At 41.4% G+C, this 60,503-nt stretch overlaps 3 protein-coding genes across 5 annotated transcripts in view; 2 read left to right on the top strand and 1 right to left on the bottom strand.

The window, feature by feature from the left end:
* Positions 1-1,096: 1,096 nt before the first annotated feature.
* Positions 1,097-11,031, bottom strand: kdelr3 (KDEL endoplasmic reticulum protein retention receptor 3). The gene is made up of 5 exons (XM_088325970.1): positions 10,663-11,031; positions 6,997-7,097; positions 6,589-6,747; positions 6,257-6,509; positions 1,097-1,851 (listed from the first exon to the last, which is right to left on the bottom strand). Exons 1-5 carry the CDS (start codon positions 10,751-10,753, stop codon positions 1,808-1,810), a joined length of 648 nt encoding a protein of 215 aa, XP_088182096.1. The 5' UTR covers positions 10,754-11,031; the 3' UTR covers positions 1,097-1,807.
* Positions 11,032-16,996: 5,965 nt separating this feature from the next.
* kcnj4 (potassium inwardly rectifying channel subfamily J member 4) lies at positions 16,997-34,235 on the top strand. Of its 2 annotated transcripts, none has more exons than XM_088325968.1 (3): positions 16,997-17,211; positions 27,013-27,119; positions 29,261-34,235. In XM_088325968.1, the coding sequence occupies exons 2-3, from the start codon at positions 27,091-27,093 to the stop codon at positions 30,879-30,881; spliced, it is 1,650 nt and encodes a 549-aa protein (XP_088182094.1). In that variant the 5' UTR covers positions 16,997-17,211; positions 27,013-27,090; the 3' UTR covers positions 30,882-34,235. The 2 variants fall into 2 exon arrangements, with proteins under 2 accessions (XP_088182094.1, XP_088182095.1); XM_088325969.1 differs by lacking the exon at positions 16,997-17,211 and adding an exon at positions 17,974-18,014.
* A 21,733-nt stretch (positions 34,236-55,968) lies between these two features.
* Positions 55,969-60,503, top strand: part of LOC148373487 (transcription factor SOX-10-like) — an 11,940-nt gene continuing 7,405 nt past the window's right edge. For both annotated transcript variants that reach the window (XM_088325967.1, XM_088325966.1), the window contains exon 1: positions 55,969-56,092. The gene's annotated coding sequence lies outside the window, so the exon portion shown is untranslated. The remainder of the gene's footprint in view (positions 56,093-60,503) is intronic.

Genomic DNA, 60,503 nt, shown 5'->3' with positions numbered 1-60,503 from the left:
GTCGGGCCCTGCTGTTGAACAAAAGAGTGTGATGTGTCACCCTGACCCGAGTGACATGGCCGCTTTCTGGTGTCCCGTTTCATCTGGAGGGACGAAAGCATGACCAACTTTGGTACCGAGGTGCCTAACTTGTTTGGGTGTTTGGGCAATTGGGTTGGCCATGGTCCAAAAAATTTTGTGTGTGTTTTTTTTCTTATTTTTTCCCTTTTATTTGCTTTATTGTATGTGTTTGTCTTGCTGTCGGTCACCCCTCTTGAGGGATATGACCAAGGTAGATAGATAGATAGATCGCTATAGTAATATTTGCCCCAAAAAACTTCTGAAATAGCCCTACATCATTGACTTTTTCGATGCAAATCTGATCAAGTGCTATTTAGTGCTTAAAAAGGGGTGTACTACTTTGCTATTACACAAAAATAAAGTTCTCATTTGTGAACGAATAAATGTATTGTATACTTGTTTGTGTTTCAATACAATTTGGATGAAATGGTCGCTTTATAAACAAAAAGACAATGAAACGCAACTTGTGCAGCTAAATGCAAATGGGAAAAATGGATCGGCTAATTTTTATCTATATTTCTCATGTACTGCCGAGGTATCAGATTTAAGACTCTTTATCGGGATATAAAAAAATTAATACATCGATCAGGTATTTTTTTCCAGTACGGCGGCGCAGTGGTTAGCGCTCTTGCGGCACAGTTCTGAGGAGTTTGCATGTTCTCCCAGTGCTTGCGTGGGTTTCCTCCGGGCACTCCGGTTTCCTCTCACATTCCAAAAACATGCATGTCAGGTGAATTGGCCGGTCCAAATTGTACCTAGGTGTGAATGAGCAAGTGAGTTGTCTGTCCCAGTGTGCCCTGCGACTGGCTGGCAACCAATTCAGGGTGTCCCCTGCCTACTGCCCGAAGATAGCTGGGATGGGCTCCAACACCCCCGCGACCCTACTGAGTATAAGCGGTGCAGATGATGGATGGTAGGTATTTTTTTCCTCCGACCTGGCCCCTGTGCAGATGTTTTTGGATCAATGCGGCACATGACTCAAAGTTTCAAATAAAATGTACTCAAGGTGTTCACAGATCACAATAAATGCAATAGCTATAAATGATTTCAAATTTAATTTAAACATTTGAAGGAATAACAAATCCTGATAGCTTGCATTGGATGCATATTCGTAAGTCTCGTTTTGGCTTATACTCAACCAAACTGATTAGCCCTTTAACTCCCACGAAGTAATACATTCTCCAAAGAAACCACAAAAAAACTGACATACTGGAAAACAAAGGGGAAAGGTACAGGATTATAGTAAAAAGGGAGTGTTTCATAATTCCAAGTTGGAATAAGGCACTTCATGTTTTATCATTCAGTAAACTTATCAAACATTATTTTTAATGTTTTTCAGTAATGAAAAATATGACTCCATCATATTTGAGTATCTTAAAGTGTAGACTGGAGTCGATTTTAAACAATGAATCTGACTTTTTTCAGATCATATAAAAAAAACCTAGGAAACTAGTGTTAGAAAACATGTGCATATATATTTTTGCAAAATTTCCCACATCAAGGTTGCTTTAAAAAAAAAAAAAGAAGACATTTTTAGTGTCGCTTTTGCACCGTATAGCGTAATGTGGCCGCAAGTACACCACACCAAATAACTTGTACACATCCAACTCATAAAATAAGTACCAGACAGTCAGAAATCAAATTCAAAGTAAAGCACTCGTTAGGGTCGACGGAATGCCGGCTCGTCTGCCCCACAGATGGAGAAAAGTCGATTTGAGGGGTCTGGTTACTGTGTTCTGGCTGGCGACTAGACGGGCATCGGCAGGCTCATTTTTCCTTGTTCTCTTAAGACTGGACAGAAATGACAAAACAAGGATTAAAAAAAACAACAATATTTGAAAAGGAAGGCAGGCATTATGGACTGCCGCGTATGAAAACAAATGAACTGTCAATTACAGTCAAATATAAAGACGTGTCATGCCTTAAAGATCAGTGGTATCTTTCTGTGTGATTTCCAGCAATACCCCGGGTTCAAGAAGCACCGGGAGTTATCACTTATTGCGCTTCATTTGGTCTCTTTAATAGCAAACTAGTTTGGCCAGTTACAATATAGAATTTTCCTACAATAACCTTGTGCAACATTGTTGGTTGGGTGGGGGATCCCTTAACCACTAGGTCGTAGGGGCACAATTTCCTGTGGTGTGTCTTAGGCAAGTACAGCGTGGTGGCACCCATCCCTCTTCAGGCTAACATGTGTTTCCACCTGGTCTAGAACCGGGGGCCTATCGCGTGGAATACAAACACGGTGTAACATAATTCAATTTGAGTAGGACTTTCCAGGATAACCTACAATATTTATTCCGATATAACCAGTGTCTGAAATAACATCTGCCCGGACCCCCGGGGCGTGCATCTTTTACGTCGGACGTACAACTTACAAAACGTCTCCGCCCGGATGGCCGACCAATTTTTCATGGAAAAAAAAAAGTATTCGTTATTTTATTATATATTTTTTAAAATCAAACGTTTGCTTTTCATTCGGTTTGGAAATTTTGGTTCGTTTGGCAATTTGCATACTCGGCAGCCAATCAGAAGCCTGCATCGAATAACTTTGTGCTTCCGGACTCTCTCGAATGTTATAAGGTCGCATGATTTTGCATGTCATTTTCCAAAGTAGACGCACAGAGAACACAAGAAAAATTGAGAGGTGGTTAGGAATCAGGCCAAAACCTCAGCCCTAGAAGAAATATTCAAAAGAAGCTAACAAAATAGATGACGCTACAAAACATAAACGTAAAGCATTGTGGAAAGAGGAGTTCACGTGGCTTGTAGCAGACAACGTGACGCAAACATTGCATGAATGAAGATGAGTAAATACCGGTACATACTGATGGCAGTTGGAAAACAGCGATGTCATATACATGCAATGAATGTTAGTAGATTTATAATAAACTTAATTTGAAAGTGTTGTTCGGTTATATTATATATCATCAATCCGTAATACTTTGCAACAGTCTTTTTTTTGGTCATTAGTCGTCTTATTGTCTTTTAAGTTGTGAAACATGGGGTAGGCAACTTTATAACTGGGCAGGCAACTTTTCACAGTTGTATGCCCTGGTGTCCGGTAACAAAAACGAACTCAAAGTTTGATTGTGATTCACACACAAGGTCTTTCGGTAGTATATTACTGTATTTGCGCAATGATTGATCATTCGAAAATATCAACGAACGCAACCATACCTCTCGACCCACAAGACACTTACTGTTTATTTTTAGTAACAATTTCCTTATCCCTTTTAGGAACGTTCTAAAATAAACAATGTATTTCTTGATGGCTCATGCACAGAAGAGGGGCGCCTCTTAATTGTTTTCCTCGCCCACGCTGAAGAAGAACTTAGATTGCTGTTTTGCGCTATTACCAATGTCTAGAGTTATAAAGTTTCAAATCAGTCTTCATAGTTTTAATTACATATTGCTACGCGTTAGATGGCAACTCGAAGAGGAAACATTCTGCATATGCCGCCACTTTCAAGCTTAAAATTTCTCATTATGCTGACCTTCACGGAACTTGAGAAGATAGCTGAGAATTTACTGTACATGAAACAAATGTTGGAGGAGAAAAAAAGAGGGCTGTCCTGAAAGATATAAATATAACTAAAAGAGCACAAAAAGGGAAACAAATTTCTGGTGTATCTGATGATCAATCTGACTTTGAAGGACATTTTATAAACATTGTAAATTGCACTTTGGTATTGTGTTTTACAGTGTACGTGGTCAATAAATGATTTTTATCATGGCCATGCGCATTCAACGTTTGTCTTTTACATTGCTTATTTGAGCCGAGAAAACGTTGACAAAATATTATACATCACAGTGCCATGCAAAAGTGTTGGACCCCAAGACCTTATTGACATCTTTCCACATTTCAGGCTTCAAAGATATCGATACTGAACTCAAAATGTTTTCCAAGATTTAACAACATGTGAGACACAATCCTGGAAAGACACCAAATCTATTCAACATTTTATATTGTGCTAACAAATTAAAAATGGAAAAGAAGGTTTGCAAAAGTATTGGCCCCCTTCGAGGTTAATACTTTGTACACATCCTTTTGCTGCGATCACAGCCACAAATCTTTTTGGGTATGTCGCCAAGTTTTAAATCTTGAATTAGAAGTATTTGCCTATTCTTCCTTACAAAACAGCTCAGGTTCCTAAAGTTTTGACTGTGATTATTTGTGCACAGCATTTTTCAGATATTTCCACAAAGGCTCGATAGGATCAAGAGTTATTATTGCTCGCACAGTGCTCTGGGAAATGTGTAATTCTTGTGAAATTTTCTTGTATCCCATGTATCCCTTTAAACTTCTCAACAACTTAATCCCGGAACGGCCTGGTATATTCTTTGGTCTACAATCTGCATAATGCTGTCTGCTCTCCCGTGTCTCCTTTCACAGACCTCTGAGCCCATCATAGAGCAGGTGCAGTTAAACCGAGACGTAATGACACAAAAGTGCACTGTTTGTCATTTAGGTTGACATCGGATCATTTAGAAGCTATCAGGGCACTTCTGGCGTCAGTTGGCTGAGCTGAGAAGGATAGGGGCCAACTTTTATGCAAAACCTACTTTTCAGTTTTTCTGTGGTAAATATACTATGAAATGTCGAAATCATTTGTTGTTAATTCTGAATCAAATATGTTTCTGTTTTTTAGCCTCAAGTTTGAAGCCTGGATTGTGGCGATATAACAAAAAGTTGACAGGGGATGGGGGTTGGGGAACCTTCGCTAGACACAAAATACACAAGCGTGAGTTATACAGTGCACAAATAAAAACGGGAAATACATTCATTTATATTTTAGTAGAGGGTTTAATGACGGGTTTTTTTTCTGTATTAATTTTACACATAAGAATTCCCCCACCTTCAAAAATATGGCTTTTCACTGACAGATGATAACGAACCTACCACACAGTCCTCACTGCTACAAAGCGAACATTGATTACCTATTTGAAATGGTTTCATTTCAAGACATGGTACTCTAGAACAATAAAAGACTTAAAATAGAAAAATAAAATAAAAAATGGAATATTAGGATTAATAAGCAATGAATATGAATGATTTACTAGTAATTTGTAATTATTTTAAGATTAAGAATTTGCAGTTCCTTCTCGAGGTTTCTTCATTTTCTTCATGTTGAGGTTTTTGAGTTTTTTCTTGCCGTCATGTAGGTTTTAGATTAGGGGATTGTGTAGTCTTAAATTTGCAATATTCTGTGGTCCGTGCAGCCCTTTGAGACTCCTTGTGATTAAGGGCATCACAAATAAACATGACTTGACTCGACAAGAATAGGTTGTTTGAATTTTCATGTTACTGTCGACTAATGATTTATTTCCCTGCTTTGACGTTCATACTTTTAAAAGTGTTCACATTTTTAACCAATATAAGTAAACAGACGGCCTACATACAAAAAAGCAAAGCTGAAGTTGGTGCCACTATTTACTTTACTAAGATAGGAATAAGTTTCCTGTCAAAGCTGTGAAAAAACGTTTGCCACAAGCTGCCAGACATACGACACAAAGGCCGTTGAGATTTTAGATTATATCGCGATAGGTACATTAAGCTAAAAGATGTCCTGTATCATCTGATTAAATGAATCCGGAAGTTCAAAGCATACCTGAATTTTAGTGGAAATATGTCAGGAGCTCTTGTGAAAAGAGTCCATTGCACTTTGCAACTGAAGTAAAGGGAATCAATAATGTTAGGATGTGAATAGGGTATTGGTTTTTGTTTGTTTTTTTTTTTTTTTTTTTTTAAAGAAGAAAACAATTGTATTCAAACAGCACTTTGGTTCACGTTTTATTGTAGAAAAGTGCTTTATGAATAAAGATTTTTGTATTTTTTTCACCCTGACTTTAAAGTATATGCGGCTTTTGCTGGAAATTTTGGGGTTGCTGCTAAATGTTATTGCACTACTTTTCCAAGCACAATTGTTATGATGCACTATTCTTTTATTACACTGTTATTTTTACGTAGGCTAGTCAAGCACTACTTTGTAAATAATTTGCCAATTTATCCTGAAAGTCTTTGGTTTTCTCTTTAAGAGTCTTTATTACATGTTTACCCTGGAGTGCCATGTATAATCTCGTTGCAGATGTCGTTTCACAACGTCTATATCAATGAGAATAAAGACCATTCAATTCAATATGACTTGTATGTATTGATGTTTTATCAAAATTGAACTCGAACATTTAAACTCACCTCTTGTGACATAGAGGTAGAAGAAGTCACAGTAGAAAATAGTCTGCACAATGCCGGCCACCACGGCAATGTGATCAAAGAAGCCTTCCGTGTGATAGCGCCACACCCAGTTTGCAATGTAAAGGGCTCTGTACAGGCCAAGGAAGAACAAATAGTGGGTGGTGATGGACTCAGCTTTGCCCGTTTTGGAAATCATAAAGAGCTGCGGCATTATCGCCACAGACTCCAAGAAGATTGAGAAGGTCCAAAGGATCTGTGTGGAAACATTTGAACACAAATCATTTAATTACAACTTTGTGGACTTTCACTCTTCGGAAGCAAAGTTTGTTTACCTCCATTGGTGTGAACGCGTAGTTCTCCAGTAGTGAAAGCCCAATAACTGGCACTAAAAGGAATTCTACACGAAATGAGTCATTCACAGAGTCGTAGGTGTTCCTGAAGCGCATGTAGATCATGTACACAGTGGCATAGGATAACGCCAAAAACACAACCTAAAAGCACAAAGGAGCTTAGACAATGATGGCATTTGAAATACTAACTTGTTTTTTTCTTCAATTACAGTGGGGGGTTAAGTCATTAATCAACCAGAAATTGTGTAGGTTCTCCTAAATAAAAATTGGAGAAAGTCTGTAAAAATAAAATGAGTATATAAAAGCTGAAAATCACCTAGTCTGTTTTTAACCCCCCCAATACGTGTGTGGCAATGGCAATTCAATATGGTTATAGCGATGACAAGTTACCTTCATGACTGTGTTGTAAGGAGAAATGAATACGGTAAACAGGTCAAGGTATCTGGTAGTGAAGACGAGCGCAAACAAAACCTGAGACTTTCCAGAGATGCCTACAAACAGAAAAACAATGAGAGGTTAATTCCAGAGATACAATTTTTGTTTCGCTTTAATTGACATGCTGCAAACATTAGTCAAAAATCATAACTATACTGTATTTGTCTTTGAGACAATTCTCTCCCCATTGGGGTGTTGGGTAAAAATACAGTAATATGTAGCTTACATTTTCAGTAACAATAAGTTCTTCCATTACAATTTACCACTAAGAAACGTTACCTTAATTCTTTGCATAATATTTGCCCACAATTGATCCTTAATCCTTGATCCAATACACATTTCATAGAGCCCTGTTTAGGTGTAGCATGCACCTGTCCTCTTGGGCGCGACTCCCTTGGGGCGATGAGGATTCATAGGTCAATGCCGCACAAACTAATGGCAGCTGCAGTTAATCATGAAGGAAAAACAAATGCAATGGCAAAGCAAAGCCACCACAGAGCAGTGTCAGCGCAATTTTTAAGCAGGCTTGTTTGGGAAACAATTTCAAGCATTTGCAAGCACTTCACCAAAAATTCAGGCAATTGTTAAATCTTGAAAACACAACATTGAAATTCAAGCATTTTTAAGGATTTAAAAGCACCTATACGAACCCTGTGTACAAAATAACTCCTTGTCAAAAAACTAGTACATCTAACAAAATTGTGGCCAACAACAATGACTTGATTTGTATGCTAAACCACAGATTTGTTTTCCTTTAAAGTAACTTACATACTCAACGAGCCGTTTTTAATTTTGGAACTATCATTGGAATTTGAATTCTCTTGTCATTGATAACAACGTAGTAAACATTGTTTATAACGATGTTGGACATGGTACTCCATGATCAATATGTAATAAAATACTTAAAAGAGGCCAGGATAAAAAATGATATAAAAATAATATATCTTCAATTTAAATTGTTTCAATTGAAAGTTGGAGAGAAGCACCGCCGGGCAGACAGACAGACAGAGAGCGAGAGAGTTTGTTTTTGAGAAAAAGACACGTGGTATTGATATTTCAACGGCTGGACAAGTGCGTGTTTAACGGCCAATTAGGTTAACTTTAATTTTTTATTGATCAAAAAATTACAGTCAGAAGCTCATAGTTATCAAACACCGCAACACCGCCTTCAGGTCTGGAGACAAGGCTCTTTACGGGGTGGCCAGGGCTGACCTGAAGAGAGGCATCAAGAAAGCAAAAGCAGCCTACACAAGGAGGATAGAGCACCTCTTCGCTGGAAATGATCCGAGGAGGATGTGGCAGGGCCTTCAACACATCACCAACTTCAGAGGCCACAACCTGGCAACTGTTGAGGCTGAGGTTTCACTAGTTGCGGACCTTAATCAGTTCTTTGCTCGCTTTGAAGCTGGAAGGCCACAAACAGCCACATCACACCCACCAACAACCAGCAGCAACTCCCTCACATTTAAGGAGCACGAAGTTAGGCGTGCGCTGAAAACCATAAACCCCAGGAAGGAAACTGGCCCGTATGGAGTACCAGGGAGGGTACTCAGGGACTGTTCCGATCCGCTGGCTGGGGTCTGCACCACCATCTTCAACCGGTCCCTGTCACAGGCGACCGTCCCACCTTGCCTCAAAACCTCCACCATCGTTCCCATCCCCAAAAAGTCAGCAGTGGAAAGCCTCAACGACTACAGGCCTGTCGCTCTTACGCCTGTGGTCATGAAGTGCTTCGAGAGGTTAGTGTCCCGGCACATCAAAAACTCCCTGCCACTCACACTGGACCCCCATCAGTTTGCCTACAGGGCAAACCGCTCCACTGACGACGCCATAAACACAGCACTTCCCACCGTGCTGAAACACCTGGACCACAGGGGGAGCTACGTCAGAATGCTCTTTCTGGACTTCAGCTCAGCCTTCAACACCATTATCCCGTAGATCCTGGTGGAGAAACTTGCACACCTAGGACTCTCTCCCTCCATCTGCCACTGGATAATGGACTTCCTCTCCAACCGCCCACAGTCGGTGAAACTCGGTACCCACGTCTCTCCCACCCTAACACTGAACACTGGCTCCCCCCAAGGTTGTGCACTGAGCCCCCTTCTTTTCACCCTCTACAGCTCCGACTGCTCACCGACCCACCCCACAAACACTATAATTAAGTTCGCTGACGATACCACCTTGATCGGCCTGATCTCTGAAGGGGACGAGGCGGCATACAGGGATGAGGGTGAGTCACTTTCAACGTGGTGTTCGGAAAACCACCACAAAAACAAAAGAACTGATTCTGGATTTCAGAAGGAATAGCAGGAATCCAGCACCACTCACCATAAAAGGAGACTGTGTAGAGAGAGTCCACTCTTTCAAATTTCTGGGTGTGCACATCTCCGACGACCTCTCCTGGTCTGCAAACACCAGAGCGGTGGTAGGGAAGGCCCAGCAGCGACTGCACTTCCTGAGATTGCTCAGGAAAAATAATCTAAAACAGCAGCTGCAGGTGTCCTTTTACAAAGCCACAGTGGAGAGCATCCTAACATACTGCATTACGGTGTGGCATGCTGGGTGCACAGCAGCAGACAGGAAAAAGCTCCAGAGGATCATCAAAACAGCCCAGAAAATCGTCGGTTGCTCTCTGCCGAGTCTGGAGGACATTGCCTGCTCTCGCTACCTCAGCAGAGCAGAAAACATCATCAAGGACTTTTCTCACCCCGGGCACCACCTCTTCGACCTGCTGCCTTCCGGCAAGCGCTACAGGTCACACAAAGCAAAAACAAACAGACTCAGAGACAGTTTCTTCCCCACAGCCATTACCACCCTAAACAGACACCACACAAAAAACTGAAAACTCTTGCAAAAAACTACCTCACACGAATGTAAAATGTTACTCACGTACATGCTGACTGCACTATGTTTGCTTAAAACAGACACCGCACAATAAAACTGAAAACTCGTGCCAACACTACCTCATACAATATAATGGTACTCATGTCTATGTTCTTGCACATGTCGACTGCACTACGTTTACTGCTCACCTTGCACAATGTCTGACCATTTCTTTTTTTCTGCACTATGATGTCTATGTTTGCACCAATGCATATGCTGACTATGTTTTTTGCACTATGATGACTTTTGCACCAAATGCAATATTGCACAACCCTTACGATACCAACGATATTACGATAACACTGTATGTAACATCCCACATGCCGACATTTCTTGTGTAAATACCATGTAAATTATAACTATAGCCTTATCCCCCTTGTTTTATAACCTTATCTTCTCTGTTCCTTTATTTTCTTGGCTCATACCTCACTGTGAATGTGTAAAACTGGAGTGTCATGCCCAATTTCGTTGTCACAATATGTTAACCCATTTTGTAACAATGACAATAAAGGTATATTCTATTCTATCTATTATTACACGTAATAATGCCGATCGTTGCTGTGGAAAGGGAAACTTGTAGAGGAAGCAAATCGGTACGCTAACTGACACGTAGCTTCTTTCATTTGCATGTTTTTGGTGGGTTATGAATTAAAACAGCCATATGACACATTCATCGCACTTTGTACTACTTTTTTAAGAATCCTAGAGTACAAATTATAATTCCAGAAGACCACCTACCAGCACATGATTTGGATCGGTGGATCTTTAGTAAGAGAATTAAGATAGCCACCAGGTGAGAAACATCGCCAGCCAGACGAAACACGTTCATTTTGTCTTACAACAGTTCAATTACAATTTTGATATTAGGACGGAAGAAAATGCGATGGGTGTAAACCCTCGCGCTAAAAAAGGCCAAAATCAAAAATCCCAAACCCTGTTTGATGACAATCTAGACCGTCGATGCAGGTGCCAATTTGATAGCAAAAAACTCAAAAAATGATTAAATCCTACTCATAAACCGTGCAACCGTGAAATGAAGTTTGTTGCAAGAGGGGGTGACGTGGCCCCGGCTAATGCCAAACGCAACAGTTCCGTAAAAGCCTGTCAATTCACAGTAGTGACAAAATAAAGGTTTCCGGGTTTTGTTTTCAAAGTAAAAGTATTTATCTTTTAAACTTGTTTGTTTTTGTTGGACATATAGAAATGAAGAAAAAAACTTAATCTAATGTGTAACATTTCATAAATGATTTTTTATCGAAAAAAAGACTAGATAGATAGATAGATAGATAGATAGATAGATAGATAGATAGATAGATAGATAGATAGATAGATAGATAGATAGATAGATAGATAGATAGACTGGCGGGCTTTCAGGTAGGTAGGTAGGTAGGTCGGTTAGTGGGTGGGTAGGTAGGTAGGTAGGTAGGTAGGTAGGTAGGTTAGTGGGTGGGTAGGTAGGTTAGTGAGTGGGTAGGTGGGTAGGTAGGCATGTTTTTTTGGTGGGTAGGTAAACAGGTTAGTGGGTAAGTAGGTAGGCAGTTTGGTTGGTGGGTAGGGAGGTAGGTAGGTAGGTAGCTTGTTTTACTCTTGTTTTACTCTTCGTTTATTGTTGTGTCCTACTCATATGTACAGCGACCTTGGGTGTCCTGAAAGGCGCTTCCAAATACAATGTATTATTATTATTATTATTACCGGTATTATTATTATTATTATTATCATTATTATTATTATTAGGTAGGTAGGTGGGTCGGTTGGTCGTTAGTATAGGTATATAATTTTTTTAGTTTTGCTAAGTTTAAAATAATTTTCCCCTTTAACAATTAACTAGCGAATAAATAAAAACTTTAAAATAACGAATCAAGCAAAATGATATGCCATGTTACATATTGAGTAGTTTTGCTTATCTTAAGAATTGGCTGCCCAACTTTGCTTTAAAAAGTAGAAGAAATACAGTAAGATGAGAAAATAACTATCAATTATTAATGTTCTGAAATCTATTATATTTAATGGTTTTAAAGAGAGGCCATCTTTATTAACAATCATTTTTCAGGAGTTTTATTTTCCTGCAATAATGATTTCATTTAATAATATGTTTTGAATTATTTGAATATGAAGTTTTCATTCTTAAGTAAATGGTCTGCATTTATATAGCGCTTTTCAAGTCAATGAAGACCTCCCAAAGCGTTTTACAATGTGCTTCACACTCACCTATTCACACACACACTCACACACCAATAGCGGCCATGCAGCCATGCAAGGCGCCGACATGCTTATTAGGGGCATTAGGGATTCAGTGGCTTGCCCAGGGACACCTCGACATATAACACGGAGGAGCCGGGATTCAAACCTACGATCTTTTGATCCCAAGACGAGCGCTGTGCCTCCTGAGCTAATGTTTATTTTTAATCTCACAGACAACTTTTTGGAACTAGTGAACTACTGTACACTATCGTAAATTAACCAGTTTTAAAAACAAATTTTTATCCCCACCCCAAAAAACTCCCATTTCTGTTATGTATTCCTTTTGAATCCTTAATTATTAGATATTCTTTTTTTTAACATTTACACATTAATAAGTAAATTGGTCCACCTGAAAAAAGCAAAGAAGCCAGTATGTACGGTATATGATTTCGAATTATGGTAAATATGAAAATTGAAAGAAAATGAACAGAACAACAAATTAAAATGTCGATGATATCTTAATTGTAAAAAAACAAGCACATGTATAAAACAATTACTTTGGCTAAAACAAAAAAGTGAGGTCAGTGTCAACCATGTCACGAAACTAAAACAGAGGGCTATAAATGCTCTTATACATCAGGGGAAAGAAGGACAATAACAATAATAATAATAATAATAATAATAATAATAATAGTAATAATAATAATAGGCTGGCATGGCGGCTGGGTGGTTAGCGCACCGCCCCAAAGTGTGCAGCCTCCCGAATGGAATTCTTCTCCCTGTGCCTGAGTGGGTTCCCTCCAGGCACTCCAGTTTCCTCCCACATTCCAAAAACAAGCATGTCAGGCTAACTGGCCGGTCCAAATTGCCCGAGGTGTGAGTGCGCGAGTGAATGGTTGTCTGTCTCTGTGTGCCCTGCGACTGGCTGGCAACCAGTTCATGGTGTCCCCTGCCCACTGCCCGAAGATAGCTGGGATGGGCTGCAGCACCCCTGCGACCTTACTGAGGATAAGCGCTGCAGATAATGGATGGACGAATAATAATAATAATAGCAATAATCCTAATAATAGTGAATATTGAGACAAATGTGCAGACTGAGGCATCAAACATCCACCCGAGAAGACACACCGTGGACCAATCTGACCTCACGCTAAGATAAAGGTTATGGCAACTAATCTGTCAACCAGACCTGATTAACTTCTATTTATACATACAGAGAGTCAAGTCTCCTCTTTATCCTTCTCATCCATCTAATATTGTTCATATTGTCCGCCATCATTTTCATCATCGTGGGATTCATCAGGGGGTTGTTTTTCTTTTTTTTGCTCATGAATAACTTTACAATTATTTATCCATAAAGTTATGTTTGTCCTTTCTCTCTTTCTTTCAGATCAGCTCAATTTAGTTTCTTGGGATCATTTTTTCCCAGATTTGACCTTTTTCTCATGTTTAGGTTTTTATCTTTACCACCTTTCTAAAGCTACAACGTTTACAGTCTCTTATAGAAGCACCCCAAAAAATCCCCCAAAACCATGGCAGAATCACTCCGACATCCCCACTCATTGAAGGAGGTGTTGTAAAAGGATTGGCAATGAGGAGGTTATGCGTGAATACTGTGAGGTTGAGGAAAATGTCTGCTTATGTTTCTTTAAATCGTATTGAATGTGGAAGTTGTGTTGATGGGAATTTCAAAAGTATATTATTATGCCTTGCTCTTCATGTCGGGTATACATTATACACAGGGTTGGGTAGGGTTACTTTAACTGGATTACTTTCAATTACTTTTGAAATACTCCAATACCAAATATGCTAATAAAAGACAAAAGAAATTAAATATGAATAAAATTACTAAATTTTGTGCAGGCTTGGGGAGTAACGGAATACATGGAACGGCAAAAATGATGTTGGCAAGCTGTTTGGATTTATTTTTATTATGTTTCTGTCGCATTTTATGTTAGTTTTGCCGGAGATCAAAGAGATCAAAGCCAGGAGAGAAAGCTTACCACGTGTTGTGAGTCATAATTTTATTCATGTTTAGTTTCTTTTGTCTTTTATTGGCATATTTGGTATTGGAGTAATCCAAAAGTAATTGAAAGTAATCCAGTTAAAGTTACCCTACCCAACCCTGATTATATATTCATTTTGTTTCACTCAGTATTACAGTAAATACACTTGAACTCATTTAGTGGCTTAAAAACTGAATATACTTATCATTGCCAAGAGTATTTTTAAAAATAATCATAGGTTGCAAAATTAGCATTATTTTGAGCCCCATTTAAAAGGAGCTAACATAATTATCCACAATCTTGCTGCTACAGGTACCCTATAACCAAGAGGATGGCCGTCAGGGCATGCAAGGCCTTTTCTGCACGCCTAAACATTTTTGAATCATGCGTTATATTTTGTCCATGAATACTTATTTAATCATTCCAAATTGTCTGCCAGCTTCTTTTCATTGCTTTCACCCAGTTGCGGTGCTTCCAAATGTATGTGTTCACATATAAGCATTTAACCAACCACATTTCAGCCAGAAATCTACCCGGAGGCCTTTAAAACCAGGTCTGCATGCCTAGAGGAGGTAACCGGGGTAATCTGACAAAAGTTTTGTCCAACGTCATAATTACTGACAGTCTATAGAGGTGCGTTACTTTGGCTAACGCCAACAGCGCCATGTCCCCGCACCTTGACGGCGCAGGTTTCTGCTCCGAGTTGTTTATGTCACATCTTTTCGGCTCTACCATATAGTTCGATAGCAATTACGAATACAGTATGTACTAATGCGCCAAAGAAAAGGCAAATGAGGGCTGAGATTTTTTACAGCGCCCGAGTCGTGTTGCTCACGAACGAAATGTCTCTATGGGCTGACTCTTGGAAGTGAACAAAGGGAGCTGGCTCCTTCCCAATCAACAGCTTTTTCCCTCCGAGATGGCTTTCTTCTCTTGCTATTGGTCAATATGAGTTTTGGGGTGATCATGTTTGAATGTTAAAATTGTTTTGCATTTGGTCTTTTTTTTTGTAGATTTATAAATATTTAAATTATATTTTCTGTGTTTTTCAGTGGTAATGCGTTTGTATAAAAAAGCAAAGTTTATTCTTTTTCCTTTTGTCATTGTATTTGCCCTATTGTTTCTTCTTTCCCGTTTTGTCATTTTTTACTTTATTTCCCCCCGTTTATAAGTCATTCAGTGCCTATTATTACATAATATTTGGTAATGTGAGAATAAAGCTACAAAAAAACAACCTTGGGAGCCGTTTGGGAAAAAGCTGTTTTTCTAAAAATAGTCTAAATTCCTTCTCTGCAATAAATGCAGTGTTTCGTATTTGCTCAGAAAATTTCCAATTATTTGTCATATAACAAATTCTGTCATAAACCGGAACAGGATCAGGAGCCAAATGCGTGACGTTTCCCACACAAGCCTTTTATTTTACGGGAAATAGGGAGTCATGCACGTTAGGCAGCAGTCTGGCGTGGTATGACAGGAAGCCAGAGGCCGACGAGATCGATACCAATTGCCCGAGCAGATATCGGACAGATGGGGTCGATACCGGACAGGACAGGACAGACAGGATTGATATCAAAACAGGATATTGAAATTAAACCGGACAAACTAGACGGGAATGAAACTGGAAAACGATATTAAACAGGACAAGATGAACGGGAACAATACCAGACAGGAAATACCAACAGGAAACAGGACCGAGTCAAAACCCACGACTTGCGGGGCAGTTGTTCGTTGACGGACTGACAAAAGGTGAGCGAGAGCACTGACCTTAAATAGAAGGAAAGCCAATCTGTCAAAGAGCCGCAGCTGGCGCCACACGGGCAGGGCCAATTAGGCGCCATGGCAACTGTGACAACTTATTTTTAAATGAACGGAAATAGTTAATTTCCCTGGTAACTAGTTACTTTCAGTTCCTAACTTAGTTACTTTTTGGAAGAAGTAGTCAGTAACTAATAATAAATATTTCTAAAAAAACGTGTCCAACACTGAAAATAAGTGACGATACAGCTATTGGTTTAGCCAGTCAGATTCCGAGTTGGCAAGCTAACGCCTGCTAGCAAGCCTGGGGAATCGTCACCAGTTTCAGAAACTATAATTGGCTAGGGGGCAATAACTGAAGTATCGCAACAAAAAGGTGAAGAAAAATATCCCTGAGTGGCACTGCTTCTCAGCCCTAAATCGAATAAAACCTTATGCTAGAATTTCACAGGACAGGCTCGACATTCAGCATTTGCTTCAATGGCGATAGAAAAGAACTTCTTGATGGAACTGAAATGCACGGGTAATCTGTACGACAGAGTTAATAAAATGTGGCTATATTCCGAAATGATATTGCAATTTTACGATGTAATCATTGAGGCCTTTTTTATGTGTCGTAGCTGAAGTTGCAGTAAATGTTTTATGGCCATAAAATAGTTACTGAGGGTTGGAATGATTCAGATGTAGCACTACAGAAGGCTTGGGTGTGAAATGCACGGTGCGCCACTGCTTAACTTCAAAAAGGCTAGGGTAAAAAAATAAATAGGTTGCGTTTTGGTCACTTTGAGTCTCTGGCATTTGTATTCTTAGCACTTGTTTTCGGTTGTACTACACCATAAAGCAACATCTAATGGTCAAATAATACACACTGTCCCTTTAACTGTCTTTTCTGGAAATACATTATCGAGAAGAATTGCAGTTCATTGAAAATTGAGCTTCTAGGTCGCTTCTCTTGACGTTAATTGTGGGAGCACCATTGCAGTAGAAGAGAACTAAAGACAATATCTACTAATATTTGTGCGGAGTAGAGCCTCCATCATCATCCCTCTCTCACTTTTCTTCCTCCCAAGACATGTAGTGTATATTGCATGCTTTGCAAAGGGCATCTTGACAAAGCAGTTTCAGCACAGGAGAGCGCTCAGGCCAGGATTACACAATCCACCAATGAGGACAATAACGGATTAAAAGGAAGGAATGATGAAGAAGTTTTGCTAAATGAAAGCAAAGGAAAAGGAGGAAGAGACAAAACACTTACTGTTTCTGTCAGAGTAGCTGTGAACAAGGCAAGTGGGGCATTTCGCCAGGAAGACCTTGAAAACAGGACAAACAAGAATACACTAGTCAGGTGAGTTTAGATTTTAACGTGTAGTCACAGTTTGTTCAGAAAATACATAGTTTATTATCTGTAATTTAGTAACAATTATATTAATATTTTGAACCATTGGTGTAACTCGCCTGTTTTGAGGGGTGCTGAAGCCCAGCAGATTCAACCATAGCATCCTTCGAAATTGTGGCATTTTTAAAGTTTCTTTTCCTTAATAAGATGAAAAATGCGAGATAAAAAAAATTACAAAATTAAATAAAACAAAAATGTCACGCCGTGTCGAAAATACTCCACTGCTTTGAAATGGTCCAGTCCATTTGATTCTTAGGGCCAGAGATGGGGCCACATGAAATCTTGGGGTGGCACACCAGAACTAAAAGCCACAATTTCAGGTTATTGAAATTAGAAGGTAAGGGGCAAGACCGGCCCGAGCTTTCATGGGGCCCTAAGCAAAATTAGATTTGTGGCCCCCTATTACTTGTTAATTTACATAGTCGGGGGCTGCATGTGACATGTTATTCTTCTTTTTAAATAGATTATCCATCCATTCATTATCTGCACCGCTTATCCTCAGTAGGGTCGCGGGGGTGCTGGAGCCCATCCCAGCTATCGTCGGGCAGTGGGCAGGGGACACCCTAAACCGGTTGCCAGCCAGTCGCAGAGCACACAGGGACAGACAATTTGCTCGCTCATTCACACCTAGGGACAATTTTGGACCGGCCAATTCACCTGACATGCATGTTTTTGGAATTTGAGAGGAAACCGGAGTGCCCAGGGGAAACCCACACAAGCACGGGGAGAACATGCAAACTCCGCACAGGAAGGTTGGTAACTGGATTTGAACCCATGACCTCAGAACTGTGCCGCACACGCGCTAACCACTGCGACGCCGTGCTGCTTAAATAGATTAGTTTCATCAAATTGGTTTTGAAACGACCACAATTTGAGCAAAGAAGTATAGTAGGTCCCTGTTTTAAGCACTTCATTTGTTATTTCGTTTTTTAAAGATTTTATTAGTATTTCTGAAGTCTTATTTTGATTTTTTTAAGTTTTGTAGTTTTTGGTATTGTTGCTGTAGTTTTATTTTTGTACTTTTTTTTGTAGTATTATACATCAGGGGAAAGAAGGACAATAACAATAATAATAATAATAATAATAATAATAATAATAGTAATAATAATAATAGGCTGGCATGGCGGCTGGGTGGTTAGCGCACCGCCCCAAAGTGTGCAGCCTCCCGAATGGAATTCTTCTCCCTGTGCCTGAGTGGGTTCCCTCCAGGCAAGATTGTAGCAGCAAGATTGTGGATAATTATGTAAGTTATTTTAATGTTGCATTTCCATAGTAGTATTTTTTTGTATATCAGAAATACTTTTCTTGTAGGTGTAATTTGCAGTATTTCTGTTGTACACTTCTTGTAGTAATATTTCTCTAGTAGTTTTTTTATAATATAGTGTTATATATTTATATATTTTTAGTATTTCAGTTGAAGAATAATTGACGTATTTCCAAAACAGTATTATAGTAGTATTTTTGTAGAATTTTTGTAGTTATTCCATAGTCGTATTTTTGTCATATTGCTTTAGTATTTTTGTAATATTACTGTATTTGTCTTTTTGTAGTATTTTTGGGGTAGATAGTTCTGTAGTAATATTTTGTAATATAGTATTACTGTAGTAGTATTTTTGTAGTAATTATATACTATTATTTATTTTAAGAATGAAAGCCAAATATCAAATATAGTGTTTTTAAACACTATAATTTATATTCCGTTTTTTTATTTATTTTGTAGTATTTTTGTTGTTTTTCTGTAGAAGTATTTTTCATTACTTGCTTCTTTTACTCTTGTTTTACTCTTCTTTTATTGTTCTGTCCTACTTATATGTACAGCGACCTTGGGTGTCCTGAAAGGCGCTTCCAAATAAAATGTAGTAATATTATTATTATTATTATCATATCATTATTATTATTATCTCATCTCATCTCATTAGCTGCACCGCTTATCCTCAATAGGGTAGCGGGGGTGCTGGAGCCCATCCCAGCAATCAGCAGTGGGCAGGGAACACCCTGAACTGGTTGCCAGCCAGTCGCGGGGCACACAGGGACAGACAACTTGCTCGCTCATTCAAACCTAGGGACAATTCGGGCCGGGAAATCCACCTGAAATGCATTTCTTTGGAATGTGGGAGGAAACCGGAGTGCTCGGGGGAAACCCATGCAAGCATACAAACTCCGCACAGTAAGTCCGGTAGCTGGATTTGAACCCACACAGGAGGTTCCCAAGACCTTAGAACTGTGCCGCACACACGTTAACCACAGCGCCGCCGTGCTGCCTATTATTATTATTATTATTATTATTATTATTATTATCTCATCTCATCTCATTAGCTGCACCGCTTATCCTCAGTAGGGTCGCGGGGGGTGCTGGAGCCCATCCCAGCAATCATCGGGCAGTGGGCAGGGGACACCCTGAACTGGTTGCCAGCCAGTCGCAGGGCACATTAGGACAGACAACTCACTCGCTCAGTCACACCTAGGGACAATTTGGACCGGCCGATTCACCTGAAATGCATGTCTTTGTAATGTGGGCGGAAACCGGAGTGCCCGGAGGAAACCCACGCAAGCACGGGGAGAATATACAAACTCCGCACAGTAAGACCGGGAGCTGGATTTGAACCCACGCAGGAGGTTCCCATGACCTCAGAACTGTGCCGCACACGCGCTAACCACTGTGCCGTGCTGCCCACATTATTATTATTATTATTATCATTATTATTATTATTATTATAAGCAGGTGGGTAGGTGGTTGGTCGTTAGGTAGGTAGGTAGGTGGGTGTTATTGTTACCGCTGTTGTTGTTATTATTATTATTATTATAATTATTATTATTATTATTATTGAGTGGACACACAAAGTGATAATGGGGACAGTGTTGGCTCAAAAAAAGTGAACTAGCCCTCTTGGGGGGCTCCTAGTGGTTGCGGTGCCCTAAGCAGCCGCTTAGCTCGCTTATACCTTGGGCCGGCTCTGGTCAGGGGGAAACTATCAGAAAGACACGGCCACTGATGTGCTTTGGGGGAGAAACAGCTTGTATGGTTGTGCAGTTGAGATGCAATGCATAAATGATGCTACAACTATCTAACGATATACTTGCAAACGGGTGGCCAAAAATTCATAAGGGGGTGGGGGTGGTTACCCCTGGCCACTGAAACAGATCAAACAACACATCATGTATGCGCCTATTTAGAAACTCAAAACCTTGGGACAAAATCCACAGCACAGGCAAAACACAGATCATGAGTGTTTGAAATTGATATTGTTTGAGAGCTGCTCATCATATTATGCACCAAAGAGACCTGTGATAACACTACAATCAGCAAACATTTTCTATATTGTTTATACTTCTCTGCTTATTATTTTTACAGTTTGTTGTTCACATAAAGGTAAAAGTGAACTCTTTTGATGGAAAAAAATAGTTCCATTCTTATTCACTACATTATTTTGATGACGTGCAATTTGTCTGCCGAATTACGTATCTAAAAAAGTGTTAAAGGGACTCTGTGGAATATTTGACCACTAGATTTAGCTGTGTTGTGAAGTGCAACCGAAAATAAGTGCTACAAACCAACTAGGAGACTCAAAAGTGACCAAGCTGCACCACTTTTTTCCTCTTTCTTTGCCAATATTTCACTAGGATTTTGTTTTTTGGGGGCACCAGAAGCAGCAAAATAGAAAATAATTATGTCAGCTCCCTCAAGGCTAGCCTCACGTTATGTAGGATAAATGCAAATTTATTGACCTATGAGTATTTAAAAAAATAGAAAAAAAACATACTTTTAGAATATTTCATGTATTTTTGATTACTATTCAAATCAATGTATATATTTTAATAATGACTAAAGTTTTTTTTACCACTAGGAAGTGCTTGATAATAAACGATGTCCCTTTAAGCTATAAAAATTAATTGTTACTATAATCAGGGACTTTCGCCACAGAAAATAAGCAAAAGGGCCTTTTTGGTTTCGGCCAAAATTAAAACTAAAACCGAAAAAAGTGGTGCAGAAAGAATGATGTCGTGATGACGTAATGTTAAAGATGAGGCAAGCCATGCGAAGCTGGCTATCACACGAGGGGAGTTTGTGCTTGTTGCGGTTGCTTGTTCTTTAGTTTGCACACGAGAATGACGGAGATGAAGGATTCTGTCAAAATAGAATAGAATAGAATATACCTTTATTGACATTGTTACAAAATGGGTTAACATATTGTGACAACGAAATTGGGCATGACACTCCAGTTTCACACATTCACAGTGAGGTAAAGAAACCAAGAAGATATAATATGCATTTGGTGCAAAAATAGTCAACATAGTGCAAAAAACTAGTCAACATTGTGCACGGTGAGCAGTAAACAGTGCAGTCAACATTGTGCAAGAAACATAGACATGAGTACCATTTTACGTTCGTATGAGGTAGTGTGTTTGCAAGAGTTTTCAGTTTTTTGTGCGGTGTGTGTTTAGGGTGGTAATGGGTCTGGGGAAGAAACTGTCTCTGAGTCTGTTTGTTTTTGTTTTGTGTGACCTGTAGCGCTTGCCGGAAGGCAGCAGGTCAAAGAGGTGGTGGCTGGGGTGAGAAAAGTCCTTGATGATGTTTTCTGCTCTGCTGAGGTAGCGAGAGCAGGCAATGTCCTCCAGACTGGGCAGAGAGCAACCGACGATTTTCTGGGCTGTTTTGATGACCCTCTGGAGCGTTTTCCTAGCTGCTGCTGTGCACCAAGCATACCACACCGTAATGCAGTATGTTAGAATGCTCTCCACTGTGGCTTTGTAAAAGGACACCTGCAGCTGCTGTTTTGAATGATTTTTCCTGAGCACTCTCAGGAAATGTAGTCGCTGCTGGGCCTTCTCTACCACCGCTCTGGTGTTTGCAGACCAGGAGAGGTCATCGGAGATGTGTACACCCAGAAATTTGAATGAGTGGACTCTCTCTACACAGTCTCCTTTTATGGTGAGTGGTGCTGGATTCCTGCCATTCCTTCTGAAGTCCAGTATCAGTTCTTTTGTTTATGTGGTGTTCAGTATGAGGTGGTTTTTCGAACACCACGTTGACAGGGACTCCGCCTCAACCCTGTACCCCGCCTCGTCCCCTTCAGAGATCAGGCCGATCAAGGTGGTATCGTTGGCGAACTTAATGATTGTGTTTGTGAGGTGGGTCGGTGAGCAGTCGGAGGTGTAGAGGGTGAAAAGCATGGGGCTCAGTGCACAACCTTGGGGGGAGCCAGTGTTCAGTGTTAGGGTGGGAGATACGTGGTTACCGAGTTTCACGGACTGTGGGCGGTTTGAGAGGAAGTCCATTATCCAGTGGCAGATGGAGGGGGAGAGTCCTAGGTGTGAGAGTTTCTCCACCAGGATCTCCGGCATAATGGTGTTGAAGGCTGAGCTGAAGTCCAGAAAGAGCATTCTGACGTAGCTCCCCCGGTGGTCCAGGTGTTTCAGCACGGTGTGAAGTGCTGTGTTTATGGCGTCGTCAGTGGAGCGGTTTGCCCTGTAGGCAAACTGGTGGGGGTCCAGTGTGAGTGGCAGGGAGTTTTTGATGTACTGGGACACTAACCTCTCGAAGCACTTCATGACCACAGGCGTAAGAGCGACAGGCCTGTAGTCGTTGAGGCCTTCCACTGCTGACTTTTTGGGGATGGGAATGATGGTGGAGGTTTTGAGGCAGGGTGGGAGGGTCGCCTGTGACAGGGACTGGTTGAAGATGGTGGTGGAGACCCCAGCCAGCGGATCGGAACAGTCCCTGAGTACCCTGCCTGGTACTCCATCTGCTGCCTTCCCAGGGTTTATAGTTTTCAGCACACGCCTAACTGCATGCACCTGAAATGTGAGTGTGTTGCTGCTGGTTGTTGGTGGGTGTGATGTGGCTGTTTGTGGCCTTCCAGCTTCAAAGCGAGCAAAGAACTGATTAAGGTCCGCAGCTAGTGAAGCATCAGCCTCAACAGTTGCTAGGTTGTGGCCTCTGAAGTTAGTGATGTGTTGAAGACCCTGCCACATCCTCCTCGGGTCATTTCCAGCGAAAAGGTGCTCGATCCTCCTTGTGTAGGCTGCCTTTGCTTTCTCAATGCCTCTCTTCAGGTCAGCCCTGGCCACACTGTAAAGACATCCAGGGTTTTTGGTTTGGGTGGACCTTGATTTTTGTATTTACTGTGACTTTATCCGTGCAGTATCGAATGTAGGATAAAACAGTGTCAGTTAATTTCTGGAGGTCATGGTGTTCAAATACCTCCCAGCAAGTTTGATGAAAACAGTTCCTCAGGCCATGTTTGTGTTGTCCTTGTTACAGGCTTTGTTTTTCTCCGGATGGGGGTGTATGAAGGGGTGAGGGACAGACATAGGTGATCGGAATTGAGTAGGTAGGGGAGTGGGAAAGCTTTATATGCGTTTTTGATGTTGCTGTATACGCGGTCCAAAGTTTTTTCCCCCCTTGTTGCACAGTTCACATGTTGAAATAATTTTGGAAGTACAAGTACAGTCCTTAAACATGCCTTATTAAAGACGCCAGCGATAATGAAAGCTCTGTCGGGGTGTGCAAGCTGTTGTTTGTTGATGGCAGCAAGCAGGAGGTTTAGCGCTGTGCTAACGTTAGCATCCGGTGGGATGTAAACAGCTATCACAATGACCACAGTTAGCTCTCTCGTTAGATAGAATGGTCAACACGATACTGCTAGAAACTCTATATCAGGCGAGCAATGTGTATCAAAATGGGAGCTGTGCTACGCTTTAACAAAAAAGAATTTTACCCATAGGTTTTTGTGACCCTCTGCTTCCACGTTTTTTTAGCCGGTGGCCTGACTTTGGCTTTTGTTTACATTTATTTGGTAACGATACAGAGTTAACACAATTCCAACAATTTTATTTCGTACGTAATGTATGTACCACATTAAGTCGGTTGTCTGGCATTAAGCTATGTACAATAAGAGTTCGACTGAATGATTTTAGAATTATTGTTATCTTACCGCGGTGAGTATGTGAGTGTGACTCGTTTGTTGCATTATACTGTGGCGACAACTGATCCCGTTTAAAAAATATTTCTAAAAAGGGGGGACAGATAAACTGTAAAGTACAGGAGTTACAAGCATTTTTTTTGCCTTAATTACCATCTTCTTAACACAAAATACTAAAGTAGAATGAACTTACAGTTAACAGAGGCGTGTTCAGGAGAGTGAGTGATTGCTATCGCGAGCTATCGCTAGCTTCTGAACGGCCAGTGATTATTGAGCGCTCGCGTGCCCGAGTAATCATGGGAGAAAGACCGCTTACTTTGATTTCCAACATGGCGTCGACAGTGCAGAAGATGGAGGATCTCACCCTGACGAGTGCTGTTGGCGATGTAATATATCGTCTTACATTGCCTGGTAATGTTTGTGAACAATGCAAGACAGGTATGACCCTTCCACTGCGTTTAGGATAACCTTAACTGTGTCAATATGCGAACTGTCGCTCATATCAGCCAACTCGCTCAAAGCAAGCTGTAGAACGAAATCCATTGTACTGTCGTCGGCCATTTTGGATCAGTAAGGCAATCACAGTGAGCGATTACAAAACGTTCAGCAGTGCGCGGCAAGCGATTATCAAGAGACTACATGTCTGATCACTCTCCTGAACACGCCTCTGTAGTATATAGTTTATGGGGAAGAAGAAGGCGGTAGGGGGGCGGAAGGGGGGCAGCAGTCCGAAGTCAAAGTCAGAAGTTTGAACGTAGTGCGAATGAGAAACCGCAAAGCACTTTTTTCAAGGTTTTGTAGTGAGTGATGGAGTTTTGGCCAACCACAATTGTTATTGTTCGAGTTTTAAAAGCGCCAACCAATCAGAGGCAAGTTTTAATAATCGTACAAGCCAATAAACACGACTCAAAGTTTGCAAGCCCACGCTATACCACACCCACCGTGTCATGGCGGACTCAACAGAGTCAACAAACGAGAAGGAAACGAAGCTTGCAGCGAAGAAGGGCGGTACATCACTTGTTTAGACCTATTTTGGTTTTGACGAAGCGGACGTGGAACACAAAAAACGCCCGTTTCAGGATTTACTTTTGCGTGGTCGCTAGGTCCAGAGGAAACACAAGTCATTTGTACGAGCACCTTAAAAATGATCACAAATTACAATACACGGCATGCCAAAAGGATCACAAGTAATAAACGGAGAAGGTGCATTACAATTGGACTGAGAGGTAAACAAACCTCCATCAAAGCGGCATTTTCACCCTTCACGCCGAACGAAAAAAGTTCTCAAAGGCACAAAGAAATAACCAATGCTGTGACTTGGGAACCATTGGTGTAGACTCTACAGGGGTGGGCAAACTTTTTGAGTCGCGGGTCGCATTGGCTTAAACATTTTTTGAAAGGGCCAGGATGAGAAAAAAATGTTGATTACATTTTTTGTATATAGCAATACAGTCTCGAATACAAACCTCAGCAATACCTGAGTGTAGCACCTATGCTGTTAGACAGAGGAAAGAAAAGCTACTGGACTTGTTCTAAGTTTGAGGAGTGGTAACATTTATTTTGTTAAATATGTTTAATTTCGGGCAGCATGGCGGGGCAGTGGTTAGCGCGTGTGCGGCACAGTTCTGAGGTCATGAGATCGAACCTTCCTGTGTGGAGTTTGCATGTTCTCCCATGCTTGCGTGGGTTTTCTCCGGGCACTTCGGCTTCCTCCCACATTCCAAAAACATGCATGTCAGGTCAATTGGCCTGTCTGTCCCTGTGCACCCTGCGACTGGCTGGCAAGCAGTTAAAGTTGTCCCCTGCCCACTGCCCGAAGACAGCTGGGATGGGCACCAGCACGCCCGCGACCTTACTGAAGATAAGCGGTGCAGATAATGGATGGATGTTTGATTTATTTTTCAGTTTGATAGCCGGTCATCTGCTCTAATTTTGTTGTTAACCTATTTTTAGTAGCAAAATTTACGTTTATCTGCACTGATAGGGTTTAGAATTAACAATCAATCTATTTTATGTCAGAATAAGTTACACAGTAATACACTTTGAATTTCAATGACAGTTCAAATGAATGACAAGAAGGTTCATTCCTGAGCTACTGCCGGTTGATGGGGACTCAAAGGGTCCAAACTGCACAATTGTGCTTCTTTTTCCCCCGAAACATGTCTGACTTTTCTAGCGCACAGCATAAGGATTTTGGGTCCTTGAGAACCCATAGCATCAATTATTTCATATTGACATTTATTGACAATTTTTTCAGATCCTTCTAAGCGAGGCTCGTGTTATGCAGAACTAATACAAATTGCTTGACCCAGTGAATTAAAAAATGCACATTCATATGATAGTTCATGTATTTTTGCTCATTATTCAAATGTAGTTTTTTTTAGTTCTTTTTTTACTACAAGACGGTGCTAAATAATACACAATGTCCCTTTAAAAACCTTTTAAAATAAGAATGAGAATAATAACAAAAGAATGACCTTGTTAACTTTTACTCCAGCTGTGAGAAGTAGGTTGCAAGTGCATTTCCAGATGTGTTTATTTTAAAGAAAGCTTTAATGTATATGATTCCACTGTGATCCCTGTGAAAATATAATTCTGTCTCAGTTGCTTGCAAAATGTGAAGTTAATAAGGACATATACTGTATAAACATTTTCACATTAACACTGCAACAGAAGACACAAAACTGTGAGTTAACCCCATTAGATTAGGTGTAATAATTTTAATATCCAGAAAATGTAATATTCCCTAACTGAGTTAGACCAATTCCAAACCAACGATGTGTTTAAGGGGGTCTAAATCTGGTAATTTGCTTCTGTTCCTCCGCAGTGGCCTGAAGTGTCGCCTGCATGTTGGATGCCAGATCACTGAGAGTTTTCTGACTCTGGCCTCCTACCCAAACTACAAATGAATGATTATTGTTGCAATGTGAACAAGTAAGTCATACAAGTGATGGGAGTGGTCTTACAGTATGTCACAAAAGTCAGTACATCCCTCACATTTCTGTGTCGTGCCTAAAGTCAAGCATGGTGTAGGTAATGTCATGGTTTGGGGCTGCATGAGTGCAACTGGAGGTTGGGACTTGAATTTTAATGATAAAAAAATGAACTCAAGCATATACTGTGAAATACTGGAGCAAGGCTATGTTCCAGTCTTACAATGACCCCAAATACATTTCTAAGATGACCGATGCTTTTCTAAAGGGGCTAAGGGTAAAGGGAATGGACTGGCCAAGCATGTGTCCAGATCCAATAGGACATCTTTGGGGTATCCTCAAGCAGAAAGTGGAGAAGCACAAGATCTGGAATATCGCCTAGCTCAGTCATGTTGACATGAAGGAGTGAAAGAGAATTCCAATGGCAATGTGTGAGGCTCTGGTGAACTCTATGGAAAGGAGGATTCAAGTGGTTCTGCAAAATCATGGTGGCCACACAAAATATGGAACTTCAGGAACTTTTACTTAAGGGTGTAGTCACTTTTGTTACCAGGGGTTTAGCTACTAATGACCATATGAGGAATTTTTTGAGGGGGAAAATAAATTGACACTGCTACACAAGCTTTACACAGATTACCTGTCATTAATTCCAAGTGATGTTTCTTCAGTGTTGTTCATTTAAACCGAATGAGGAAATCTCTGCAGATTTTTGAGTGTGTACTCACTTTTGTGACATACTGTATGTGCAGGACTGTTTAAATTGCGCGTTTTAGGAAAATGCTAACAATTGGTCATTGATACATTCTGAGTGAGAACCAGAATGAATTGTTCACAGTGAGCAGTTTCTGATAAAGGATAAGACCATCTTGAAATGCCCTACACAGATGCCCCATCCAGCAACCAACACAGTAGATTTTGTTTTGGATAGTTCCTATTCTCAAAAACTAAAAATAGGGAGATAAAATAATAACTAAATTTAGAGGAAAAACAAACACGGTGAGTGCTCTGGAGTGCCATGTATAATCTCGTTGCATACAATGTTTCACAACATTGATATTAATGACAATAAAGACGATTCAATTCAATTCAACTCTAGCCGCCAAATAGACTCACTTACAGAGCATATAATCTTGTAATCCACAATGGCACTAATCTCTCCCTTAAAGACAAACTGAACTCACCTTCCTGAATGCTAATCCATTTAAAATATATCCCTATGAAATTCAAATTAAGATAAGGGATTTAAATTTTCTCTTCCAAGTTGTGTATAATTTTCAAGAAATCTAGTATTGAATTTTCAAATATATTTTTCAAACTACGCTACCTAAATGAACCCTGGGAGCAATGTACAGTATGGTATGGTATAGTATGGTCTGGTCTGGTATGATATGATGTTGAGCTGTTATGAATGAAGAAAGTTAGAGACATATTTTTTTATAAATTGTAAGGAAACATAGGTCCCATACAACAATTAATTATTTGCGTTGGATATTTTTCACTCAAGTTAAATTGAGTCACTTGAAAGGGGCTAACAGATTAGATTTGTGCTATTCTTGCTGTAATGTTTCCCTGGATGCCCCAGATAATGATCAAATTTTCAGACTAAGCAGTTATTCATTACTCAAATGAGTCCACTGCTCTGTGTTACTAATGTTTGCCTGTCAATATGCCAGTGTGTGTATATAAATCAACCAACATGGCTGAGGGAGCAAATTGGTTGACACCAAGGACTGAGCACAGGTGGAGTAGAAATGATGAGACCTGTTGTCAAAGACACAAGGAAAACAATAACAACTGAAACTTAACCAAAAAACTTCAAATGAAACCAAACAAATTCAGATCAAAACATGCTCTTCATCTCACTAATAGTTTAGTAGTAGTATTATCTTGAGCAAGGACGTAAGTTTGATCTTGGAATTAGTTGGGATTTAGCACATTTTTAAGTAATCACATAATATTGGTGGGACAAAACAATGATTGCTTGATACTGGTGGGGACATGTCCTCTCCGTCCATTAGAAAACTGTTCCATGATCTTGAGTAATAAAAGTTCTAACCCTTTAATATATTTTACTGATTTCATGCCCATACCAATTTACACGTAGCCTTTCAGGTTGTCCATGACCCTTTTTGTGCCTCACAGGTACAGAATTGTGTCAAACAACTTGCCAGAAAAACATCTTCTGAAGATCTGCAGCTTGGACGTCTCCAACAGTCACACTTCCTTCGACACGGTCTTGCACTCAAGCTGTGACAAAAAGCCTGACAACAGGCAGAGAAGGAACAGGCGCCGGTCAGTGGCTTTTGCCGGTGTCCCTGGAGCACAGGGACAAGAAGGAATGAATAACTACAACGGGATGGTTCTGACGAGAGGCTCAAACCAAGTGAGGAGCCGCTTTGTGAAAAAAAACGGACAATGTAATGTTGTTTTCAGTAACATGGAGGCAAAGCGTCAGCGCTACCTAGCGGACATCTTTACTACCTGTGTGGACACCCGCTGGCGATATCTGCTCTTCATATTCTGCACCAGCTTCATCGTCTCCTGGCTTTTTTTTGGCATAATCTTCTACAGTGTCTCCCTTTCCCATGGGGACTTCGAGAAGCGCCTCATGTCAAAAGGTGAAGGGCTAGCGGCAGGTGGACTGAATTCCCCCAACTCTGGACGTTCTACAGCAGGCCAGACACAGAGAATGCCTTGCATCCTCCACGTCCAGGGGTTCGTAGGCGCCCTTTTATTTTCGATAGAAACACAGACCACCATCGGCTACGGCTGGCGCTGCGTCACCGAGGAGTGCCCGGTGGCTGTCATGACGGTGGTCGCCCAGTCCATCGTAGGTTGTATCATTGACTCTTTCATGATTGGCACAATCATGGCCAAGATGGCACGCCCCAAGAAAAGAAACCAAACGCTGGTCTTTTCCAAGAACGCCGTCATCGCCCTGCGCGATGGCAAGCTGTGCCTCATGTGGAGAGTGGGGAACATGCGTAAAAGCCACATTGTGGAGGCCCATGTCCGGGCACAGCTCATCCGTTCTTATGTCACAGCTGAAGGAGAATTTGTCCCACTAGAGCAGATGGACCTCAATGTAGGCTACGATGAGGGCACGGACAGGTTGTTTCTCGTGTCCCCCCTGGTTATAGTTCATGAAATTGACAGGGATAGTCCATTGTACACTGTGAGCCGTGTTGATCTAGAGAATGATGAATTCGAAATTGTGGTGATCCTAGAAGGGATGGTGGAGGCCACCGCAATGACCACCCAGTTCCGTAGTTCTTACCTTTCCAGGGAGATACTCTGGGGACACAGGTTCGAGCCTGTCATTTATGAGGACCGCAACTGCTACAAAGTGGACTATGCACGTTTCGACAAGACGTACGAGGTGCCGTCCACTCCCGACTTCAGCGCCAAAGAGTTGGACGAGAGTAGAACATCCTCTGCAGTTTCTCCCATCACCGCATGCATGTCTTCCAAAAGCTTGATGCCTTGTTCCTCCAGTACCTTCTGCTATGAGAATGAGGTTGCCCTGAGCTGCAGGGAAGAAGAAGATGACTTTTTCGATTATTCTCAAATTGTAGGGACTGACCGAGGAGAAGAGAGAAGGACTTCTGTAGACTTCCAGAATATGTTCAATGATGCTGCCACCATGACATCAGGGAGTCACAATGTTATGTGTGTTTTGGACATGGACAACAACCAAATGGACTTTGACATCCTACAGACAGCCATTCCACTTGACCCAGTTACCTATAAGAGCGAGTCTTAAAACTCGAAGAACACCTTGTGCTAACCTTTCCTAATGTTTTTTGAATCTTAGATTTAGAGCACAGGAATCTAAATTCCTTTTTGCATTGGTGTGATATTGAAAATTTAGATCTACTAGCACAGTCAAAAGCATTAGTGATAAATAAACATGAAACTAAACATGTTGGATATTATTCACAACAAGGATGGTATCTGCTGAGGAAACAAATTTCAAATGACTTTTTCAAGCAACAACTTTGAACACCGGCTGGGTGGGGTAGAGCGCCCGCCCTGAGACAGGGAGGTCGCTGGTTCGCGCTTTGGCTGGGTCCTACCTAAGAGGCCGGTCACACAGACATTTGCGGCTGAATCACGGCCAGAAATTTCTGCCTGTGAGGCGGACGCTATTGGACACCTTGAGATCGCCATACAGACGAGATACAGCAGTGCTTAACACGCAGTCGCGCGGGTGGCAGCGCGTAAAAGTTTTGAATTCTTCAGAGCGCGGGTACCCAGCCTGTCACGAGCGTATCGAGGCTGAACCACGGCCAGAAATTTCTGGCCATGAAGCAGACGCTGTTGGGCGCTGTTGGAGGTTTTGAGACCGCCATATAGACGAGATACAGCAGTGCTTTACTCGCGGTTGGAAATTCACACGCGGTTGGCCGCGCGAAAAAGTTTTGAGCTGCTCAAAAGTTTGAGCACGTGTTAAACCGCGTGCCGCACACGTGGTCAACACGAGGTAATGACGCGGAAATGACGCGGAACGACGTGCTCTGGCCGCGGCCAGGGCGTGGTTACACATGGGTAGGACGGGAAATTTCAGCGGGTAATCGTGGGTGGAGCATGGTAATAGCATGTTCTGCGCCTGTATCGCGGTGTTATTACGTGAAATTAGCGTGTTACGCGTGTGACGGTCAAACGCCTTTCACCGCGTATAAACAGCGCGAATGCCGAGCACACGTCAGTTGTGCTCGAGACGTCAAGGGGGTGAACATGGATCCCCGTCAGCGTAGTGACCTCGTCTTAATCCATTTTTATTTCTTGACATTTCTTTTCAAGATAATAAAATAAAAATGATGCCATAGCTTGAAATCTTGATCTTCACGGGACTGTGTCTTGTTATGATTTCTACAGCCCGGTGCCGAGATTTGCATCCCCTCGCTACTACAACCACTTTTACCTCGTTTTATCTCACTTTTAGGGAATGTAATGGCGAACATATAACCAAAACCACTTCGTCTTGCATTTGTTGGAAATGTAATTCAACTTAAACCATTCCGTCTTTGTTTTTGTTGTGAACGTAATCGAACGGTAAATCCTACCCCCCTCGCGTGAACGCGGATTCTGCTGCGCTTCCAACGAAAGCGATCGTATTCTATATAAAACGCTTATTAAAACTATAAAGCGAGCTAATTATAACAACTGGCAAATCCTAGTCTATATAACGCGTTTATTTAAACAATAAAGTGCGATCGTATTCTACAAAATGCGTTTGTTAACGCGGATGAAAAAGTCACCAACGTCAATGCACGCGAGGGGGTGGGGGGTGTTGCGTAGGAGTCGGATTTGGGCACAACACCGGCTCGGGAGCTTTTATACCCGTGGTCCACACGAGAAAATGACGCAGAAATGACGCGATGAGGAAGCGGAACAGTCGCTGGCGTGTTTTGCGGGCATACCACCGATGAACAGCGGGTTGGCCAATTTTGCGCATTTTCCATCGCGGGCAACCACGGGCAAAAAAAAACGCAAAATTTTAGCCGTGATTCAGCCGCAAATGTCTGTGTGACCGGCCCCTTAGACTTACAACGTTGGTATTTGGTACCCGTTGCCTCCCTTTTTTGCGCTTCGGCGTAAGGGTAGGAATTGGGGGGGTTGGCCACCTAATGACCTCCAAAGACACATCGGTTGGGTAGTACACTGTCGCACTTGTGAGTGTATGGGAGAAAGCCGACCCCGGATTGATCCTGAATGAGGCAAGAAGAAAGAAAGGAACATTTTCTGGAAATAAATTGCTTATCACATCTTTCAGATACAGAAAAAAAGAATACATTTCATTTTCTTCTTCTTCCTATTTTTATTTTTTTCTCTGTGTATTTTTAATTATGTTTGTACAATACAAATCTCATTTGTATTCAATGTTCAAATGTCAAAAAATGTTGGTGGAGAACCGCTTGTGTTGCATTCTGTGTCACTAGATGTCAGTATACTGTCAGTATACAAACAAGGTCAGAATGAGGAGGTCTGAAAGAAAACGACAATCATTGGCCAAGTGAATTTAAACAATGTTAAGATCAGTAAATGCCTGCTTTGCCAAAGTAAATAGCGGTCAACGTTTTTGGAATGCTATACAAAACAGTGGCAATGTCTTTTATGGGCTGTTTGGGGCACACTACTGAAAAAAAGTAATTAGTTGCTGTTACTAGTTACTTTATTTATACGTGATGACTCCCGGATTGCTGACACTGATCTGGCAAACTCAAACAACAGAGACACTCCATTAACATTTCATCTCACTCAGATTTCCTTCCATATTTCTGGGTAATGTCTAAGATATTTGCCTTTTTTTCAGGCATGATGTATTGCTAAAAAAGAACAAAAATTTAGCACACATTTACATCCAATTCTATGCTCACATTTTCTCCATTAATTTTGTTGCTCCTGTATAAGCCTAACCCCCTCTCCACGCGCCGCTTACCATTTGCTACTGGCGAAACACAACCAAACATATGCATATAAACTGACCCCCAGATTTCAAAGTTTTATTTCATATTTGTAAATACGGCTTGAATGTAAGTACATACAGTAGGGAGTATGTCATAATACCAACATAGAGTAGCCTAGATGGCAGTGCGCCCGCTCCGAGACTTGGAGGTCGCTGGTTCAAGCCTCGACCGAGCCATACTTAATACTTACAAAATTGGTACTCATCGCCTCCCTGCTTGGCACTCGGCATTAAATGTTTGGAATTGGGGGGTTTGGTCACCTAATGACTCCCAACACAGCAGTTGGGTCTAAAATGGCGGTGCCGCGTTTGCCTGCGGCTGCATCGGCTCACTACAGTTTAACTGTACAGGTCAGGTGTGTTGACATTTCGTTCTGTGTGCATGGTTACAAAGAATGACAATACAAGTAAATTCTTCTTATGTGTACTCATAATCTGTGTTTTAGCCTGCGCCACTGTCACTGTTTTGAGTTGTATTTTGTAGGTAGACGCAAACAACGGCAACCTTTCGGCATGTTTGTTTCCAGCACTGTGCTGCTGGTGGATAAAGTATTGTCATTATATAGTATTAAGCATGTACAATTTGTGAGCAAAGAAGGAACCATCAAAGATTTGGAGTTATTGTATTGTAATTTTATTAATAACGCGTTACTGTACTCGTTACAGAGAAAAGTTATAGCGTTCCTTTGTAACGCGTACCTCAACACTGTTTATGACCATCGTTCGTCTGCCATGTTGCAAGTACTTACTGTATAGGAAGTCACGCTCACAGATATGACTGAAGACGACGTGACTGCTGACATAAATAACATGGAATACATGTGCTTTGGACATAGGCAAGATGGTTGTGCTGAGAAATCTGCCAATGATAGAACAAAGTCAAGAACCGCTCGCACAGTTGAGGCATCATCAGACAGCAAAAGAAAGTCGTCCCCACAAAATTCTTTTAAGGCCTGGGGCAAAGATGAGTGCAGCTCTGTCTTGTGATCCATGCGCTCATAAAATCAAAGGCTCCAGGCCCTGAATGTATCCTGGCACAACACTCCTTCAAAACTGCAGTAACAAGTAGTAATCGAACTAAAAAACTACGATAAATGCACTGGAAAAAGTGAAGTTTGAAAACGGAGTGGACTATATTTGCAACGTTTTACTAGTTTTTCTTATTTGTAATTATTTAAATAATTATTTAACTTTTTTCCAGTAAAATGAGAAAAATCCAACATAAAACAAAATCAAAACAATAAATTCGTAGAGTGTGACAAGTTTCCTGCAAATTTAATAAGACCCTTTAATGTTTGACCACTAAATGTCGCTGTATCGTGCCATACACCCGAAAATGAGTGTCAAAAAGCACAAGGGAGAATACAAACTACGGAAACTCAAAGTGACCAAACTGCACAATTTTTCTTATCATTTCACAAGTTTTTTCTTTTTTGGGGCTACCTGTCCCACAAGAATGCAAACAATCGTGTCAGCTCCTTCTAGGTGGGCCTCATGTTATGTAAAACCAATATATATTTCTTGAATTACGACTATTTAAAGGAGGGATGCGTCGTTTATGGTGTCATTGTTTAGTTAAAAGAAGAATACTTTCTCTAGTAAGTATCTGTTAACAACGCCCAACTGAGGTCAAATAGCCTTGATAAATCATTTTCCACTGAGCCCATCTGCTTTCATCTCACATTATTCAGACCTGTTCGGGATTCGCAACACATTAGGATGCAGGAAAGGGGCTCGGTCTCGCGCTTTTGTATAATTGTAGCGAAAATGGTGAATGTAAGAGAATGAGTGTTCAAATACAGTCCAAACGCCAACCCAAATACATTAGAATAATTTATTCAAGCGTGTCTAAGAGTGTAATTGAAATCAACTTGGCAAAGGCTGCAATGCAGCTCCTTTTTAAAAAAAGTGCATGTTTATAAGATTATCATCGTATTGCGGGGGTCTCCAAAATATATTCTGTCATTAAAAAACTTCTTAAGAAGCGGTTTACCTCCAGCCTCTTAATTTACCAACATTCTCCGAAACCGAAATTCAAGGAACACGCGAAGGACAAGATCGGAACCCACAATCCTTCTTCACCCGCTACACTAACAAATAGAAACACATTTTTAAAAACAACTGTAGGGAAGAGCATAATGTCACTCCCTAGCACGTCCTCCACTCCCCCATTCATCCAACCTAATATGTTCCACCCCGAACAGCCTTACTAACACAAAGACAAAAGCTGATAGGCGCAGTGGAAAAAAAGCATCAGGGCTCTTTAAACTTGAGTGTGCATTGTTAATACATGCTTAGAAATTTTTCAACATTCACCATTTTTAAGGACACCTTTAACGATGCACTCCACCTCTAAGTTTTCTTTAAAAACTATAAAAACAAGCTAAAAATATAGTCAAAGGAAAGTTATTCTCAAAATGAGCAAAATGATCACTCAACTACATTTTTGTATTTGATGGGAAAAAAAAACTGTTGTGAAATAATGTGAAGAAATGGCAGCAGGATGGTCAGTATGACTGTGTCACATTTGAGAGGTCCAGGGATCATTTCCAGTTATCAGCCTTTCAGTCTGGAGTTTGCAGGTTCTATTGATCCATTTTAGATAGATTAATAATTTGAATATAGACAATGATATTTACAAAAGACTGTTACCGTTCAAAGAGCCTTTATTATGTCACAATAGCAAAGGACATGACGTCATCAGCACAAAGTTTGTTTTTTAACAAAAATATGAAAGCGACAAGTGATGCAATGTGTGTCGTACGAAGTGATACTAAAGATCTCGGAACAATATAGTTTTTTACCTAGTGATTTATGATCCTGTATGTGTTTCTGTATTGCAGTGGTTAGCACATTCGCCTAACACCCGAGACCAGGTGGAAACATGTGTTGGGCTAGAGAGGGATCTGCACCACCAGGTTGTACTTGTCCTAAGGCACACCACAGGAAATAGTGGTAAAGGGATTCAACCACCCAACCAACTATCAGTAATGTCACATGCTGCTGCCTGTCAATGCCAAGGCCTGGCTCATGGCTGAAAAGCAGAATGCCGCTTTACACCAGAAATCCTCGGCAACTAGATGATGAAGATGCTGTATCTCCGTCAATTAAGGAACTTCTAGTACTGGTACCCAAAAACGGCCTGAAAAGAGATGGGCATTGCCAGGCTGTACTTGCCCAAGACATACCCCTACAACCCACGGGATCTGTGAACAGTGAACTTGTGTCCGACTGGGTTTTCACTGGGCACTCTGGTTTCCTCCCACATTCCAAAAACATGCAAGGCATGTTGATTGACGGGTCCAAATTGTCCCTGAATATGAGTAAGTGCATAGAGGATTTTCTGTCTCTGTATGTCCTGTGATTGGCTGGCAGTCCAGAGTGTCCTCTGCCCACTGCCCCAAGTCAGCTGGGATGGGCTCCAGCACCCATGCGACCATTGTGAGTATAAATAGGTAGGGAAAGAATGAATACATTTGTGGTAGGAGTCTCTGTTTGGGGTAAAGGGGAACTAAATGAAAAGTGCTACGCATTGGTAGGAAAAGAAAAAATGTTCAAAACAGAAAACACAGCCCACTCAACTCACGGCTGGAGGAATAGAGGCAGTCTTTAGTGGGCACGTTTCTTGCTCATTAGATGTTATAAACACACTAAATTAAACACACCAATGTGGAAACAATGTGTCACTGAGATATTACAAAGATTGTAATTGGACAACTATCAAAACTTTTAATAGTGAAAAAACGATTTGTCTATTGTGAACAAAACCGCAACCCAGTGAAAAGAGGTCACACTTGTTGTTTTAGTTGCTAATTTTGACCTTTCCGCTGCCAAATAGATTTGGGGGGAAAATGGGGGAGGGAAATAGGTCACATTAATGACGAAAATTAAACTCATGATTTGGTATTTGAACAGGGTTGGGTAAACATGCAAAGCTTAAAATAACTTGAAATGTTCTATGCACAGTTGGCGACCGATTGACCATGGAACAGATTCTCCGGTATGTTTTCTATCCATTATCCATTATCTGCACCGCTTATCCTCAGTAGGGTCGCGGGGTTGCTGGAGCCCGTCCAAGATATCTTTAGGCAGTGGGTAGGGGGACACTCTTAACTGGTTGCCAGTCGCAGGGCACACAGAGACAGACAACTCGCTCTCTCATTCACACCTAGTGACATTTTGGACCGGCCAATTAACCTAACATGCCCGGAGCGAACCCACGCAAGCACGGGGAGAACATGCAAGGAAGGTTTGAGCCCATGACCTCAGAACTCTGCCAGACACGCACTAACCACTGCGCTGCCATTCTACAGTACGTTTGCCAATGTGAATTTATTTTTATTTCGCATTCTCAACGAAACCCAAAGCTTCCCTTTTTAATCCCAGTGACTTGCTTTAATGGCGTTTCTATGCACCAGCACTATGTTGTCCATCAGAGTCTCCTGAGGACAGTGGGCATCAGGGACTAATATAAAAGTGCAACAACCAGGAAGGAAGTGGTTGAGAAGTAACCTTGCTGGTCCGACCTGGAGGCAATGAGCGTTTCATTACCGGGTCAGCGAGTGAATACCAGTCATGGGCGGAATGGTTAAATGGGAGAAGCCAAGCTGGGTCACAACGGTTATTAGGGTGAATCGGGGGCTACGGGGGATACAGGGGCTCCGTATTGTGCATTGTTCATCTAAGGAGCAAGAGAGGCCCAACAGTGAGCCTTTTGTGTCAGACATTTAACTGCCTGTTAGCATGCTAATTATTGAATATTTTCCCGGGTATGTGCGTGGAGGATGGGAGTGGTTTTTTTCTCCTGGGACTTGTGCTCCCCCAATGTCTCTTCTGCTGTCCTGCCACTATCTTTAACAGCTCAGACCAGGGTTTGGCAAACTGTTTGAGTCAGGGGCATCATGGGGTTAAAAAATTTGGCCAAGGGGCCGGGCCATAAGGAAAAGAATGACGGATTGGATTATTTGGTCTCAAAACCAGTACTTTAGCAATACTTGATGAAAACAAAGAATGTAAGCCTAACCAAGTTTTCATTTGCAATTTTAGATAAACAAACAGGCGCACATTTACATGTATGAATTATATTTGATCTTATATTGGTTTGTAAGCAGACATTTTCATCGAATAGGCTTTAAAACATCCGTAAATAAGGCAAAGCCATATAATATGTTCCTTTCCACAAGGTTCACTTTTCACAGTCTTGCTACCTCCCTGGTTTGCATTGTGCATTATGTTCTGTATTCTGATTGGCTAAGAGTCAATTGACATTGATAACTACAATTATGATTTGACCGTAGAGTTAATAGATTTAAAAAAAACAACGTTTATTCAGATCTTTCATTGGGTACAGAAAAAGATAAGGGCAAAGGAGAAGCAAAAATGAGAAAGACAGTAAGAAGGAAGAAAAGAGAAAAGAAAGAGAGAGAGAAAAGAAAAAGATAAGAAGCGGGAAATGGTTAGAAAAACCGAGATAAAAGTAAGAGAAAGAAATAGATAATTCTTTGTGATCAAGGGCTATACAAATAAACATGACTTGACTTGATTTTTATGTCAGGACAAAAACAAAGACAGGACCCACTTGCGTTGCGTTTCTCACAACTTTTATTGGAAGAAAGAGAAAGGGTTGCGCCCACGATCCGGTGATTGTTGGACGCGGGAAGCAGGTCGCTCTGAACACGGAACTGGATTTTCCGTGGCGAGCGATGGCGATGTCGGGAACGGAAAACAGATCAGTAGCCGGGACAGGAGAGCAAAAACGTGGTCGGTGTTGGAAGCGAGTCGTAAGCCAGGAAAGGAGAGTAGACGTGGTCGGGGACAAATAGAGGTCGAAAGCCGGGACGGTAGAGTAGACGTGGTCACGATCAAAAACGGGTCGAAGCCGGGGGACAGACGGGAGCAAATACAGGTGGGAGTCAGGGTCGAAAAAGGCTTGCCTCGTGTTAACTGAGGTTCGCAGGCGGACTGGCAAAAGGGGACAGATAGGAGTGGGTTTAAATAGGGACAGGGAGCCATTTAGAGTCCGAGGCAGTTGGCGCCAAAGGAGCGGGCACAGGTGATTCACATCGGTAATCATGACACTTTAAGCTCTAAATTTGATTATATGCATTCAAAAATTCAAGATGTAATACGGTTAGCTCAGAAAGGGTTTTTGGATGAAATGTAATCAATATGTCATACAGTACCTGTCAACGTATATGTTTTCCCCGTATTTTATAGGTTTTTGGATCATTTCAAATAGTGTGCGTCGTATGAAATGTTTTGTACAAAAAAATAAGACTGATCTTATCTTGCCCCTTTCGGCTCTAAAATGATCGTCTCGGTCACTGGTAGCAGACAAAAACGTCCTCCTAGATTGCTTATATTACCGCTGTACACAAGCAAACATTATCTTTGATTCTTGGCGCATATTCTTTGCACAAATTCTTTGTTTTCATTTTTCATATCTTGCTACGGGTAAATGCCACCTTGTGTTTTGGAGGTGTATTATCTATCGCTTAATATGGGGCATTGCAATCATTGTAAGGGGGGCCACAATTGGCTGAGGTTAAAAAGTATGATACCCTGATGAATAAAACAATAGAAAAATAGCAAGTACAGAAAAAGTGTAGTCAACTATTTAAACATTGGCCTAAAGCGCAATACACAAGAATGGACACTGGGGGCAAGAGTGGGACCAAAACAAAATTTTAATCAGTATCACTATTTTGCCATTATCCAAATTCTAACATTTTTCATTTAGCGTGCCAGATTAAAAAGCGGAACAGTTGTGGCCCGGGAGCCGTATTATTCTCACTTGAACTCCGTTTTTAAATTTTCCCCCAATGGCATTAAACCTGTGTGAAGCATTTATATGACAGAATGCATCAATATTTGAAGTGAAAAAATGACCAGAAGAAAGACAACACAGCTCAGAAAAGCATTCGCTGTCCTCTGCCCAGTCTGGAGGACTTTTCAATACCGCAGCAGAGATAACAACATTAAAAAGGACTCCTCTCACCCCGGCCACCACCTTTTTAACATGTTGTTCCCTGGTAGGCACTTTGGTTCACGAATCCCCTGACCACTTGAGTCGTCAGGGCACCACTTCCTGTGGTGGTGTATCTTGTGCAAGTACAACCTGGGGGCGCCCATCCAACTCCAAAACGTTTGTTTCATGTTTCTCCTCTTCTCAGTGCAGATAATGGATGGATAACAAGGGTTTGCAAGACCTTTCGGTCTCCCGCCCCCTTTCTTTGTCTTGCTTTCTCTTAGGGAGTACAAATAGAAAGGAGAGGATCCCCAGTCCCCTCACTCCCTCCACTTTAGTCAGATCTTATGACACACTGCGGACCACGGTTAACAATTCTCACACCTCCCAGAGGGAGGGGGCCCCTCATCACAGGAAAACGTTAGTTTGTGTCATGTTTCTCCTCTTACAGAAACCCTGTTAAAAGAACAATATATGTTCCTCTTTAAAAATGTTATTGCAATACTGTTATGATGCACTTACAATGTGAGTCAGTCTCCAGAAACAACCTTGTAAATATTTTTGCCTATTTATCGTGATATTCATTTGATCTTATTTTTAACTTTTAGGTGTTTGTCTTGGAGTGCCTAATCTCATTCTAAATAATGTTCACTAAGTTGTTATCAATGACACAAAAGACAATGCCCATTCAAGAGATTTTAAAGCATCAGAAATACAACTGATATATGCTGATTTAAGGCAGCCTCCTCCCCCCCACACACACACATGAATTTCCTTTCGGGGATGAACAAAGTATCTATCTATCTATCTATCTATCTATCTATCTATCTATCTATCTATCTATCTATCTATCTATCTATCTATCTATCTATCTATCTATCTATCTATCTATCTATCTATCTATCTATCTATCTATCTATCTACATGTTAATGTTTGAAATAAAGTAATTTTTGAATGTTTTCATTTGACAGAAAAAAAGGAGAAAGAATTGTCTGCACTGTTTCCTACCTCCACGCTTATCATTTCCACTTTGCTCACTTCTCCTGTCTTTATTGTTAATCTTCAATCTTAAAATAATCAGCTGCTTTTCCATCCTTTTGTGTTGCTTCTGTCGCACGCACACATCATTTATTGACCCCTCCAGGGGGGAATTCACTGGCCCCATCATGGTTCTACATTGCCTTTTGTGGGCGATGTGCAACAAAGAAAAAAAAAAGAAAAATATTGATCCCTTGTAAAAACGCTAGTCAACAAATGAAATAATTCTTTGCAAACATGAACTCATTACATCCAGTACAGTCCAGTGAATCAAACTGTGTAAATCATTTACCAAAACACACGATAATAGCGACGGATAAAAAAAATCCTCCTAAAAGAATTTCTGCATTGTTGGACGTTCCTTGTAGCATTTCATCTGTTTGCCCCATAACAAAGTGACTCATAAAATTATTTCCAGAATGGGTGTTAGCCTCTGAACTTTGGATGGGCAACACTCTCCACTAATTGCAGGCTTTTTTCACAGTCCTCAGCCTGCATCAGACTAAGGGTGCCTATATTGATAAAACAGACATTGCCTCATTTAGCTCAGAGTATATTTAGCCAGTAGTAACCGATTGAAATGATGATTCACCCATTGGTTAGCACTTAACTTCTAAAAAGAACGATTAGATGTATACAGTGTATTCAAGTTAGACACCAAAATAAACGTGCGTGATTAACTTTAAGCATTATTATTATGCACAAGTATGCTGAATATTGATAGAAACGCAAAAAAAGAAGCCAAACATTTACAACTCTTTCAAAATGTCTAAAGAAAATAGCTAAAGTGAAATACAGAATTGCAGAGGTTTTAAAGCTGTAAACTGGTCACCTCCAAATGGTTGCTTTATGAAACGCCTAGACCTACACTATGAAAAATGAGTAAATTATGTTTCCTTTTTCAGATTGTGATCAAATTTTACAAGGTACCAGGTTAGGGTTCAAGCTATTGTCTCACCTGCTGCCCATGCTACACTCATTTGCAGTCATTTGATTGCAGAAAAATACAGGTGAGAATAAAAACCTTCTATTTCTGTGTGCTCCAACTCAGATTACTCAATATTAGTAGCACTTGCAGTGATTATTTCAGTTGGGGACTGTTACCTTTTAAAAGAGACCAAAAACGTCCATGTTCTCCAAACAGTTCAAGAACAGCATTCAATTTAATTTGGGTATGTCCTGGATTGGGATTTTAGGCAAATTTTACAGGAATGTTAAGGGGTTAGGAAATTAAAAGTGTTATAACATTTTTCTGATAAAAATTATGCAGGTGTTTTCTTCTCATGGCAGCGAAAAAAAGCCTGAAAATCACGAGGCTAATGAAGACTCATGTTTTTTTCTGTGGTTAGCAGATAAATACTAAAAGAAACAAACCACTAGAAAAGAGTTACGTCTTTTGGTAGTAAAATAACGATTAATTGTAGTGTGTTTACTTTTAGCTTTTACTTTAAATCGGGGGTGTTGAAACAAGGAGTCGATTGTGGCCCCCCCAACCACTTTCCAGCAGCCCACAGCACACACTCAAAATGGTATTTGCTACTGTTTTGTACACTCTGTACTTTCTTTTTTGATTATGTAAAAGTGAAAAAGAGCTATTTACAACTTGTTTTTCTACACCCATACAATGACAAACTAACCTAAGAGCAATCCATCAATGCTGATCTGATCAAAGTGTCCCATGCATCCATTGTGTATTATTTAGCACCTCTTCATGCTAAAAAAACTAAATTTATTAAGGGTGGGGTGCATCATTAAGTTGTCCTTAAATTGCAAATTATTTGTTTTCTATTAAGTATGTGTTAACAATGCCCGCCTAAGTTCAAAAAACCTTTATTTGTGTTTTTTCCACCTATCTGCTTTTATCTTACTTTTAGCAAGGTTGTTCGAGTTGTAACACATTAAGTAGGAGGAATGGATGAATGGAGGATTGAGAAGAGTTCTGGAGAGTGACCACAATTTTATCCAGTGTCCTGCTTCAAATACAGCCCAAACGCCAACCTGAACCCCAAGAAAGATGAAAAAAGAAGAGTTTATTTGAACGCGCCTAAAAATGTGCCCAACATCGTAAACGAGCAGAGAGAAGCACAAGATGAAAATGAGCTTCATTGCGTCACACAATGATTTGCAGTCCACTGGATCTGCCACCCCCAAAGTACCCACTCAGCCGTATTTGCTGACTTTCATTAATCAACCAGAAAACATTGAGAAAATCCATCTCGATTTTATTTTACTTAAACTAAAAGTCACAAACCCGCTATTTAAAGCAATACAAAAAATACATGACAACATTTTCAAAAAGCACCCGAAGGTTTCTGCAGAAGTTTAAAGAAGTCTTTCCTATAATATGAATTCTACAATATTCAGGTAGACATTTCCATTTAAAAAATAAAAGCTGATAAACTTTATAACCATTAAGTCAATTGTTAGTGCTGTTGGTTTTTTACAAATGGTCAATTGATAAACACTTCAAAAAATTGAATCTTATTGAAAAAACAAACAGTGAGGAGAAAAAAAACCTTTAATAATCGTTTTAAAATAAAATCTTTCATCCCTTAATCATAATTCAATTGTGTGCCTCTGAAAAGACCCCCAGCCCTCCATCTAAGGCACACCTTGTATGCCAATCATTTGCTAGTCCGGCCCCCATGCGAATGTTTTTTCTACCATGGGGCCCCCGACCTAAAATGTGTTTGACACCCCTAGAGCTGGTGAGTTGAATACATTTTTTTGGTGTTCATTCATTTTTGTCAAAGAATCCCAGTTTTCTGCTGATATTATCTTGACTACATTTCATTTCCAAATGCGAAAAGTTATCCACACATTCCTGCCTAGTTTCATCACTGCATGTATGTTGTGTGCGTGTACTTGTGTGTTTTTGCGTGCTGATGTCAGTTTGCACTAGCAGCTGTGGGCCCTGCATTTGAACCCCGGCTCACATGGGCGAAGCGAGGCAAGGCCGCAGGGAGAACTTGCAAAAGGAGCCGGGGAGCATCACCCGACAAATGCACCGTCTCCTTCTTCTCTTTCATCTGCTCCTCTCAGTCTCCAACAACAAACTCTTTCATTCTGGCATCATTGCGGCCAGCCACCCGCAGACCCTCGAGGCCCCCACGCATTCATTCTGGTTAATTCAATGTTCCGTGAAAAACTCATGATTAGAAACTGACTTTTTTTTCATAGGAGAGATCTTGAAGCTATGAACCAAAGCTAGGACGACTCATCATATGTTTAAGTCTCTTCATGGCAAAATGTATCTTGAATTAGGAACATGTAGATATCTCTCTCTCTAGATTAGTGGTGTCCGACCTGCGCAATCTCTTGAGGCATAACGAGGAACCAAGTGCTAAAAGCTTTAGGGCACTTTTTGAAAACATAGCTAGGATGGAAATTTTTGTAAATGTTGCCAAAAATTTCAACAAGATTCAGAAATCCCTGACAAAGGCTATCCTTGTCTCCAGCTAAATTCTTGCATATCATTTTCAGGCTCCCTTATAAGCTGCTACCTTATCGTGGTGGAGGAGTTTGTGTGTCCCAATGATTCTAGGAGTTATGTTGTCAATCACCTGATAAACTGGTCCAAGGTAAGGGGCCAGACGAAGCACAGCACACAGACCCCTTATGCTGCTTACCTGGACCCGGGACATTGTGAAGCGGTGGGCAGAATATTTAGAAGACCTCCTCAGTCCCATTAACACAACGTCCTCTGGGGAAGGAGAGCCTGGTGACTCCAAGGCGGGCACTTATATCTCTAGAGTTGAAGTCACTAAGGTGGTTAAAAATCTCCTAAGTGCCAAGGCCCCAGGGGTGGATGAGATCCGTCCAGAGTTCATTAAGGCTCTGGATGTTGTGGGCGTGTCATGGTTGACACACTTCTGCAACATCACGTGGTCATCGGGCACAGTACCTATGGACTGATAGACAGGGGTAGTGGTCCCCTTTTCAAGAAAGGGACCGGAGAGTGTGTTCCAACTACAAGGGAATCACACTTTTTCAGTCTCCCTGGCAAGGTGTAATCAAGTGAACTGGAGTGGAGCGTCTGTCAGGAATTCGAATCTCGAATCCAAGAGGAGAAGTGTGGTTTTCATCCAGGCCGTGGAACACTTGACTATCTCTACACGCTCTGCAGAGTCCTCGAGGTTGCATGGGTGTTAGCCTAGCCGGTTTACATGTGTTTTGTGGACTTTGTGGAAGGCTTTTGTCATGTTCCTCAGGGAGCCCTTTTGACTGTGCTCCGGGAGTATGGGGTACCGTACAGTCTCATCAGGGCTGTGTGGTCCTTGTATGCCTGGTGCCAGAGTTTGGTCTGCATTGCTGGCAGTAAGTCTGATTCGTTTCAAGTGGGAGTTGGACTCTGCCAAGTTTGCCCTTTATTCACCGATTCTGTTCATAAATTCTACGGACAGAATTTACATCCATTTAGATCCATCTGCTGTCATGCGGACTCTTAAACGGTCCTTCGTGGTGAAAAGAGAGCTGAGCCGAAAGTCAAAGCTCTCAATTTACTGGTCGATCTACGTTCCTACCCTCACCTATGGCATATGTCATGACCAAAAGAACAATATCCCAGATACAAGCGGCTGAAATGAGTTTCCCTCGCAGGGTGGCAAGGCTCTCCCTTAGAGTTAGGTTGAGAAGCTCGGTCATCCGGGAGTTAGTGTAGAGCCACTGCTCCTCCACATTGAAAGGAGCCGGTTGAGGTGGCTCAGGCATTTGGGGATGCCTTTTGGACACCTCGGGAGGTGTTCCGGGCAAGTTCCCACCAGCAGGAGGCCCCCGAGGAGGACACAGGACATGCTGTAGACACGGCTCTTGGCTGGCCTGGGAAAGCCCTGGGATCCCGTCAGAAGAGCTGGATGAAGTGGGTAGGGATAGGGATGTCTCGGCTTCCATGCTGAAGTCAACGCAAACAGATCATTAGATGATAAGGAAGCAGCTGTGTTTGGCGATGAAAGCTTCCTTGCATTGGGCTAAGAATTTTCAGGCCCCGAGGTTATGACCACACCTTCCTCACAAGTTATTTTGAAGGTTCTCAAATACTGTGAAAACACAGACAATTAAATGATTTCTTTCAGACGGGGGCATCACATCATCTCTTGTTTTCTGTAGATTCTTTCAGGAAAGTACCGAAGGAATGAGGCATTGAAAGAAGAATACGTGAGTGGAAAACACAATCATAAGATAACGTTTTTATAGAGGTTTATAGGATTGGACAGTGAAAATAAACATTCAACTTTAGGGGATGTGGGTATTTTGTGCCTTCAAGGTAGCCCGAGGGCATGTTCCAAAAATGGAAGCTGTGATTAAGAAGATTTCAGAGGAATTTAATATACAGTGCTGGTAAAAATAATAGCAGTCCAATGTGGGTAATCAGAATATCCCTGTTTTTTATTATGTTTTTATTGTTACATATCAGACAAGTTACCAGTAGGTGCAGTAGATTCTCAGGGAACAAATAAGACCCAGCATTCATAGTAGGCACACTCCGGAAGCTGCGCAATTGGGCAATTAGTACGAAAGGGGTGTGTTGAAAAAAATAGCAGTGTGGCAACCAATATCTGACTTTATCGATTTTTGGGAAAACAAAAAAACAAAAACAGGTGTGAATCAGGTTTGAATCGGGTGGTGCCTATTTAAGGATGATGAAGCCAGTACAGGTTGAACAAGCATTTGAGGAAAATGGGTCGTTCAAGACACTGCTCCAAAGAACTCCAAAGAGTTCTTTGATTAAATAGTTCATTGTAGAGGGAAGAGCCTTTAAAGGGGTTCAAAAATTGTTGGCTGTTCAGCTAAAATTGTCTCCAAAACAAAAGACAACTATTAAAATGGACCGCAGAATTACCAGAATGGCAAAGGCTCAGCCAATTATCAGTTCCAGGACGATCAAACACAGTCTTACAGTTATCTGTAAGTGCTGTGACAGTTGGAAGACGTCTGTGTGAAGTAAATTAATTTTCAATAATCCCACTTAAAGTCCCTCCGTTAAAAAAAGGCATGTGCAGAAGAGGTTACGATTCGCCAAAGAACAACCGACCTTAAAAAAAATGGAGGAACATTTTGTGGACTGATGAAAGTCAACATGTCCTCTTAGGGTCCATGGGCCACAGACCATGTGTCCAAGCTCAGGACACATTGAAGACAGTGAAGCATTGTGGTCCAAGAATCATGGTCTGGGCATGTTTCTCCTACTCTGGTGTTGGGCCCATTTATCGCATACCAGGGATTATGTTTGTATTTGTCAAGATACTTGAACAGGTTATTTTGCCTTATGCTGAAAGGACGTACGCTTGAAATGGGCGTTTCAACAAGACAATGACCCCAAACACACCAGTTGTGGAGCGATATCAAAAATGCTGTTTGTGAAGCAAAACCAAGAAACGTAAATTCATTTTGGAATGTTGTAGAGCAATCATAGAGTGAAATAACAACTGGGAGGTGCCACAAGTTGGTTGACTTTGCCACACAGATGTGTTATAGAAAACTGTGGTCATGTAACATAATATTAGGATTGGTAAATCCCACCTTTTTTGGGGAAATACAAAATAATTTTGAGTTTGTACAGTTAACAGCAGACACTGCTATTCCTTTGAACACACCCTTTAGAACTATTTGCCCAATTACACAGCCTTCGGAGCGGGCCTACTACGAATGCTGGGTCTTGTTTGTTTTCTAAGAATGTACTGCACTGGTAACTAAAAAATATAATAAAACCTGGGATATTCTGGTTAGTGACATTGCACTGATATTATTTTGAACAGAGCACACCCAAGCCGCCGCTTCAGCCGAGAGACCGGCTTTGTATAGTGTTATTGTTTGGGGTAATAGGTCGGGGAATAAAGCTTTGGAATCAAATGAATAATTAATCAAAACAATTCAATTAATTCATCACTTTAAAATATCATCAATTCTTGTCATGATTACCCAAGTGGAGCCACCTGGGGTAATCATCTGACGCGCGGAAATGCGCTTCCTGATTGGTTTATGTTCCCTTTTTAAGCACGCTACGCCGAGACCTGGTTGTTTGAGGATTACTTCTGTACCCCGTATGACTCTCCCGATTACCTGTGCCTTCTTGTTTACCTGATTCTGCCTGCCTGCCTCCGATCCGACCTGCTTCCGTCCCACGCTACAATCTTCTCTCCAGTCCCGGTAAACTCGACCTGCTTCCGTCCCACGCTACGATCTTCTCTCCAGTCCCGGTAAACTCGGCCTGCTTCCGTCCCACGCTACGATTGGCTACGTCTTCCGAAGTTGTCTTCACGGCGTTGCTGCTGACGTTCGACGGTCATCGCGTCTCCCGCTAACCCTTACGCTTCCCCAAATAAAGAATTGTACGAACGCTCTGGGGTCTCCTGCTCTGCTCTGGTCCTCCTGACAGAATCCTCAGACCAGAATGGACCCCGCGTTTGTACATCTGCCCCCTGACGAGTATGAAAGCCAGAACCAGCAGCCCAATCCCCCTTTAGAATGTGCAGTTCGGCAAGTCATTTCCGACGTGGCGAAATTGGCTAAGCAAGTGAGTCAGTTACGGCTCGAGTGGGATCAGTTAGGTCGGGACTGGTCCTATCTCTCCACCTTCGGCCTTTCCCAGTTCATTCAGCGCAGGATTCGCTGAGCCGCGAGTGGGCGCGCCAGAAAAGTTTGGGGGAGATCCCGCTCAGATCCGCCCATTCATAGTAAATTGTAGATTAATATTTGATCTCCAGCCCCGCAATTTTGCTACGGAAGCAGCTAAGGTAGCGTTTGCCATTAATCACCTCACGGGAAAAGCGCGTCTTTGGGGAACGGCCGCCTACGAGAGAGGTGCTACGGCGTGCAAGTCATTCAACCTCTTGGCTCAAGAGCTGATTAAGGTATTTGACTCTGGTTCCTCATCGGTCGACGCCGCCCGTTCGATCATGAACATCCGCCAGGGGAGACGTTCCATTGCCGACTTTGCTGTCGACTTTCGTACGCTAGCAGCACAAAGTGATTGGAATGAAGAGGCGCTGGTCGACGCCTACCTCCAAAGTTTGTCCGGTTATCTCAAGGATGAATTAGTCTCCCACGCTCCTCCGGCAACACTTGACGAAGCTATTGACTTGACCGCCCGGATCGACCGTAGGGTTCAGGCGAGACGCCGAGAGAGGGAGGGTCCCAGCCAATCCGTCACCAGGCAAGTTCAAGAAGCTAATAATGTACCAAACCCCCGGGTTCCGTTCAGCCCCATCGTAGAAAGGATGGAGGTGGACCAGGTCCCGGTCATCCCCATCGAAGAAAGGATGGAGGTGGTCCGGGTCTCTCTTTCCCCCAAGGAACGCCGGCGAAGATTTGTTAATCAATTATGTTTATACTGTGGTGGCAAGGGACATCGCGTGGCCACCTGTCCGGTAAAAGGCCAACGCTCGTCGGACGTAAGGGGCGTCCGATTGAACTCAGTCCTTGTATCTGCTCCCAAAGACGCTAGACCCGTTATCCAGGCTTCTCTCTTCCTCCCCGATTCTACGCAGACATTCCCAGCCCTGATTGACTCTGGCGCTGAGGTAAATATCCTTGATCTGTCCCTCGCACGCAAAATGGGGATACCTGTTAAACCCCTTCCTAATCCGATATCTGCTCGGGCTTTAGATGGTCACCTGTTAGGCACCGTGTCTCAAATAACTGAACCCATAGAATTACAGTTGTCTGGAAATCACCAAGAGAAGATCCGATTCCATTTACTTCACTCCCCGAGCCAACCCCTCGTTCTGGGTCATCCATGGTTGGTCCAACACAACCCCCATTTCGACTGGAGCACTGGGTCGATACTAGAATGGGGCATGGACTGTCACCAAACCTGTCTGCGAGCCGCTCCTGACCCGGGTCACTCTACTTCCACAAGGGCTTCACCCAATCTGTCCAAGGTCCCAGTTTGTTACAACCACCTACGGGAGGTCTTCAGTAAAGCTAAGGCCTCTTCCCTGCCACCCCATCGGCCTTATGACTCCCTTGCCTGCCTGTGCGACTCCCCTGCCTGCCACTCCGACTCCGCTGCCTGCCAGTCCGACTTCGACTTTCCGGTCTGCCTGTTCGACTCTCCGGCCTGCCAGTCCGACTCCACTGCCTGCCTGTTCGACTCTCCGGCCTGCCAGTCCGACTCCGCTGCCGGTCCTGATTCTGCCTGTTCTGATTCTGTCCTTTCTGCCTGCTCTGTTTGCCGGTTCTGGTTCTGCCTGTCCTGTTTTTGCCGGTTCTGATTCTGCCTGTCCTGTCTCCGCCTCTGTCTTGCCTGATCTGATTCTGCCTGTCCTGTCTGAATCGCCGGTCCTGATTCTTCCTGTTTGCCCTCCGGACCCACCCTCTGCCGCCCCTTCGGATGCTGATGAGGGGGCTTCCCTCCATTCGGAGAGATTCTGAGAGGTACTGTGCTGTTACATAGTTCCCCGATTACCTGTGTTTCCCTGTGACGTGTCTTGGATTAAAAAAAAATTTTTCCTGGGGGACTTCTGGAGCCGTCCCTTGAGGGGGGGTTCTGTCATGATTACCCAAGTGGAGCCACCTGGGGTAATCATCTGACGCGCGGAAATGCGCTTCCTGATTGGTTTATGTTCCCTTTTTAAGCACGCTACGCCGAGACCTGGTTGTCTGAGGATTACTTCTGTACCCCATATGACTCTCCCGATTACCTGTGCCTTCTTGTTTACCTGATTCTGCCTGCCTGCCTGCCTCCAATCCGACCTGCTTCCGTCCCACGCTACGATCTTCTCTCCAGTCCCGGTAAACTCGACCTGCTTCCGTCCCACGCTACGATTGGCTACGTCTTCCGAAGTTGTCTTCACGGCGTTGCTGCTGACGTTCGACGGTCATCGCGTCTCCCGCTAACCCTTACGCTTCCCCAAATAAAGAATTGTATGAACGCTCTGGGGTCTCCTGCTCTGTTCTGGTCCTCCTGACAATTCTAAAAGTTGCTCAATCGTAAAATCGACGGTAGGAATATTTTCATTTGATCTACTTAAAGCTGTTGTTCATAGTTACTATCTAAAATGTCAAAACTAAAAGGAGTTCATATTTCGCAAAACGTGTATCATTTATATCAAATAATGTTCTTTAAACGCATGTGTTGGATGAAGCTTATTCTTTAAAATACTGTAGATTGTAATCATAATCGTTCAGTCTGACTCATCAAATCAATTTATTTTTTGCTTATATTGTCCAGACCTAACATGGAAACAAACATCAAAGGAGTGCCATGGGCCATGCAAGGATATTTTAAAACCTGGGATTGAATTTCAACTAAAGCATGGGAAAAAGGAGCAGGCTATTATACAAAACTGATTAGAAAAACAGAATAATGTGTCTGGGTTGTTTGCCACTATTTGCCAAATCTTTACTGTAATTATGTAAATAATTTGTTCGTACTTTTCAGTATTAACTATTAATAAAATTACAATGTATTGTATCATCTTAGCTTGTTTACATTATGAATTCTATGCTAGCATTGCCAGCTACAGGGCTGCCAGTGCTGCTAATTTGTGAAAAACTAGACTCCCAAAAATTGTTGAAACCCTCATTGTGTTTAAGACTTCAGCTGAGTCACTTAACCAAAGTCTTACCTCCATTTTTATTTTGTCTCGTTAAAAGATGGATACGGACAGCAGTTAAGAATGTTTAATTGTCCTTGCACTTTTATTTTAATGCATAGAAGATGAGTTTTCCTGTGAGTAAGTGTGAATTAGCCATAAATTGTTTTGCATGATCTAGAGTCATTCTCTTTCGTCTGAAAAACAATAATTTTTATCAATGAGTAAAAAGTACTGGGGCAGCACGGCGGCGCAGTGGTTGGCGCGTGTGCGGCACAGTTCTGAGGTCATGGGAACCTCCAGCGTGGGTTCAAATCCAGCTACCGGCCTTACTGTGCGGAGTTTGTATGTTCTCCCCGTGCTTGTGTGGGTCTCCTCCGGGCACTCCGGTTTCCTCCCACATTCCAAAGACATGCATTTCAGGTGAATTGGCCGGTCCAAATTGTCCCTAGGTGTGACTGAGCGAGTGAGTTGTCTGTCCTCGTGTGCCCTGCGATTGGCTGGCAACCAGTTCAGGGTGTCCCCTGCCCACTGCCCGATGATTGCTGGGATGGGCTCCAGCACCCCCGCGACCCTACTGAGGATAAGCGGTGCAGCTAATGAGATGAGATGAGATGAGGAGTAAAAAGTACTTCCATCCTTTTTTCTAAATACCACACTGGAGTGCATGTTGTGACAGAGATTAATGCTTTGGTGTTTTGTCTGCGGCGAAAAGAAATTATTTACCCCTTCTCTCAAAATGAAAGATGACCAAAGGCTGCTCAACCAATGTCATAGTCACTTGTAAGAGCATGTTAACCCCAAAAAATGTCAGAAAATAAAACAGGAGAATAATGATGACGTTCTCTTCTTATACAAACGCAGTTCGTGCAAAATCTGAGCTGTCTTAACAGGAGATTGTGTGTACTTGAATGAATGAATGAACACTTTATTTCGAACATTAAAATAAAAACAGGACAAAAACAATGAGTCAACAACAGAATAATGTCACATAAGATGTTCGAAAAGGGGTAGTCAGAAGCAGATGCTTATTTTCCCTACCACTTTATCTTCCCTCTTAAATACATTTTACAAATCCTCTTCTCTTGGGTCTAATATAACAAAATTTCATGGATATGCTTATTACATAGGTGACATATCAATAATTATAATAATTACAATATTCACATATTTTATACACTAATCTTTGTAATACCCATCCCTCAATGTCATAATGCCACTAGTTACCAAATATCACTGCGGCATCAATGACAATAACAACAATACAAATAAACATAATATTTATAATAACAGTTATGATATAATAATAGCAACAATAACAACAAGTTAACCATAGTTTTAAACGCAGAATTTCCAATCTCACTCATATCCCATTTTCTTCATCCCTGTATTTCGCTAGTAATGTTTTTTTGTATATAAATTTGAACACATGAATAGTTGGACATTTTTTGATCTCATCTTGTAAATTATTCCAAAGTTTGACTCCACACACAGACACACACATACTTTTCCTGGTTGTTCTCACCTTTGGGATTTTGAATTTACTACAGCCCCTCAAGTTATAATTTCCCTCTTTACAAGTGAATAATTTTTGGATGTTTTCTGGCACCATGTTTTTGTTGACCTTAAATAACAGTTGTGAAGTGAAAATTTTTATTAAATCATCCAATTTTAATAATTTGGACTGCATGGATAAAATATTAGTATGATCCCGATATCCTACCCTGTGTATGGTTCTGTTTGCACTTGTAATCATTAAGTTGTATGAATGGCAACCTGACACCAGAAAACCGAAAATATCATTTTTTTTTATTTATTTTTTTTACTGTATCAATCTATCCATCCAAAAGCTGAGTAAGGCACGCAATCCTCTTGCCTCTCGGCAGAGGGCGTTAATGAAACCAAGGATTCTGATTTTGCGTACACCACCAACCCAAACTATGCAATTAGTGTGAGTATTAGCAAGCTAACAGGAAGTTAAGCCTTCCAGTATTGTTTTCTCATTGTAGGGACTTTTTTCTTAATGGAGAATTGCTTGTCTATTGATGCTTCTGTTAAAAAAGAACAGCAATTATAAGTTAATGTAAGACAATAAAGTGTTGTTTTTTTAAATTTTACTATGCTGCAGTTTATATATTGCATTCTTTCTCTGGCAATCATGAATAAGATGTCGGTTCATTTATTTGCAAATTTGACTGTGCCTCACCAGATGCGGACCACATCGCACATCACTGCATCCATCCATCTATGAAGCCATCCATCCCTGCCAGCCAGCAGGCGGCAAGTCACTCATCTGTCCTTACGACTGTAAATCCGTCCGTCTCTAAGTCTGCCCATCCGTCTGTCAATCATAAAAATTTGTCGATTATTGAAAATCACGTGACTTTACTGACTGTTGGTTTACGGTTGCTTGTTATTCACACAAAACAATCAAAAGTGCAAACTGTGTACCCTGAGTGACGAAGATCTTTACAGCTCATGCTCGAAAGAATCTGATTTTTTTTTCTTACTGTACTTCCTGTAAACCAGCATGTTCTACCATTGCGCACGCGCATTGGCAAGGATCCTTGATTTGCTTCCATTATTTATGTCAAATACTATTACCAGGAGCGCAAGGCCCTTTTCACGCTTCTTGTCATCTCGATAACCTGATTACTTCGTCGCACTCATCACTCCATTCCTTAAAGCCCCAAAATGTAATATTTGACCACTAGATGGCACTGTGTTGTCTGGTGCGAGTGAGGGCCAGTGCCTCAGAGCAGAGCATGACGGCAAGATGCCAGAATCATTTGATGCCGATCCAAGAAGGGATTCTACATTAAAAAGAAATACACATTTCTCGACTAGTGCTTTTTTTATAAGAAATAATATTGGTATGATAGTTAATTTATTTTGCCTAGTATTCAAGTCAATGTTTTTTCTGTAACACTAGGAGGTACTAAAAAGTACATGTTGTCATGGTAAATGGTCTGTATTTATATAACGCTTTTCAAGTCAATGAAGACCTCTCAAAGGGCTTTACAATGCTTCACACTTACCCATTCACACACACACTCATACACCAATGGGGAGTCAGCCATGCAAGGCGCCTACCTGCTTATTGTGGGCATTAAGGATTCAGTGTCTTGCCAGTACCAATGCGTACCTACATGCAAAATCTTGCGTGATTTGAGAGATTTTGTAAACAATGGCCAAGAATACGGCATTTAATGAAACGAAATAATCTTAAGTCAAAGGGACAGTGTTTAGTATAAGGTTCCTCCTAGTGGTGCAAAAAACTTTCGTTCTGTTAAAAAAAAAACATTGATTAGAATATTAGGGGTACTACACGAACTATCATACCAATGATATTTTTAATTTAAAAAAAATCACAGGTTGATAAATTTGTATTTCTTTTACATGAGTGGAACCCCTGCTCAAGTCACCGCCATGTTTATCTGTCGTGTTGTTGCCTGCTGCGGCATTGTTTTTTGTTCATATAAGAAAATAGTGCCATCTAGTGGTCAAATATTACACACTAGGGCTTTAAAAGAAAAATCGAATTAGTTTCTGAATATGTTGGTCATGAAGTGTAATACTCTTTACGCCACACATCATAATGAGTGAGAGAAAATCATTTTTCTCAGAAATGCATCCATTGCATTGTTTTATCCACCAGTCTGATTTGCTTCAAGTGCTTTACGTGAAATCACAATAAGGAAGAGAACTTTAACCCACCATAGCCCAATTTCATCCCCGCAAGTTGCTGTTTCTTTAAAACGTATCCTCCCTCGTTTTACTTTACTATTTTTTTCCTTCTCTAGCCTGACACAAGGAGCCCTTTAAGGCCTGTGCAGTCACACAGAGCTTGCATTCATAGGTTGGCACAGGGACCGAGGGGGCTGGGGAACCCGCCACTGTCACCGTGGAAAGGAACTGAAGAACTATCCTGCACTAGCACCGTTGAATTTTCCTCCGTACTGAAGTAAGATGCTTTCGTTTCCTTTTGACTGCTGTTGTGATTTTTGTTAGTCCTTTTTATTTGCTGATTTGAGAATCTCTAGTTGTGGAGACTACATACTACATAAGAAGTCTGCAGAAGCCCACTGTCATTCATTCACCTTTTATTTTAATAACCTAAAGACGGCCTGATGACAACATATCCTTTATCTATTTTTATTTCCTTTTAAATTACCGGCTTTTTATATGTGTATCGTTCAATTCAGAACTCTTTTTAATCAGATTTTGTGCAAAGCTTACTAACTTCAGGAAAAGTGCTGCAAAAAAAAACAAATACGTTTTTTTTTAGTAATTTGTTTTAAAAAACTAGGCTTTCATGTACTGTGTTGTAAATTAAGCCAACTTCAAACTGGATTTGAGCTGCTGCGATTGGACCAAAGGCATACATTTTCAGGCAAGGGCAACACTGCAGCTGAGTGGTTAGCACATTCGTGGCACAATTCCGAGGTTAGTGTTCAAATCCAGCTCGTAGCCTTGCTGTGCAGATTTTTGTGTGTTCACCCAGTGCTTGCGTAGGTTTCCTCCCATGTTCCAAAAACATGCTTGTCCGGTTAACTGGCCGGTTCAAATTGTCCCTAGCTATAATAGTTGTCTGTCTCTGTGTACCCTGTGACTGACTGGCAAACAGTCCAGAGTGTCCCCTGCCCACTGCCCGGAGATTCCTGGGATGGGCCCCTGAATCCCCCCTGTGACCCTACTAAGGACTAGCGGTCCAGATTATGGATGGATGGATGGATTCAGGGGTAATTCGTCATAAAACTTTCATGAAGTTTACTTTCTCCACAGAGGTAGGAAACTACTGGTATACTTTGAAAATTTTTTGCATGATCAAGTTTAGCTAAATCTTATGGTTTATCTCAGCGGAGTAAATTAAGAATCTCTTGGTCATGGATACATTAGTTTCCTTAGCTAGTGTGGAACATTAAGAGTCACAGAGTTAAGGCAGGTTGAGCGGACTTGCAAACAATTCTTTAAAATAAAGTCATGGTTTAGAAGCAGGGGTAGCAAAATGTCCTATTTTTAAGGGGGTAATGCTTGGGGCAAAGCAATGGAAAATTGGTGGATTACATAAAAAGGGCATGGCATTGTTAAAAACTCCCCTAACAAAATGACAGCAACCGCTAAATCGATTAAATTTGGCCCAGCAAAGTTGTCTAACAAACATCATCGTGTTGTGTCACTCATTTACACCACATCGCTGATGCGAGTGCAAAGGGCGGGACAGGGCGTTGGCCGAATGCACAAAACATGGGCGCATTTTGCCAACTCCAATAGCTGCGGTCCTGCACGACCAAATAAATCGCCGCGCATGGTGATGTTGGTATTTCCACTGCCATGCCGTGTTTGTCCAAGAAGTGCAGTGAAAAAAGTGTGTGCCTTATCGTTCCAATACATTCTCTCCTGGGGCCTCGGAACAACTGCCAATTCTTGTACAGCCCACTCTTATGGAGTGAGTCACGCTTTAATAAAGATGCGCAATAATCACTCGATTCCATCTTTTCAAATCAATGGATACCATTTAAATTCAATCAGGGGTGTCACAAGGGGGTAGCATTGTCGCCTCTGGCAGAGGCTGAGTATTCGTACAGTAAATTTACAGTAAAGGCCGGTTGAAAGGCAAATTAAGTGTTTTTATTTCAGGACGTCAAAAAGGATGAAACAGGATAATTGAGATTATTCTTTAGACTCGTCTTTGTAGGAACAGATTTGATTATAGGTACGAGTCGAATTCTGAGGCAATGCAAACCCAACCAAACAGACAGCAGCACAATTCAATCATTAAAGAGCAAAGGTTACCTCTTTTGCAAACATTCAACAAATTCTGACCTAATGTGGTTACTCTAGTTAGGAAAATAAGTAGTCAACTTCAACATCGGTCTCATCGTTTGCATTTAAACAACAGAGGGGAAAAAAGTGAATACACAAATGAACAGTTTATCGCAATAAATATATAATTTTGATTGCACAATTTGTCTTTAACTGGGTTGAAAGGGCTTTAAGGGACCAATACATGTAAAAATACATTACCCATTATGAAAATAATAATATTTTTAAAAAACTTGTGTGGCAAGATATTTTTATTTGTTTTACATTGCATGAGCCTTGCTTTAAAAGGGACCTGACATAATTTTCTGCCATCTTGCTGCCTAAAAAGGTTGGGCAAAGAAACGAGGGGTAAAAATTTGCATTGTAGTCACTTTGAGTCTTTGTCGTTTGTATTATTTGAACATGAGGAGAAGCCTGTTTTTTTTAGTTGTTCTAAGCCAGGGGTCTCCAACGAGGTGCCTGCGGGTACCAGGTTGCGCCCGAGGACAGCTAAGCTGGCCGCAGACTTATCTGAAAATAGCTCAGCAGATCTAGGTCGTTGTGATTTTCCAGGAAAACAAACTTTTGGTAGTTAACTCAGTCTATTTAATTGTTAACGCAGTAAAAACATAGTAATATTATAGTTACAACATAAGTTGTTATTTTAGAATTGCATATCAAACGCTAATTATTAACTACAAGCTTGAAAAAGGTTGAGACCCCTGATCTTAACTACACAGTGGCATCTAGTGGTCAAATAATACACTGTCTTACCAACCAAATCACTGTCCGTCGAATGGAAATACAGTGTATCCTTTGATTTGAAGCACTTTCAACCCTGGGAATTGAATAATATTTATATTGACTAAATGGCGAGGATTTCTTACAAGATAAAAGTTATTTTGATGAAGAAGATTTTCAACCTAGAAAAAGAATGCTTTGGTCACAAAAAACACACCTCTCGCGAGCAAAATACCCTTCGGCATTTTTGGACAGGATTCATGACGCTTTCAAAGGCCAGACACACATTCAGAACGTTTCAATATTCAATGAAAAAACAAAGTACAAACCCGTTTTGCACTGGCATTTGATTAACAGTTGAACATCTTTTTTTTTCTCTGTAGCTCAAATGATAACAAACGGAGAGACTGTTGAGCCAATCAGAATGCAGAACACAATGCAAGATACCACTCAGTGAAGTCACAAGACCGTGAAGAGTAAACCGCATGATAGCGAGATTTTACTGTATTCCAAGAGTATGCAGGCAGACTTTTTTACAAGATGGGTGAGGGGCTGGAAATGCTGGAATTTTTAGGGGAGGAGGAACAGACAAACTCTTTGTGACCAAGTGCAAAGTTGGATATGTCTCCTTTAAACATTTTGGATGTGGCTTTTGAGGCTTGATTGTTCACCCCTTAGAATGGTGGCTAATACAAGTATGGATACCCTCCTTTAGTATCTATATCTTGTGGGTTGTAAGTTTCTGCAAGGCCTTTGCCTCTGGCTTAAAATATATCCAAGTCATGTTATGTACCGGTAATTATATTTTGTCCAGCAATGCTAATCAAATTATTCCGAATCATCTGTCAACTTCCTTCCATTACTTTCCCCCTGGTTGTGCTGCTTCTAGACGAGTGCTTTCATATTCAAGCATTTAATCAATCACATTTCAGCCATTACTTGTGGCCAGGGTCAGAAATCTTCCCCGAAGCCTTCAACAACAATTCTGTTGGTTTAGCCAATAAGATTTCGAGTTGGCGGCACTACGGCCTGCTAGCGTAAGGACGCACCAGCCAGGGGGCAGAAATGTATTATTTGACTAAATTATAATAGTATTTATTTTTTCATTCTACAGTGAACTTTAAACTCATTTGAACTTTTTTTTTATACTTAACAACTTTAATATCAAGCAACCCAGAAAGTCTGTAAAACACACTACAAAATGTTGATTAAAAATAGTGACTTTCCAGAGCAACAACAAATAAAATGAAATAAAATGAAATGATCTGCATTTATATAGCGCTTTTCAAGTCAAGACTTCCCAAAGCGCTTTACAGTGTGCTTCACATTTCCCAATAGCGGCCGTGCAGCCATGTAAGGCGCTAACCTGCTTATTGGGGGCATTAGGGGTTCAGTGTCTTACCCAAGGACACTTGGACATGTAACACGGAGGAGCCAGGATTCGAACTGCGATCTCTTGATCCTAAGACGAGCGCGCCACCTCCTGAGCCACTGCCGCCCCAAATAAACATTGGAATGATAATAATTATAAAAATAATAACAGAAAAAATAATGATAATCATCGTATTAATAATGATAGTAATAATAATGATAATAACAATAATAATACATTATACTTCAAAGCACCTTTTAGGACAACCAAGGGTGCTGTACATAGAGTAACAAACAACAATAAAGCAAGAATAAAACAAGCATAAAACAAGGAAGTAATAAATGGCAGAAAAAACATAGTAGAGTTGAACGGGGGGGTATGTGAGACAGATGACAAGTAAAAGCAAGTCTGAAGAGGTGGGTTTTGAGTCCGGATTTGAAGGTGGGCAGGGTGGCAG

This window comes from Urocampus carinirostris, chromosome 1 (genome assembly GCF_059441175.1).
Source record: "Urocampus carinirostris isolate Australia breed hairy pipefish chromosome 1, RoL_Ucar_1.0, whole genome shotgun sequence".
Classification (NCBI taxonomy): domain Eukaryota; kingdom Metazoa; phylum Chordata; class Actinopteri; order Syngnathiformes; family Syngnathidae; genus Urocampus; species Urocampus carinirostris.
The sequence above is the reverse complement of the archived record's forward strand: the minus strand, read 5'-3'. Positions and strand labels throughout refer to the sequence as shown.

What these genes read in the sequence shown, in the direction of transcription:
- kdelr3 (XM_088325970.1), bottom strand. Translation starts at nt 10,753, where the DNA reads ATGAACGTGTTTCGTCTGGCTGGCGATGTTTCTCACCTGGTGGCTATC. An exon ending in CCGATCCAAATCATGTGCTG is followed by an intron (nt 7,098 to 10,662) that starts GTAGGTGGTCTT and finishes TTCTGTTTGTAG; the next exon opens with GCATCTCTGGAAAGTCTCAG. An exon ending in CTACCTCTATGTCACAAGAG is followed by an intron (nt 1,852 to 6,256) that starts GTGAGTTTAAAT and finishes ATTTCTGTCCAG; the next exon opens with TCTTAAGAGAACAAGGAAAA.
- kcnj4 (XM_088325968.1), top strand. Translation starts at nt 27,091, where the DNA reads ATGAATGATTATTGTTGCAATGTGAACAA. An exon ending in TATTGTTGCAATGTGAACAA is followed by an intron (nt 27,120 to 29,260) that starts GTAAGTCATACA and finishes TGTGCCTCACAG; the next exon opens with GTACAGAATTGTGTCAAACA.